The 71866-nt window shown below is 45.5% G+C and overlaps 2 protein-coding genes across 14 annotated transcripts; one reads left to right on the top strand and one right to left on the bottom strand.

The window, feature by feature from the left end:
* Nucleotides 1-23036: 23036 nt before the first annotated feature.
* Nucleotides 23037-48840, top strand: LOC127594591 (gastrula zinc finger protein XlCGF57.1-like). 13 transcript variants are annotated; one of them, XM_052056458.1, is made up of 5 exons: nucleotides 26766-27195; nucleotides 39687-39827; nucleotides 44080-44724; nucleotides 44893-45312; nucleotides 45397-48840. In XM_052056458.1, exons 1-5 carry the CDS (start codon nucleotides 26898-26900, stop codon nucleotides 45591-45593), a joined length of 1701 nt encoding a protein of 566 aa, XP_051912418.1. In that variant the 5' UTR covers nucleotides 26766-26897; the 3' UTR covers nucleotides 45594-48840. The 13 variants fall into 13 exon arrangements, with proteins under 13 accessions (XP_051912426.1, XP_051912427.1, XP_051912425.1 ...); XM_052056466.1 differs by lacking the exon at nucleotides 26766-27195 and adding an exon at nucleotides 23037-23694 and having other exon boundaries at nucleotides 39687-39763; nucleotides 44157-44724; nucleotides 44893-48840; XM_052056467.1 differs by lacking the exon at nucleotides 26766-27195 and adding an exon at nucleotides 23038-23694 and having other exon boundaries at nucleotides 39687-39763; nucleotides 44247-44724; nucleotides 44893-48840.
* A 1603-nt stretch (nucleotides 48841-50443) lies between these two features.
* LOC127594600 (uncharacterized) lies at nucleotides 50444-67500 on the bottom strand. The gene is made up of 2 exons (XM_052056482.1): nucleotides 66580-67500; nucleotides 50444-50685 (listed from the first exon to the last, which is right to left on the bottom strand). The coding sequence occupies exons 1-2, from the start codon at nucleotides 67387-67389 to the stop codon at nucleotides 50509-50511; spliced, it is 987 nt and encodes a 328-aa protein (XP_051912442.1). The 5' UTR covers nucleotides 67390-67500; the 3' UTR covers nucleotides 50444-50508.
* Nucleotides 67501-71866: the final 4366 nt, after the last annotated feature.

Here is a 71866-nt window from a genome sequence, read left to right as displayed (position 1 = left end):
CCTCTGCACTGTGAGGCCGATGAGCTAACCACTGGGTCACAGGACTGCCCCATTTTGTAAGATATTTTAGCTAAATATGTTGTAAAATAAAGCAAAACTGGCAAATACCCAGATATTATTCATTTGTGATAGGTAGTTGTGAGAGCCGGGCACGACAAAGCATTTATGCTGAGGGCACCAAAATGGCTGATTTTAAACCGTGTCACTCGTAATTACACGTTGGGTGAACGGGCTAACAACGGGCTGAGAGCAACACTGAAGGACAATGGAACAGATAAAAACAGACTTTGCAGATTTTTTCACAGGAGATGATTGTCTGGCTGGAGAATACAAAATGCAAGTGGATGAAAGTGTGAAACTTGTGGCAATGACCAAGGCAAAGTGATCCGCGCACCATGATGAGGCCTCTGAAAGAGGAGCTAAGGACCCTTGAGATCAGAGGTATTTTCATTCCTGTGTACTGTGGCACAGACTGGATCAGAAGAAATCCAGGGGTTTTCCAGGAAGTGGTGTGGACAAAAGACATTTAAACAGAACCCCGGAAAGTTCAAACTGACACAAAGTGAGTGAATATTCAGTTGTATGTTATTTTTCAAAAAGCATAACAAAAAGGAATGACACTAACATTTGTAATATTTTATTCATGGCCCAAATGATACAGGATAAAGACACTAACATTTACATCAAACAAACACAAATTAGCATGTTGTGCACAGATTAGACTCATATTGGTTCGTTGCTCGTTAAAAAAAAACCTCCCAACTGGCTTTTCATTTCTGAGCACCTCCAAAGGTGATTGACAGTAAGTGGGTGGGGAGAAATGAGCATATGTAGCAAAACTGAAGACAGAATACGTTTTATACGATTCAAAGACTGTTGAATTTTGAGGAGGGGGAAAAAAACCAAGAACTAATAAAACAAATGACCAAACCTCCTCACAACAAACTACATTTTGAAACCACAACTCTAACCAAATGAAAACTAACTCCCACGAAGATTCCAAAAGTATAACCCTAATGAAAATGCAAAATTTTCTAAATCATTACAACAACCACAAAAAAAAACTTGCACTCAAGGAAAACTTCAGCATCCCAGTAAGAAGGTTTATAAAATACAACTAGCCCTGGCCCATTCAAACCTGAAACCTTCTCAGGTGAGAGGTGAAAACTTAAGTAATGACTGCTTGTCTGATCATCACACTTGTGATTCTTAATCTGATACTTCCTTGAGAATCTTTGGCCACAAACTGCGCAGGCAAAAGGTTTCTCACTGGTGTGGGTTCTTATGTGGTTTGTTAAGTATGTCTTAAGAGAAAATCTTTGGCCACAAACTGCGCAGGCAAAAGGTTTCACACCAGTGTGGGTTCTTGTGTGTGTTTTTGTTTCCCTTATGAGAGAATCTTTGGCCACAAACTGCGCAGGCAAAAGGTTTCTCATCAGTGTGGGTTCTTGTGTGTATTCTTAAGTTTGCCTTCTCAGAAAATCTTTGGCCACAAACTGTGCAGGGAAAAGGTTTTTCACCAGTGTGGGTTGTTACGAGGTTTGTTAACTGTCTCAGAAAAGTTTTGCCCACAAACTGTGCAAGCAAAAGGTTTCTCACCAGTGTGGGTTCTTGTGTGACATGTTAAGTTTCCCTTACAAGAGAATATTTGGCCACACACTGCGCAGGTAAACGGTTTCTCACCAGCGTGGGTTCTTGTGTGTATTCTTAAGATTCCCTTCTGGGAGAATCTTTGCCCGCAGTCGGTGCATGCAAAAGGTTTCTCACCAGAGTGGCTTCTAGGTGACATTTGAAGCTTTCTTTATGAGAGAATGCTTCTCCACAAACTGCGCAGGCAAAAGGTTTCTCACCAGTGTGGGTTCTTATGTGATTTTTTTAGGTATCCTTTACGAGAGAATCTTTGGCCACAAACTGCGCAGGCAAAAGGTTTCTCACCAGTGTTTATTCTTGTGTGTATTTTTAAGCTTCCCTTCTCAGAAAAACTTTGGCCACAAACTGCACAGGCAAAAGGTTTCTCACCAGTGTGGGTTCTTACGTGGTTTGTTAAGTGTCTCTTCTCAGAAAATCTTCGCCAACAAACTGCAAGTAAAAGGTTTCTCACCAGTGTGGGTTCTTGTGTGTATTTTTAAGATTCCCTTCTGAGAGAATCTTTGCCCGCAGTCGGTGCATGCAAAAGGTTTCTCACCAGAGTGGGTTCTTTTGTGACTTTTTAAGCTTGCCTTACAAGAGAATTTCCGGCCACAGTTTGAACAGGTGAACGGTTTTGCACCAGTGTGTGTTCTAATGTGGAATTCCAAAGCACTTTTACAAGCATACATTTTCCCACAGTGAGAACATTTCCAGGGTTTGTTGTCTGTGTTCCATGTCAGATCACCTTCAGAGCCATCTTCATCCTCCTCATCCTCATCTGCATTTAATGACATGTTGTCACTTTCTGATCGCGGAGCTAAGATGCCATTTACTTTTGATTCTTCCTGGTGGTTTCCCACACCTTTTGTTGTCATGTGTTGACATGAGCTGGTGCTTGGTGCCTCTCTGTCCGCCTCATTTATACTCATCTGAAGGACACCACTAAATGGCACCTTGCAGATAACCTCCTCCTCCTCCTCCTCTTCTTTGATGTCAGGGGGCTCATCCACCTCCACTTTCAAGCAACGGTGCTGTAGCTCTTGCGCTTTAATATATTGGACCCGCTGCTCCACTTCCTCTTTCAAGTGGGAGATCTCTTTTTTCTCCTCTTCCTCTTTAATGTGAGAAGACTCTGCATCCAGCCGCTCAGGACAAACATCTTTGCTGATGTCTGAAAGACACAAGAAGACAAACACGTGTGTAATTATGGTTTAGATTTATAATGACGGTTATTAGAAGAACCCAATCAACACAGATACAGATATATATCACATATCCCAAGATACCTATGAGCACGTGCTGCACGTGCGCGCACACAAACACACACGAACACCCTGATGAACTACATAAAAAAAGACATGGCAAGGCACAGAGAATGTTGGAGGCGGGGGAGGGAGAGGTTGTTGTGGACACGGCGGGATCCTTTCACCGTCCTCTGCTCCCCCCAAGTCCTCCGCGTGTTTGTTTGATTCAGGCTGAGGTGAGGTGCGAAATCAGAGGCTGGAAATGGAGAAGTTCTTGCAAGAGGCTTTACTAAACATTCAGGACACAAGTGTGATATAAGCAATCGTTGTGGTCAAGGCACAAATGCGCAAAGGCAACATCTCTTTGCAAGTCTTAAATATGCTAAGTGGGGCATAACTCTGAATGGATAACATCCTTTCTGTAACGGACATCATCCTGTCTGTTTCTGGATGACCATTCTATCATTCTTATGTTTTCGGCTTCTTTTCATTTCTTAATCTTTCTTCTTAATCCAATGCTTTTGTTTTCGAAAGACATTTATTTTCATATAACATGATGACAGGTGCTCTGTTACAACATTTTTTTTAAAAGTCATCTTAATGCTGGCTTCCACAAAAACCCTCATTGCTCGTAGGCCCTCTACTTTTGGTTGGAACACAGCTGTAAGCAGGAAACGTCAATCTAGCCAAATGTTGCACTGACAGCGTCGTCTGGTCTATGCCTGCAAAAGGTGTTAATATTATTTTTCGTTGCGAAAATAGTTTAAGTCAAGGTCACATCATAAGGTTCAAGTGGTGGTCATGTTGCAAGGTTCAGAGTAAGGTCATGCTATCATCAAAGTCTGTCTGTCTGCGATCAGTCGTTGACGGAAGGCGCGCCATTTCATGGTAGGAGTGATGGTACGATTGATGAAGTTAAATATGAAATTGACCTAAAAACTAGACTCAAATTCAGCCTAAGTATGCATTATCCAATTTGACCACTAGATAACATCAGAACAAATTGTCCACTGAGCTCTCGCCAGCTCGCAAAATGTCCATTTACAGAGTACGGTATATAAATTAAATATGGTTAAATCGAACATCCCAAAGTCAATGCCTTTACAATACGCCTTAAACAAATGTTTAACAAATGGCAATACATAAGATGTGATCATACAGTTTTACAGAATTTACTGTTAACTGTTTTTTTAATGATTATTCTTTCTTCTTTTTGAGTGTTGTCATGAAATAACAACATGGTATTATTCATTTAATTTAGAATAGTTGTGTGCTGTGATAAACGCTTTGAAACTGCTTGGTATAAACATTATTGCTAGAGAACGTTATTTACTCCCAAATGGTGCCTCCTGATGACGAACCAGACAAGATCAAAAACCTGTTGATTGCATGGGAGATAATGAATCAATATGAATTGTGTAAACATGATATCCTTTTTAAGATGCATAGATGTGATTTTGACATGTAATTTCAATTGATGTGCACAATGTTTATGATTGATTTGAGGGAAGATTACGGGTTAAAGCGCGGATGATTTCTTTACTTCTTCCTACTCTCTTGAACAATAACTATTGAATGATGACTGAGTGCTCTTTCCTTTTTACTGTTTTACTTACCGTATTTTCACGACTATTCGACGCACCGTACGGTTTGGGCGCAGTCTCATTAATGGGTGACATTTCTGTATTTTACACATAGACAAACCGCACTGTCTTAATGGCCGCAGTTTTACAGTGGTAAAACATACGCCAGCTTAAACATACGGCATGCATGCGCGCACGCTAACACGTTAGCTTGAAGCATACGGTAGCATGCCAAGACATACAGATACAAGATAAAAACACATTTTTAAAAAGGCAACGAAAGCAGAACTGAGTTCAGGTGTATTTTATTTAGCCATCGTACAATGTTCTCACGTTTTTCGATCCATTGTCACCCAGAAATCCATCAAAGTCCTCATCCTCTGTATCAGAAGCAGAGGACTGCACATCCCAGTTGTCATTGACGCATCACATGCTAAAATGTGAGTTGCTACGCATTGCCGAGCGGAAAGGAGCAGCAACAGCAAAGTCAACATTTCGCTCGTGTGAAGCTTTCCCACATGGTACCTGCTTGCGGCGTCCCTTTAGCGTCCACTTACACGCCCACCCTTCCCCCATTGGTGGACTGCTCCCCAGCACGTCTGCCTTCTCGCTCTCTCTCCCTCTCCATATATGTATATATACACGCCCACCCTTCCCTGATTGGCCGACTTCTTTCCCGCATGCCTGGCCACAGTCACTTCCGCCTTTTCTCTATATAAACAGCGTGTCGGCTGTCAGTCAGATTTTGGAACTCAGCGCACCATAAGGCGTCCTGTCCATTTTGGAAAAAATTTAAGACTTTTAATGGCGCCTTATAGTCGTGAAAATACGGTACCTTACTTTCCATCAAATTATTACTGTATATGTTTTATGTTCAATAAACAAATGAAATGAAAAAAAAAGACAAACCGGAAAGTATCGAATTCAAATAGAAGAGCTGTGAGGGTGTGATAGGACACCTGTCTGCACAGCAATGGAAATTTAAATCTGATCAGCGAGAAAGTGAAAGAAGCCGCCTCACCCTTTGAAGGGAAAAACAGCTGTGAACAGAAAAAACATCATTTGCAGAAACCGGACCAGCTGTAGGTTGACATAACCACAGTAGCCTATTCAGGGCTATAAAACCTGATTGGAACAGAATCACTCAACTCAACCTCCTGACTCCCTACCACCTCACTTTTACTCTCGTGACACCTGCAACGCACTTCTCAACAGAATCCACCAGCATCTGGGCTCCTCTGTACCTTTCCCCTCATCTGACCCTCTCACCCCTTGCAAACTGTTCTCTTCTTTTGAACTCCCCCATCTCTCATTAATTTCAGACCTCATCATTAAATCCAAGACTTCCTCCTGTCAGCTTGATCCCCTCCCCACAGTTCTGGTCAAATCCTGCCTATCCTCTCTGCTTCCCTTCATCTCAGCCATTATCCATTGCTCTCTGTTGACTGGAATTGTTCCTGTGCTCTTCAAAACTGCAGCTGTCACCCCAATCCTGAAAAAAACTGGTTCAGATCCCAATGACTTCAATAACCTACGCCCCATTTCCCATCTTCCCTTCATCTCGAAAATTCTGGAGAAAACTGTCGCCTCTCAGCTCCACTCCCACCTCACCGACAATAGTCTTTATGAACAATTCCAGTTCGGCTTCCGTCCCCGTCACAGTACTGAAACAGCCCTCATAAAAATCACAAACGATCTTCTCATGGCAGCAGACTCTGGCCTTATCTCCATCCTCATCCTCCTTGACCCGAGTGCAGCCTTCGACACAATCTCTCACCCCATCCTCCTCAATAGACTCTCTACCATAGCCTTCGACACAATCTCTCACCCCATCCTCCTCAATAGACTCTCTACCATAGGCATCACCAACACCCCTCTACATTGGTTCCACTCATATCTCACTGGCCGCTCTGTTCATTCAACTTGATTCTTTTACTTCACAATCCCTCCCCGTTTCTTCTGGTGTTCCCCAGGGTTCTGTCCTCGGTCCGCTCCTCTTCATTGTCTACCTCCTTCCACTCAGAAACATTTTCCGCAAATTTGGCTTACACTTTCACTGCTTTGCGGATGACACCCTGCTCTATCTCTCCAGCAAACCCGACGCTTCTCTCCCACCCTCATCCCTCTCTCACTGTCTCTCAGAAATCAAATCTTGGTTCACCCACAATTTCCTCAAGCTAAACAGCAATAAAACTGAACTCCTACTCGTCTGTACCAAATCCACTCTAAACAAAGCCAACAGTTTCTCCCTCACAATTGATAATGCCACTATATCTCCTTCCCCCCAGGTGAAGAGTCTGGGTGTCATCCTTGACAGTTCACTATCCTTTCACTCCCACATCAATAACATTACCCGGTCCGTTCATTTCCACCTTCGCAATATAAACCGTATCCGTCCTTCACGCACTCCGCACACCACCGCTATCCTTGTTCACAGTCTCGTCACTTCCCGTATTGACTACTGCAACTCACTCCTCTTCGGTGTCCATCAAAAATTCCTCCATAAACTTCAACTTGTTCAGAATTCAGCAGCCCGGATCATCACGAGAACCTCCTCCTTCCATCATATCACCCCCATCCTCCGACAGCTCCACTGGCTTCCTGTCAAACTTAGAATCTACTTCAAAATACTTCTCTATACATTCAAAGCCATCCATAACCTTCCGGCCCCCTATCTGTCAGATCTTCTTCAAATCTCCATTCCCCCTCGCTCACTCAGGTCCTCATCCTCCCTCCACCTTCTTCTACCCTCTGCCCGTCTCAGTACAATGGGGTGCAGAGCCATCAGTCGCTCTGCCCCCAAACTCTGGAACTCACTTCCTCCCAACATTCGTAATATTGACTCTCTTTCCTTATTCAAAACCCAGCTCAAAACCCACCTATTCAGACTTGCTTACCCGCCTTAAATCTTTCTTTATTTATTATTTTATCTGTGTTTTACTATTGGTCTTGGCTGTACAGTGTCCTTGAGTGTTGTGAAAGGCGCTTACAAATGTGATGTATTATTATTATTATTATTATTATAAAAACCGCAGTCCGGTGGCGCGCGGTTGGACGAGTCAGGGGAATGCCCTGAACCCCACCCCCCCACCCGCCCAGACTACGTTTCCGGGACCAGACGGAAATATGATTACCAAGATGATTCCTGATCATTCCTGTGGCTTTTCTCGAACACTCTAGTTTATTCCAACTACCCTTAGTTAGCCGTTGTGTCTGTAAGGAGACATAGACAATATACTACTCTTGCGTGTCGGAAGAAACGAGCCAACCGTATGTATTAAATGTCTCTCAACCAAAATTGTTGTCTGGATAATGTAAAAATAGGAAGTGATATAAATGATATAAATAGAAATGGTACGAAAATATGATGATAAAAATTAATAAGTAAAATCATGGGCCGTTTAAGACCTGATCAATCTTGACTCCCTCAATGATGATAGACAGGTGCTTATTTCATTTATTCATTTTTATTCTTATCATCATTTTTATTCGTATTCCTTTGTAATCTTTTTACTTTATTCTCCTTTTATTCTCATTATAATCACTGTGTTGTTATATAATTCTCATTTGATATTAAGTCAAAAAATATCATTTAAACAATGTTTTTTCTTGTATTCCGCAATAGTATTCCGCGTCTTGCAGTTACAATGGTTGATGAATGCATGTTTCACAATAATTATCATATTAATAAATGTGTCAAAATTCATTATATCGTCCACTGCAGTTGTTTTTATGATTTAAGTCATATCACCATTCAAACTTCGTAGATTAATCAAAGGTTTTGTGCTCGCTCACAACGGGCCACATGATCCTTCTCGAAAAATGAATAGTTAATTAAAATAGTTTACTCCAGCGCAACGAAACAAATCAGAACGATCCCGACCGGGATTGTTAACTCAATACTAGGTCTGTACCACTTGCTACAGAAGTAAAAAAAATCAAAAGAGAGCCATCGTTAAAGCAAAGCGGTCACTTATTATCCTTTAAATGTCGGTTACTTATGATAGTTCAAATAAGTAAAGGCGGATTCGGGTTGGGTTTGTGATAAATGATATAAATAGAAATGGTACGAAAATATGATGATAAAAATTAATAAGTAAAATCATGGGCCGTTTAAGACCTGATCAATCTTGACTCCCTCAATGATGATAGACAGGTGCTTATTTCATTTATTCATTTTTATTCTTATCATCATTTTTATTCTTATCATCATTTTTATTCGTATTCCTTTGTAATCTTTTTACTTTATTCTCCTTTTATTCTCATTATAATCACTGTGTTGTTATATAATTCTCATTTGATATTAAGTCAAAAAATATCATTTAAACAATGTTTTTTCTTGTATTCCGCAATAGTATTCCGCGTCTTGCGGTTACAATGGTTGATGAATGCATGTTTCACAATAATTATCATATTAATAAATGTGTCAAAATTCATTATATCGTCCACTGCAGTTGTTTTTATGATTTAAGTCATATCACCATTCAAACTTCGTAGATTAATCAAAGGTTTTATGCTCGCTCACAACGGGCCACATGATCCTTCTCGAAAAATGAATAGTTAATTAAAATAGTTTACTCCAGCGCAACGAAACAAATCAGAACGATCCCGACCGGGATTGTTAACTCAATACTAGGTCTATACCACTTGCTACAGAAGTAAAAAAAATCAAAAGAGAGCCATCGTTAAAGCGAAGCGGTCACTTATTAACCTTTAAATGTCGGTTACTTATGATAGTTCAAATAAGCAAAGGCGGATTCGGGTTGGGTTTGTGAAATCAAAAGCGGTCAGTAACCTAGCCGCATCTCTTTCGTAATCGACTCGCATGAAATAAAGAACCCCCGTCTCCCCAGCCGTCCCGCGTTACCGCGAGGAGGGGGCGAGCCGTAAATGGGGGTTCGGGCCCGTGAGTCACGGGAGTTGATCAGGACTGTTCCCCGATTCGGTCCTGCGGATAACAAATTCTGACATACCGTATTTTCATGACCATTCGGCGCACCGTATTGTTGGGCGCAGTCTCAGTAATGGGTGCTATTTCTGTGTTTGACACACAAAACACTGTATTATTGGGCGCAGCCAGGCATGGTAAAACATATGCCAGCTTAAACATACGGCATGCATGCACTCCCACTGAACATTCGGCAAGCCTCCTCGCTGCCCATCTTTAAAGCCCTCCTCAAAACCCACTTGTATTCTTTGGCGTTCGACTCAGCATGATTTTACTGCTTGGTGCTTTCTACCGCCTTTATTACCATTTCGTCTTACTGTTTATTGTGTATGTTAAATCGCTCGATGTACAGCACTTTGTATGCAGCGATGGCTGTTTGAAAGTGCTCTATAAATACTGTTGACTTGACTTGACTTGACTTCCGCATGCCTGTCTCACTCACTCCGCCTGTTCAGTATTTAAACAGCGTGTCGGCCAGAAGCGCTATCAGTCATGCTTTGAAACACAGCTCATACACTAGACCAGGGGTGGCCATTTGGTAGATCTTGATCTACCGGTAGATCATTTGTGTGTCTTTGTACATGTTAATAATATATTTTTTGTGTTAATATACACTGCACCCCAATCATCTTATCAGTCTAATTTTCACCCCAAAAATATTTAAAAATAAAATAAAGCAGGTAAATCTTGAATTTACGTTGGTGCGTGATTACGTCGCCGGAAGTTGTAAGCTCTCAGCAGTCTGCAATTGCAGCTTGTGATCAGAACTGTTGCGCTCTATCTTTTATCGTCATCATTCTCATTCAGAGTTTACTTCGTGTACAATTCACCGAGGGCACGAGCAATGAATAGGAATCTGGGAGGGCCCAGGGAAGCACTTTAAAATGTACGTGTGAGCTACGATAGTTAACAGGCTGCAAAAGTACTTCGCATGCCTCAGTTTCAGGCTGTTTCTCATCATGGCGTGCACGTGAGAGTGTGTGTGTGTGCGTGCGTGCGTGCCGGTAAGGGTAGATCCCGGGAGGTTAGTTGATCGAAAAGTAGATCTTCGATCCAAAAAGTTTGAACACCCCTGCACGAAACGCTTCGCATTATAAGGCGTCCTGTCCATTTTGGAGAAAATTTAAGACTTTAAATGGCGCCTTATAGTCGTGAAAATACGGTACCTTACTTTCCATCAAATTATTACTGTATATGTTTTATGTTCAATAAACAAATGAAATGGAAAAAAAAAGACAAACCGGAAAGTATCGAATTCAAATAGAAGAAGCTAAACATAAACTAAACTTAAGCTAAACATGCAAATAGATAAATGATGGCGTCAAGACCATGTGTCACGGTTCTGTCAGTCTGGCCAGCAGGTGGCATTAGCGGACTTCTGTGCACACCTGCTGCCAATCTATGATTAGTTACATTCTGTATTTAAGATAAGATAAGAAAAACCTTTATTAGTCTCACAATGGAGAAATTCCCAATTCACAGCAGCAAAGTTATGAAAGTAAGAAGTAGAACAACAAAATAAAGGAGCTGCTGGAAAGGCAGCCACTCTCGCGGCGCCATTTTGAAGTCAAAATAACAAAAATAACACAAGACAACACAGCCCTCTGCTATGCACATGTTGCTGGAGTATTGCATTTGCCTTGCTGATTCCTTGCTCATAGACTGCTTTTGCTATAGACCTCGTCGTGTTTCGCTTTTTGAACTCTCTGTACCAAGTATTTTGTAAGTATGGTTTTTACTTTGTGATTTGGCTTTCGCTTGCATGTAGTTGTTACATTGTTTTTTGTTTGCCTTCGCGGTTCTTATTTTCCCCCCTTGCCTTTTGTGCAAGCGCTTTTTGTTATTCGTTTTTATGCTCTCTGGTCCTTGTTTTGACCAGCACTTTATGTTACTACCTTGTCGGTGCGAATTTTGTATATTAAACCCTTTTTGCTACAGAGACCTTGTTTGGTGTCTGCACTTCTGGGATCCCAACTTTAGTTCGGCTTGCCCGAACGTGACACAAGACTCTAGCCAACATGGATCCCGCAGACCTCTACAAGGTTATGACCGCCTTGACCAGCCAAGGACAACTGATGGGTCAACAGGAACAAGCGCTCGCGGAACTCCGGGGCACGGTCTCCCTGCTGGCCCATCGAGGGCCACCATTGGGTTCACCGGTGGAGTGGGAACCCGATATCCCACACCCACCGCGTTATGGTGGTGAACTTGGGCTCGGTGAACAATTTCTTCACCAATGCTCGTTGGTGTTCGACCAACAACCATACAGCTATGCCAAGGATAAAACCAAGGTGGCGTTCATAATGAGTCTGTTGACTGGTCAGGCGGCGTCATGGGCGTTGGAGGTGAGCAATGCTAAACCCGGCCTTTAGCAAGGAAGACTCCTTCCCTGATTTTGTGGCAGAATTTCGACGGGTCTTCCACCATCCAGTGATGGGAAGAGAGGCGAAGGTCGGTTACTAGATTAAAGGAAAGCAATCAGTGGCCGAATACTCTATTTCTTTTCGTATTTTGGCAGCCCGTAGCGGTTACGAGGACCGCGCCCTGTGTGGTTTGTTTCGCCGCGGGTTAAGTGTTGCTTTAAAGGACGAACTGGCTACCCGCGATTATAGCACCAACCTGGAGGAGCTCATCAGTCTGGCCCTCGTCGTGGACAACCACATGCAAGAGCGTGAGAGGGAACGCATGGACGAACAAGGAACTACCCGTTTTCAACCCCGACGTGCGGGTAGTCGGCCGGCTGAACACGAGTCCAGGCGACCATCCGGAGCCGAGCGTCATTCGTGTTCCGGCCCAGCCGACGCAGAGGAGGAGCCCCTGCAGCTGGTAGGAGGACGTGTGGGTCTCGAGGAGTCCAAGAGACTCGAGTTGGATGGTACTCTTTATGGTCTATCACTGGCTCTTCCGGTTCGGGCATTGGTGGATTCGGGGGCGGACGACTGTTTCATGGACACGGAAATAGCTAACAAACTGGGTTGTCCGGTAGAGGAGTTAAATGAGGTCAAAAGGGTTCACGATCTTGATGGGCGACTCCTGGCGGAAGTTAAACAGATCACAGGCCCTATAATGTTGCGGTTATCGGGCAATCATGTCGAACATAGGAGGTTTTATCTGATGCGGTCCCGATCCGTACCATTAATCCTGGCGTTACCCTGGCTAAGGACCCATAATCTCATGGGAACACCCCGCGATTGAGAATTGGAGTCCGTTTTGCTACGCTCACTGTTTGCATTCTGCTGCGGGGGGTAGAGGGCTTCCTCGTAACGACCCGCCGGAATCTATTTGTTTAGATAAAGTTACGAGTATCTATCATGATTTGCGACAAGTGTTCAGTAAGTGTTCAGTCTTTGCCGCCTCACCGGCCGTACGATTGTGCCATCGACTTGCTCGCTAACACCCCCCTTTCTCGCTTGTATCAAGTTTCCCACAAAGAACAAGAAGCATTGAGGGAGTACATCGACAGCTCCCTCTCCGCTGGCCTTATTAGACCATCTAGATCTCCTTTGGGGGCCGGGTTCTTTTTTATAGAAAAGAAAGACAAGTCACTACGTCCTTGTGTAGACTATCGGGGGCTTAACGAAATCACCATAAAGAATAAATATCCACTTCCGCAATTAGATTCTGCAAACACCTCTCCAATCTGCAACCATCTTCACTAAACTGGATCTACGTAGCGCCTACCATTTAGTCCGCATACGGGAGGGGGATGAATGGAAAACTGCATTCAAGACCCCACTGGGACATTTTGAGTATCATGCCTTTTGGGTTGACCAACGCACCCACCGTTTTTCAGAGCCTCATTAATGACGTGTTGAGAGATTTATTGAACGCGTTTTGCTTTGTGTACCTGGACGACATTTTGATTTTTTTCTCATACGCTTCAAGAGCACCAACACCATGTTAGGCTCGTCTTGCTGGGTGGAATATGCCCACAACACTCTCGTTTCGTCAGCCACAGGTCGGTCTCCTTTTATGTCTGCCTATGGCTAACAGCCGCCGCTTTTTCCGTCACAAGAAGGGCAGGTGGAGGTCCCGTCGGTGCAGCTTCATCTGAGACGGGCTCATCGCATGTGGAGGGAGACCAGGGCCGCGTTGTCTCGCACCGCCTCCAGGAACCGGAGGATCGCGGATCGTCGTCGTCGCCTGGCGCCAGCCTATCAGGTGGGCCAGGAGGTGTGGCTGTCGACAAGGGATCTGCGTCTGGCTGGCACCTTGAGCAAGTTGGGGCCCCGCTTTTCGGGACCATTCGTTGTGGAATCGACCATCAGCCCCGTCTCCGTCAAGCTCCGGCTGCCACCCATCCTGAAGGTTCACCCAGTCTTCCATGTTTCCCTGCATAAGCCGGTGGCCACCAGTCCCTTGGCTCCGCCTCACACCTCGCCTCCTCCTCCACGGATTATCGATGGTGACCCGGTGTACACGGTGCGGAAAATTTTGGGCTCTCGGCGCAGGGGTAAGGGGTTCCAGTATCTGGTCGACTGGGAGGGCTACGGCCCAGAGGATCGGCAATGGGTCCCCCGCTCCTGGATCTTGGATCCGTCCCTTCTCCGCGCCTTCCACGCTGCGCACCCATCGAAGCCAAGTCACGATTGAACTGTCACGGTTCTGTGTCAGTCTGGCCAGCAGGTGGCATTAGCGGACTTCTGTGCACACCTGCTGCCAATCTATGATTAGTTACACTCTGTATTTAAGGAGCCCTCTGCTATACACATGTTTCTGGAGTATTGCATTTGCCTTGCTCTGCGTGAGCCAAATCGAGATCAAGACTTGTTGAAAACCTCTCTTTTGCACTACAATGTTGCTGACTTGTTGAAAACAGCCCCGCCTCTTTTGCACTACAAAGTTGCTCCTCGTACTCCACCCTTTCTCTTGTTGTGCACATATTTAGGGAAAAATTACAACACTTTACTTTCACACGTGATCTGTTTTGCAACGAAGTGGCTTCGCAAGCGAGGCCAAGTAAGTTGAGCGAAGTAAGTTCAACTCGGCCCCGAAGCTTGAGTTATTGATGTTACAGTCCAATAAAGCAATGATGTTCTTCTTGTAGTGATGGCTTCCGCAACGCGGATGCGTCGACGCATGGGTCGCGCTCACAGAGCAATCCCTGCTTCGGTGCACGTTCTACTTCCAGACGATCACGTGACCAATACATGAACTGCGTTGACTCAGTCCAGCGGGAGTCGATGGCGCAAAAGCCCGCCAAACTGTGTTTCTAAAGAAGTGCATCGAGCGATGCGATGCTGCCTGCCGAAGCAAGCCAGACCTCACCCTCGCTCGAACAAAAATACTGCATATATTTGGTCAAAAAGGAAAACATACAGATTATCAGAAAAACGTGTCCGTCTGACTTCGAGCGTCGTGTCGGCTAGGCTAGCTTAGCTGTTCTCGTGGTTCAAAGCTTCTTTGATATGTGACGTAGTTTGCGTCGGCGCTGATTGGTTGAACCAGGTGAGTATGTCCTCGCGCTCACCCGCGCACAGGAGAGAGCAGCTGACTATCGACTGCTGAGGCGCGCTTCACTCGAGTGGCATTGCTACAGTCTGTGCATATTATGGAGCAGCTCCTGGAGAAACGCAAATTGTCCGCCCTGTACAGCCATTTTTATTTCCTTTCGGAGAATAAAGTATTTCTTCAAATCTCCTTGTCTCACCAAGTGCCTCTCGGATTTTTGACGTCTTATTCCATCCTAATTGAAATGAATTTCAAGGTAACTCCGAGTTCACTATTCACATATTTTATTGCAGGTGAAATGTCGAATTTGCCATACAGAAATATCATATACCAACAAAAGCACCTTGTAAGGAGCGACGACTAGGCGCAGTGAAGTACTCGAAGAGCTGTGGTACAATCTGATATTAGCAAACATACGATCATTTATATACCAGCAAAGCGGACCTTAGCGTAACAAACGTCCAGTGATTGGATGAAGATAGATTCCGGGGCCGCTAGCCAAGCCGGGGGCTGTGATTGGTTGGTAGCGAGCGGCAGCGGGGCCGCCGATTGGCTGATCAGTCTCACAGTACGAAATTCAAATGTCAGAGTCCTCAGAGGGCATTTGTGGTTGCTACAAATACTCCCCTGTTAGAAAGTCCTTGGCAGGCTGAGTCCGAGAGTCCGTATTTGGCCTTACATGTTCACTAGTAAGCATCAAAATGATCTTACTAGTGAACTAGTGGGCGTTTTGTGGCTTACATGTTCACTAGTAAGCGTCAAATGATCTTACTAGTGAACTAGTGGGCGTTTTGTGGCTTACATGTCAACTAGTAAGCCTCAAAATGATCTTACTCGTGAACTAGTGGGCGGTTTGTGGCTTACATGTCAACTAGTAAGCCTCAAAATGATCTTCCTAGTGAACTAGTGGGCGTTTTGTGGCTTACATGTTCACTAGTAAGCGTCAAAATGATCTTACTTGTGAACTAGTGGGCGTTTTGTGGCTTACATGTCAACTAGTAAGCCTCAAAATGATCTTACTAGTGAACTAGTGGGCGTTTTGTGGCTTACATGTTCACTAGTAAGCGTCAAAATGATCTTACTTGTGAACTAGTGGGCGTTTTGTGGCTTACATGTCAACTAGTAAGCCTCAAAATTATCTTACTGGTGAACTAGTGGGCGTTTTGTGGCTTACATGTCAACTAGTAAGCCTCAAAATTATCTTACTAGTGAACTAGTGGGCACATTTATGGCCTTACATATTCACTAGTACGCGTCAAAATGATCTTACTCGTGAACTAGTGGGCAATATGGAAAAAATACTCAAAGGGCTTGCCTCACAAGCCCTTTGAGTATTTATTAATCCGTGACGGTATTGTAGACCAATGAGAGCACGTCCGACACACACGTCGACTTTGGGTATCCAATCATGATGCATTTCGAGCCAAGCCCCAACAAAAACAGGAGAAAATTTTCAGACGCATTGAAAGCTTTTGGGGTAAATATTACTCTTGTTGTTACACAAAATGTTTTACGATTATTTTAGGCGGTAACGTTATGGTGTAAATGTCAAATATGTGGTCAATTTATCAAGATGAAGCCTGCTTAAAAATTTGCTCCAACAATTTCGGAGATGTGTCTGACTTTGACAGCAATGACGGCAGTTCAACGCTGACAGTCGCAGTCGGGTGCAGATTTATTTCGGCAGGACTTTCTAAAATCTGCCGTTTGCTCTCAAAAAGCACAAAAGACTACGTGGCGAGCAGGGATAAAAAGGTGGGAGGGCAGGGGAGCTCTGCAAAAAGCGTCCGTTTTCGTCGAGAGCCAAGCAGAAAGAAATATGCTTTATGTATGACATGCAGCACAGATGAAATTTCTTCCTCTCAATCCTCAGTGCATATATGCATGCAAACATGCTGTGCATTAAACACACACAGCTAAGAAAGGATAGCAGCTACACTGTATAAAAAAGACATGTAAACTGAACAGTATAGAGTCCAGGGGAGAGAGTAATGACCATGGAAGGTAAAGTGATATGTATCTGATTGAACGAAGCGGGTAACAAAGTACGAAACATTCAGGAGACGCCAGGAGTCTGTTAGACTCAAATCTACGAGACGTTGAAAAACAAGGAAGCGATTCTTACTCAGTCCGATTGTTGTGCGGCGAAACAGCAGGCCAGGTGAAAAGGAATTAGTGACGGGTTTGGAGCGTCACAGCAGGATGGTCTGCACGGAACCTCGTCCCCCACCATTACCCCCTCCCTCATACATTCCCTTATTTCACCGTCTTCATTTTTTATGTCTTGTTTTGTGTTTTTTTTTTGTTATTGTAAAGTGTCCTTGGGTGTCTTGAAAGGCGCTTATAAATAAAATGTATTATTATTATTATTATGGGTCCAGCGACACCGATGCGTTGATGCATGCGCCGGGCTCACAGAGCAATTCACGTGTCGGTGCATGTGCCGCTTCATTGCGTCACGTGATTGACACATGAACTGCACCGGCGCAGTTTAGACTCCATCGGCTGCGTTGACACAGTCCAGGCTGCTAATTGACACATCGGCTGCGTTGACGCAGTCGAGGCTGCTAATTGACACGTGAACTGCACCGGTGCAGTTTAGACTCCCTGGCACAGTCCAAGCTGCGGCACTTAGTCCAGGGGGCGTCGACTCAGTGCAGGGGGCGTTGACGCAGCAAAAGCCCGCAAAGTGTATCCTAAGGAAGTGCGTCTGGCGACACGATGCCGATTTGCCGAAACAAGGTAGACCCCACCCTCGCTCGAATAAAAATATATGTTTGGGCAATACGGAAAACACCGATTATCAGAAAAAATGTGTCCGTCTGACTTCTAGCGTCATGTCGGCTGTCATATAATAGGCTATTATTATATGAGAAGTGTTTTATGAACGTTTGTACTGTACGTCATACTCCAGTAGATTGAGAGGTCCCGCCTCTAAGGGGGAGTTCCAGAAAGTGACTGCGAGTGAGCACACGGCATGTTTGATGACTCTGCCACGTTGCTATTAAAAGTCACATAATACGTAAACCTTGTCTGCTGACCATCATTACATCGGCTAGGCTAGCTTAGCTGTTGTCGTAGTTCAAAGCTTAATATGTGGCGTGGGTTGGGTCGGCGCCGCAAGTACGTGCTCGTGCGCACAGCTGAGAGCAGCAGACTATCGACTGCTGAGTGCTGAGACGCGCTTCACTCGAGTGACGTTGCTACAGTATGTGCATATTATGGAGCAGCTTCCGGACAAATACAAATTGTCCGCCGCGTAGAGCCATTTTGATCTCCTTTTGGAGAATAAGGTATTCATTAAAATCTCCTTGTCTCACCAAGTGCCTCTTGGATTTTTCTTATTCCATTGTGTGTGTGTCTTCTCCACAACAGAGGAAATAGCATGCATTAAATGCAACAGACTGTAATTTAAAATACTGGAGCATCTTATTTTTCTAAATCAAAAATTGTGAAGCCAAAGCCCACAAGCATCCTCATTCACACGAATTTCACATTATTGAAACACATTGAATGATACAATATGAATGCATGGATGTGAATGATATTGTCAAGGGTCAATGTCATCTTTATTGTCAAATATGCTTTATGTATGACATGCAGCATAGATGAAATTTCTTCCTCTCAATCCTCAGTGCATACATGCATGTAAACATGCTGTGCATTAAACACACGCAGCTAAGAAAGGATAGCAGCTACACTATATAAAAAAGACGTAATCTGAACAGTATAGACAATATAAACAGCATAAACAACAACATAAACAATGGCGCTTGTGGCTACACTGAGCTTTTAACTCATTCAATACCAGTCATTGGGTAGAGTGAGGTAGTGCATTGTATACACGTCATCATCAAATCAGTTTGTTCAGTCTGTCAAGTGGGTTGGCTGCAGGGATTTTGAAGGTCCAGCAGGTGGCAGTGGTCAGCGACACAGTATCAGTACAGTATCAACACAGTGTGTCATTGTGTCGACACGCCTCATGAGGCCTCATGGACCCATCACTAAAAGGAATAAAAAGGCAATTCAGCAAGGAGATATTCCAGTTTTCTTTATTTTCAGGAGGGACAGTTGATCAGCCCACGTGTAGCACTGCTCTCCAAGTAGTCCGCCCCCCAGTGACTTCCTCACTAAAGGGAGTTCACTTGAGCTTCAGGCCAATCAGGTCCAAGCAACAATTGGCCCTTCCAAGGTGGTTGCAATTACCTCATCTGAAACAATTAGTGTTCTAAAAAGTACAACAGTTTTGGATGGAAAGAAATGTGCACCTTCCTTCCATCCAAAATCCACAAAGAAACTGAATTTTTAATATTTGTCTTTCGACATCATGACACCGATTCTGGCAATTTCCATGCTCAGAGTGAATTGCTTGTGGCTCGAGTAAATGAACATTTCCTAGAATGGTTTGATTGTTATCATGTTAAAAACTTTTCGCAAACTGGACCGCTAATAAGAGAGGAGGCGAGTTCCTTCGTGCTAACCATGAGCATTGAAGACTTCTAAGCGTCCCAAGGCTAGCTTCAAAAGTTCGTTGCGCGACATCAGCTGAGCAATGCTGTCATGTGTGTTGATCGAGACAAGGTAAAGTTAGAGACAGTGAGTGAGAAGAAAGAAAAGCCACAAGGTCTCGTACTCGTCTCATTTTGTGGCAAATAGTCCTATTTCTAACTTTTAGCCCGGCCCTCCACAATAATTGGAAAATAATTGCCCACCCCGGGTTTATGAATGCATTTTATCCTATAAAGTGGATGTCCATTTACATTCCATACAACTTTGTACAGTTTCATGATGTAGAATGTTTCTCTTCATTTTAAGCTTTTTAGAGCTAAAAGCTTGTTGGTCCTCTCTGTCTTTTTCACTCTCTTTTTATCCAACACAAATCCAGCACAAGCACAGACAGTGGTTCCTCTTTACTGGTTCTACCTGGGGACACCGTCAGCTTTCTTTCCAACCAGTCCCCTCGAAACTTGTTTCTCAGATCCGCATCTATTTGACAGACTTTAGCTTCGTCACGGTCTCCATAACATTCGGCATTCGCAAGAAAGGGGTTTAGGAAGGCGAACACGGATTGATTGTGATTCTGAATTTGCTGATATAGCGACCGATCACATCAAGTAAGACATTGGTTTTAACCCATGTACCAGGGGTGTCAAAAATACGGCCCGCGGGACGGAATCGGGCCACAATGAGATTCGATCAGGCCTGCGGGATCATTTAAAAGTGAAAAAAAAAACGCATAAAAGACACGGAATTGATATTTTTAATACGGTGCAATTTGTGGGGTATGCGCTAGGCGACAGACTGTTTTGATCAGAGTAGAAGACAACAGCAGAAGAGACAAAGAGCTGAGACAGACCCAACACAGCAGGACAAGGACGTGTGAATTATGTTTGTTAATTGTGTAATTATGTTATTTAAAATAACATTGAAAGCCACTCGACTAAGTGGAAATAATATGACCTAAAGAATAATTTTGTTGACATATTTATGAAAATAAAATAACATGAATTAAATTGATGTTGGGCGGCCCGGTAGTCCAGTGGTTAGCATGTCGACTTCACAGCGCAGGGGCACCAGGTTCAATTCCAGCTCCGGCATCCCTGTGTGGAGTTTCCATGTTCTCCCCAGTGCGTGGGTTTTCTCCGGGTCCTCCGGTTTCCTCCCACATTCCAAAAACATGCGTGGCAGGCTGATTGAACACTCTGAATTGTACCTAGGTGTGAGTGTGAGCACGCATGGTTGTTTGTCTCTGTGTGCCCTGCGATTGGCTGGCAACCAATTCCGGGTGTCCCCTGCCTACTGCCCGAAGGGAGCTGGGATGGGCTCCAGCTCCCACTGTGACCCTAGTGAGGACAAAGCGGTTCGGATGGTGAATGAAGAATAAATGTATGTTATTGTATGAATGTTTAGGCCAGCAGAGAAGGCCTTGCTGGCCCTGAGGGTCCGCCACTTCAGCAATAACATATCGAGACCACCGTGTGAACACAAGCAGCACGAGAAACCAAGACCAAATACCGATGAAAACAATAAAATTTCAAATTAACCAGTTGTGAAGATAAATGCACGCCGAAATCAAGAATTTATATTTTTTGTCTTAAAAAAAGCAAGTTCAAATGTCAAACTTCATGAAAATGCCGTCATTTTGCAGTCAGCAACGCACTCCTCCTTTGCCTCAAATACTGTAAAAAAACGGTCGAGTATCTGGTCATGACTAACCGAGGAGATTCAGTTGTAAGCTCAGGGGTTCAGGGTTTTTTTTAATGGATGGCTCTAATTTACGAATGGCAAAAGGATAGGTGGAATCCTTTGAATGCAGTTTTATTGAAAGAGGAAAAAAATGCTTCGCAGCAGCATGTTCGAGAACACACTCTTCACAACTAAAATCACTTCTTGCTTTACCTTACTTCATCAGCCAATCAGAAAGATGTCTAAGCAATTATTAAACAACATCATGCAATTTTTGTAATCTTAACATGAAATAGTATGATGCTCAAACACAAAATGATAATTAAGAATATAACATAAGCTGACACAGTCAAGGATTTATAAACCGAGTGTATGGGTTTCAAAACCAGCCTCACGCTCTTGTCGAAAAATTCACCTCACGTGGGCTTTTTCATCTTGTCTTGTGACATTTGACGGGGTTTATTTCATTTCCGGAAGACAAAGAAAACAATGTTTTTTTTAAAAGTAGAAAACAAGCCGTAATTTCACCTTTCTTTTAATTTGGAAACACCAACATTGAAATAGAGCTCGATATTCGATATTTTTGACCGGAACGAATAAGAAAGTCTCAAAACAGGTTGATGCACATTTTTTAACGAAAATAGAATTTGGCACAGGCGGCCCGGTATCCATTGGTTAGCACGTCGGCTTCACAGTGCAGAGGTACCGTCTTCAATTCCAGCTCCGGCCTCCCTGTGTGGAGTTTGCATGTTCTTCCTGGGCCTGCGTGGGTTTTCTCCGGGTCCTCCGGTTTCCTCCCAGATTCCAAAAACATGTGTGGCAGGCTGATTGAACACTCTAAATTGTCCCTAGGTGTGAGTGTGAGTGCGAACAGTTGTTCGTTTCTGTGTGCCCTGCGATTGGCTGGCAACCGATTCAGGGTGTCCCCCGCCTACTGCCTGAAGACAGGTGGAATAGGCTCCAGCACCCCCCGCGACCCTAGTGTGGATCAAGCGGCTCGGAAGATGAATGAATGAATGAATTTGGCACAAGACACAAATTGAAATAAAGGTTTCTTTTTCGATTGCCGGAAGTTGTCACCGACAGCATTTCTCCTACTGACCAGGAGAGGGCGACAACGTAGCGCCTGAAGACGAAATCGTGACCTGTTCTGTCATGATCCATTTCTATCCTGAATTCCCCACACGAGCTACAGGTGTCGAATTTTTTTTTACAGAAATAAAGAACAATGAAACAAACAAACAAAACAAGAAGTCCAAAAAATGAATGAAAATCAGAAATTGCTGTCGAATTTTGGTTTAAATAATAATCATACCTCTACCACGACGACTACTCGTAATAATAACAAATATTCTCAGCATTCCCGCTTGGGCGACAAAATAAACTTGGGTCACAAATGCTCCACAACCAAAATAAAACAACAAAAAAAACAACACTTTCCTTGTTTTTTGCCCACAATAGGTGATCACTAATTTATAAATACTGTCCAATGGCCGATGGATGTGTGACATCAGTGATGTCTTCACAGAAATAAAATCACAGGAGCTGACCAAGGTTGTGGTGACAGCAGTTTATTCCCATTATGCTGACAGCAAAATGGGGATGAGTGTCATCGACGAGAGCAAAAGGCATTCTTTCGATTGAAAGATGGTACAGCGTAAAGATGAGCCATTTCCACAAGGAACTGAAAAAACTTGAACAAAACAGGTCAAACATTCATTCGACTAATTAAGAGCACCAAATTAACTCAACACACACAAAATAACTACTTGAGCCTTGCTACATCCATCCTTCCATTTTCCGATCCGCTTATCATCACATGAGTGAGGATACCATCCGACGGACAGAGACGAACAACCATCCGTGTTCAATCAGCCTGCCATGCTTGTTTTTGGAATTCCATTCGAGTGATGAGCTCATCAGCAAGCTCTGTCGAGGGGAGGCCTAAACAATTGAATCAGGTGTGTTGGAATAGGGAGGCACCTAAAACAGGCAGGATGTGGCTCTTGAGGAACCGGTTCTATGAATCTACCCCTGCTTTAGACCTGGTCTTCTTGGTGGTTTTCATTCGGACTGGGTGAACTCGTCGTTGCCTTACCGCCAAGAAATTATTTTCCAACATTATTTTAAATCCAAACCGCTGGCGGTTCGCAAGCTTTTATTTTGAAGGTGGTCAACGGGGCTCGATGTCGGTAGATTTTAGTCATGCAGTGTATTAACCATTGGTGGCTTGACAGCAGTACGGAACTGCAGCGCGTTGAGCGATCGACAACAGTGACGAAATTCTCCTGAATTTGTCTTCAACGTGCTCAAACCTCCACCCGGGGCGTCCACAATCATCTCGCTGGACTAAAACGTCTTTCGTTGAAGCTTTGTGTCCGATTCAAGTCGTCTCGGTGTACATTGGTGTTTCTCGGCCGACTTTAGCTTCGGTTAGCTTGCTAGCCGCTAACAAAGAGGCCCTCGTCCTCAACACATCGCTGCACGGTGATGGTCAGCGTAAAGTGCTGTTGCAATTTTCGCACCATGTGCACAAGAAGGACATCAGAATACGAGGAGGAACTTTGTAAAGTAACAGAGGACTACAAGGGACAACGTCAACTGCTGGACGCCATTCGCAGGATGCAGCCAAGAATTGTTCTTTACAGATTAGGTTGGGTCACGCTGTTCGTCTCACTTGTTTCGCACTCTTTCTGAACATTCTTCAGATGCTGTCTTTCTTGTCCGCTGTGTGCGTGCGTGTGTGTGTGTGTGTGTGTGTGTGTGTGTGTGTGTGTGTGTGTGTGTGTGTGTGTGTGTGTGTGTGTACATATCAAGTTCAAGTACAAGTTTCTTGTCAAATTCATCTATCCATTTTCCTATCCGCTTCATCCTCACAAGGGTCGCGGGGCGAAGGGGGTGGTGCTGGAGCCGTTCCCAGCCGTCTTCGGCCAGTAGGGTACACGTTGATGAACAACCATTCGCGCTCACAGTCACACCTCTGGACAATTTAGAGCAGGGGTTGGAACCTTTTGGACTTAGCCATGGAAGCAAAATATTTGGAAATGTATTTCAGCGAGAGCCATACAATATTGTGTATTTTTAAAGTGAATTCAACAAAATGTTAGTACAATACGTATTCTTTTAAATAATTGTGTTAAGCGGACCCAAAAAAAAAGGCGCGTTTCCGTTAACGCAACCGACCGAGAATTTCTACGTCGAAAATGCAGACCGTCATGTTTTTTTTTTTTTTCAAACAGCCCTCTACATTGTTGTGTAGAGGGTTTACATCGGTGCAAACTCTCACGATATTCACGTTGAGCATGTGCATCGTTTGCCCTGTCGTCTGTCAACAACATTGAATCATGGGGGCGGCCACGATCTCTGACGACAGTTTAAGATAAGAAAACCTTCATTAGTCTCGCAATTGAGAAATTCCCAATTCACAGCAGCAAAGTTATGAAACTGTCATAACCGCGTTTTCTGTGTTAGTCGCATGCTCGCGCCGTAATGTTCAGAAAATGGCATCCAGTGATGTACCGAAAAAAAATCAGTGAACTATTTGATGAACACCACAGGTCGAGTATAAACCATGTGAAAATAGCACTGTGGGTCAATGTTCCAACTGGGAATTCTAAAGAGATTTTTGGTCTCTTTATAAATACACTGGCAAAACCCCGGTGGGACGAAAAAAGACAGCTAAGGTTTGTAGAAAATATATATTTGGATAGAAAAAGAAAAGAAGGGAAACATACAGGTAACTGGAGAGAGAGCGTGTCCGTCCGACCTCGAGCGTGGTGTCGTCTCAACTCCACTAGCTTCAGCTGTTCGTCGTGGCTCAACTTGCAGAGCTGTTCAAAGAGATCAAAGCTCTTTGATGTGTAATGCCCTTTGGTCAGCGCTGATTGGTTAAACGTGTGAGCGTAGCTACAATTCTCTGACATTCATGATATGGATATGTGACTGTTTCAAGTTTTAAATACTTTACCTGACCTAAGATCGATTCGATTTAGATCTATAGAGAAAACACAAGAAACAGTGGCAAAAACAGAAAGTGTAGATGTATTCGATGTCATAATGAAAGCAGCATGTTCAGAAAAAGAGAAAGCCAAAGGTAGGTGGGTCTACAACGTGTAACGAGACTTAGTTATTCTACTAAATAAAAATAATGCTTTATGGTTATTTTGTTTCAATTTTTGATGAAAAAATATAAAAAGATTCAAGAAAAAAAAACTTTGTGCAACCTACCGACCCTGTGCTTAAATGTCATGTTACCTGAAACACACAATCTTTTTTGTTTGGCCTTCTAATATTTCACATTGTTAATGGTTTTCCGTGCCTCACGATTGCTAGCGGAATTCTCATCAGCTTGACGCGGTCCAAACGCGGAGTTGCTGCTGGCTAGCTTGCACCCTGCTCAGTAGATTGCACGCATCCTGTTGTCTCCTTCAGAGTGTTTTGATTCAAACATAACACGACATGTGTGAAAGGGCCGCTTTACATTCGACCGTTTCATCAATGGAATTTTGTCATTGCAAATTAGACACCCCATAGAGCCTGTTCTTTCCACAAAGGTGAATCCTTCGTTCTAAAATGTGCCATACTCATTATTTTTTTTTCTTTTCACCAACTGCTTTGTTAGCTTTGAGCTCATGACAGAGCAGAGTGATTCAAAAAGGGGCATTTACCTGATTACTCAGCAACGGCCAAAGTAGGCCAGAATCATCCAATTAAAATTGCTTCTGCTGCCAAGTGCAGCACTGAACAGGAAATGAGCAGTGAAAAATCAATGGTTGGACAAAAAAATTGAGAATATTTGGTTTTATCTGTGAGCCAGATGCAATCATCAAAAGAGGTTCTCGACCCCTGATTTATAGAGCATAGGTGTCCAAGTCGTACTTAATTTTCCCAACCACCCGCAGCACTACATTCCCCTGAATTTGTACTAAATGCACGAATATGGGACACCCAGTACTACGTTTCTAAATTGAAACAGTTTGTGTTCAATCTTACTGTCCAGTTACAGTTGTCGCGGTACTCGTCTTCTCGGCTGAGTTTAGTCCGATCTTAGCTTCCTCGCCTCGAACAAAGAGAAGCCTTTCTCACCAACACATCGCTCAGCAGAGAGCAATGTGTGAATCACTTGCTGTATTCTAAAACGGGTTTAAAAGTCAAGAAAAAACTAAATGATAAATATCAGATTTAAATTGATTAAATGCTCTCATGCAGGGGTGTCAAACTGATTTTTGACGCGGGCCATATTGTAGTCACGGTTTCCCTTGGAGGGCAGTTATGAATTTTGGGAAACCATACAAATGTTTAATCCCCTCCACATATTGCATCCACAGTGCACAACAAATTGATGAATAACTAGTTTTAAAATTAGAAGTCAAGAATCATGACTGTTGTTGTGGATTATGTATGACAATTTGAAATTTTGGTTCAGACTTCAGCAAGCATCATGGAATTTTTCACATGCTTGATTTGCTTTTGCGGGCCACACAAAATGATTTGGCGGGCCAGATCTGGGCCTTGACGTTGACATCTGTGCTCTAATGTAAGGGAATATTGATTTTGAGTATAATCGTAGATTGACTTTTTCTTTTCAGATGACAAAATGCTAAATAACAATCAATGACAATTTTCATAAAAATCAAGTTGACACAAAAAACAAGGGGTGGACTCGCTTCATTTTTTTTGTTTTACTTCTTACTTCCTCTGAACATGTAAATTGTGTTTAATATACTAGTTGTAATTTTTTTTCTCCATGATTTTTTTAACTTTTCTTGACTTCTTGCCAAACTTCTGTTATCTGTTACTTTGTTCAATAAACAAACAACCCAAAGAAGACCCTTTTGAGGATAAGCGGATCAGAAAATGGATGGATGGATATCCCATTCCTCAATTACAATGTTTGTGATGCATGCTTGTCTAATTTTTCTTCTTACTGTACACGGTACAGTTTCTCACTGTACAGGGTGGCCTCAATTTTGGACAATTTCTCAACTGCGTGCGTGCGTGCGGGAGGAAGGGTGTGATGTGGCTCTTTGCAGTAACATAGTAAAAAAAATTGGCTCTTCGTCTCTGACTGGTTGGCCACCCCTGATGTATACAATGCAGAGGCGATTGCTCCAAGACTGCAAGGGAAGCTCAGCTTCCCCTAAAATGTCAAAAAGTAAGAAATCAAATATGTGTGTCCGTACAATTGTGTGGACATGCGCAAAACCGCACTCAACTTTTGTTCGGAATCAGCTTCTTATTACTGGTTAAAATGCGACTCTTCTCATTCATTCCCGCAGCTTCACTGTGCTTGAAAGTGTGTGGACGCTGAGCGTCTCCAGCGTGGACGCTGGGTGTCTCGAGAGTTCAGTGTCGGTTGTCCCAATGCATTGAAACGAGACAAGTCATTGGATAAATGCTGGTTTTGTCGCACCCATTGGACGCTCAGTGACTCTGGGAGTCTATGGACAGTGGGCGGAAGCTCAGCTTTTCTGCATGATGATTGGATGATCTGTCTGAGGCTTTTGTTCATGGCTAGCGTTGTTCAGCACTGTCGTCAATCAAGGACTCCTTTTGATTTACCAGCCAGTTGCCTGCGACACAATTTTGAATGACCACCATTCCAGAAGGACCGCCCTAGGTGAAGATGACAACTACCTGCGTGATCATGCTAAAAGTACTTCATATTTTATACCGGAATTCCACGGAAACTTGTGCTAGCTATAGCTTCAGCACACTTGCAACCACAAAAGAGTGAAAAACAGTCACGGGCAATGTCAGAATACACAAAAACGTTCTTGCTCCATGCGTTTGAGGAAATCTGGTCCACAGCGATTTTGTCAAAAGCTCAGCAACTCCGGTGTGAGTGCCATTACAGGGGTGTTCACACGGCAAGATTTGGTCCGGTAGAGCGTCCACACGTGCAAGTTAGCTCCGGCGTAGCCCCGGAAAACGGCTTACACCGGAGCAAATTTGATCCACCTCAGGGAGGTGGTCTAGAAATTTGCTCGTGAAGAGTTGATTACATACGGCGAGAATGCGTTGCTTTCGTGTTCTGTTGGACTTCCGTCACGTGTTTGTTTAATAAAGACAAGACTTGGCTGGTAACGGCAGCAAGCACCTCTTGGGTTATACCATCTCAACTAGAACGGGGGGGGGGGGGGATAGTCCCCAAATGTCATCTTTCCTTTTGTCTCGGAGTTGTTTGTGTAGTTTGTTCCTTTGTTGTGTGTTCACAACCCCCCGCACCCCATAGAATTTATTTTGTGATTTCCTCACTTGATTTTTCTGTTTGCCGCATTACATGTTTGCTTTTCTGAGTGTCATTGAAGTCATGGTTGATTTACGTTTTCGTGGGCGGTCACTCTCGAGCAGAAGGCACGGAGACCGAGAAGGAGAAGGACGTGCCTGTGCAGTGTATAGGTTTTAAAAAGAACCAACACGACAGCTTATTTGTTTTCTGTCGTTTTGCTCCGCTGCAGAAACTGCCGTGTGAACGCAAGTGGAGCTGCACAACGCTGTGCGGCTTTGTACGTGTGAACGCTCCACAAAATTTGCTCCGGTGTAAACTATATCGCAAGAAAATACATCGTTGCAGCGCCGGAGCAAATGTGTGCCGTGTGAACACCCCTTATGTTCGGAAGCACCTCTGCATAATGCGATTGTTAATACTTTGCATTCTGCATTACGGTAATGTGGGGCCGTCGAGCAGCGTTGGCCACATTCAAATTAACAGCCTTCCATCTGATGCATGCACATCAGTGGTTTGGATTTACTATAGTGTAACCAAATACTTTCTCGGTGGTCAAGCAACGATGAGTTACCCGAGGGAGAATGAAAAATTATCCTGAATTGTACCAAGAAGCCTTCCAAAGTTGAGATAACAAATAAATTCAATGTTAACTTTCCTTCCTTTTCTTCTTTGAAAAATGACGAATTATACATTTTATGACTGCTGTATGTTCACTGAACACCAAAATATTCAATGCTATATTCCTAATTTAGGATTCGGGTCAAATTTGACCCTTTGGGATTTAAGGGTAGCATTTGAGTATCAGAATTCATAGTGGCCAAACTTGACCCCGTGGCTTCTCCAGGGTTTAAGATAAGACAAGAAAACCTTTATTTGTCTCACAATGGAGAAATTTAGTGCACAATTCAAAAAACATATTCTTATGCATTGAAATTTTATGTAGATGTTTTTTCTGTTTTTAATAAATGTATCTTCTTTCTTTCTTTATTCTTTCTTCTTTCTACATACATTCTTGCTGCTGGAGGCTGTAAATTTCCCCAGTGTGGGACGAATAAAGGATATCGTATCTTATCCTTTATGTCTTGAATTTGTAAAAAAAAAAAAAAATCAAAGTTTTATTTTTCACCAATGAAGGGTTCGGTGAATGTGCATATGAACTTGTTGGGTTCTGTACCTCTAACATAGTTAAGAACCAAAGGGAAAATCAAATTTATGACAGTAGTCTGGTTGTCTACCTGGGGTGGCCCAGTATGCGTTAGACCTGTCACATCTCGGACAAGCCGAGTTAAGTCTGGATCCCAAAAACGTAGACGTAAACAAGGTCTCTGTAACAAAAATAGGTTTAATGCTTATGTTCGCACCGACAAAGAGGTAACATAAAGCGCTGGTCAAAACGAGGACCAGAGAGAACATAAGCGAATAACAAAAGGCGCTTGCACAAAGGCAAGGGAGAAAATTAAAGACCGCCAATACAAACTAAAACAATGTATCAAAATAGACGCGGGCGTATAGCCAAATCACAAAACCAAAATCATACTTACAAAAAGCAGGTGTACCGAAATTGCAAAACGCGAAACACGACGAGGTCAATAGCACAATAGTCCATGAGCAGCGAGAATAGCAATGCCAAAAACAATTCTCCGACACAGGTGCAATGCAGAAGAGACCTTAAATACAGTGTTCACAATTTATAGGTTGGCAGCAGGTGCGTGCCGAAGTCCGCTAATGCCACCTGCTGGCCAGACCAAAACAGGATCATGACCTGGTCTGGTGGCGCGATCCTTAAATTATTTTTTTGAAATCGGGCAAAAAGGCCTATAGGTCATTTCAGAAGCCTTTTATTTCGAAATGGAAAATCAGATCTTGATGACGGTAGTCTGGTTGGATACCTGGGGTGGCCCAGTATGCCTTAGACTTGATCTGGTTGCGGGATAACCAAAATGTATTTTTTAATGATAATTTTATTTTTATTTTTTATAAATCAGGTGAAATTTTTGTCATTGATGTTAAGTTAACATTGACCTTTTTTTCCATCTAAACTTCAGAATGCTTCTCTGTGCTCTTCTGAGTTTTCATACTCCCTGGGTGAACTCATTGTTGTCTGACAGCTAAGAAATTATTTTGTTGCATTATTTTAAATCCAAACCACTGATGTGCATGCATTTGTTGGAGAGCTTTGATTTTGAAGGTGGCTAACGCCGCTCACTGGCAACAGATAACCGTAATGCTGTGGTGGCTGTCTAAACTTCAACTTTGCGATTGAAGGCTGGTCTGACCGCAGTGCTGAACTAAGCCGGCTTGCTGCTAACATAGAGCCGCTTGTGCTCAACACATCGCTCCACAGAGATCGTAAGCGTTGTTCTAATATTCGTGTGAAAATGTGCGCAAGAAGGACAGCAGAGTACGAGGAGGACCTTTGCGGAACAGAAGAGTGCCCTGTATGTCAACATGCGCTCTTATTCTTTTTTTCCTTTCGGCTTTTCCCCTCCGGGGTTGTGGTGTCTGTTTTGTGTCTGTTTTATGGATAAATATATAACCTAATGTATCGTAATGTAACAAGTAGAGGACATGCATATGGTTGTCAGGGAAAGCAATGAACATGCTCGGCATACATGAAATGACTGCTGTCTGTTTCGCTTAGATGAGCAAAAATGTCAATAATTAGACGAGCAAAATGCTTGTGCGGGGCGAAGTACATACACGATGACTGCTGTCTGCTTTGCAATAATTATCATCAGGTCGCCAAACCTTCGGGGATACAGTTAAATCTACACTCACATGCAATCACACAACGGCCCAGTAGAGGCCTCTATTATTTTTAAAAACAAAGCCCATTGTGATACCATCATAAATCAGAACCAAGATATGAAGCCGCTTATAGATACCATTAAAATCTAGCTGACAAAGAATGTCACAGCCAATCAGGATTTCACAACGCTTCGTGATACCATTAGAATTGATAAAGAGTGAAGGGCGTTCTTTGGTATCAGCAAATGAAATGGAAGGTGTTGGCCCCACCAAGCTCTATAAAACCTGTCTTGTCTCTGGAGAATTCAGAGCTCCGATGTGCACAGCTGTCCCTCTCCGGGTTTTGATTGAATAAAACTCGCTTGTGACCAGCCTGCAACTTGGACTCTTGACTAAGTTTGTACTTAGTTTTTGATCAACTCCAGCCTCAAACTCAGAGAAACATTTGGTGCGTCCCCTGGTCTGCGGCTCAACGAAGAAACTTCAGTGTTGGCCCTCCTACCCTCTGCTGACCCCCGGGAGAAGGCGAGATGCCTCCGTGTGCCCCTTATCTCCGGGAGGAGGCGTGGGTCAGGAAGGGGCCGACACTCCAGGGTCGCCAATCATTGCCTCCATCTAACCCCGTTTTGTGCATCCTCTTCTCTCACACCAGCTACCTTCATGTTCTCTTTCACAACATCCATAAACCTCCTCCTTGGTCTTCCTCTCAGCCTCCTGCCTGGCAGTTCAAGACTCGGCATCCATATCCCAATATATTCACTCTCTTTCCTCTGGACATGTCCAAACCATCTCAGTCTGGCCTCTGACTTTCTCTCCAAAATCTCTCACATGAGTTGTCCCTTTGATGTACTCATTCCTGATCCTAACCAACATGGTCACTCCCAAAGAGAACCTCAACATCTCTCTTTTCTCCAGCTCTTCCTCCTGTCTTTTCGTCAGTGGCACTGTCTCCAGCATGGCTGGTCTCACCACAGTTCAATACACCCTTCCTGTCATCTTAGCTGAAACTCTTCTATCGCATATCACACCTGAAAAAACCTCCACCTCTCCAGTTTCTGCTCCACCTGTTCCATCACCATAGCGAATAAGAAGTGGCTCAGGGCTCACCCCTGGTGAAGTTCCAACTCCACCTTGAATTCCTCTGTCACACCGGAAGCACAAGCACACCTCACCACTTAGTCATCATGCCTCCACCTCTCTAACGTACCTCTCTGTCACCCCAGACTTCCTCATACAATCCCACAGTTCGCTGGGCACCCTAGCACATCCTTTCTCGAGATCTACAAACACACAATGCAGTTCCTTCTGACCTTCTCTGTACTTCTCTATCAACATCCTGAAAATGAATACTTCATGTGTCCTAGACACTTCCACCCCTCCATTGGTAAATCATCAGGCCAGATTGCCTTTCCACTCTTCATCCTCTTCAATGCCGTCCTCACCTCATCCTTGCTAATCTTTGCTACTTCCTGGTCCACAACAGTTACCTCTTTTACTCTTTGTTCTTTCTCATTTTCCTCATTCATCAACTCTTCAAAGTCCTCTTTCCATCTTCCCATCACACTACTGGCACCTATCAATACATTTCCATCTCTATCCTAAATCATCCTAATCTGCTGCACGTCCTTACCATCTGTCTCTCTGTCTTGCCAACCTGTAAAGATCAGTCTCTCCCTCCTTGCTGTCCAGCCTGGCATACAAGTCATCATAGGCCTCTTGTTTGGCCTTCGCCACCTCCACTTTCACCATGCGCTGCATCTCCCTGTACTTGTGTCTCCTCTCTTCAGTCCTTTCAGTGTCCCTTGTCACTTGTTAGCTAACCTCTTTCTCTGTATACATTCCTGCACCTCCTCATTCCAACAGCAAGTTTCCTTATCGACTTTCCTTCCAGATGATACACCAAGTACTTTCCTACTTGTCTCCCTGATCACATGTGCAGTCATCTGGAAGCACCTACTGACCACCCAGTGCTCATCTCAATTCATTCCTAAAAGCCATGCGACACTTTCCTTTTTCAGCCTTACAGTTTAGTCCTCTGCTCTGCTTTTGCTCTCTTCATCTTCCTCAACGCAAGAGTCAGCCTACACACCACCAACCTCTGCTGTCTGGCTACACTCTCACCTACCCCACTACTTTGCAGTCTCTGATTTCCTTTAGATTGCACCGTCTACACAAAATGTAGTCGACCTGTGTACTCCTGCCTCTTCTGAAAGAAAGTATTCACAATAGCCATTTCTATCCTCTTCGCAAAGTCCACCACCATCTGTCCTTCTGCGTTCCTCGCCTGTAGTCCAAACCCTCCCATCACCTCCTCATCATCTCTGTTTCCTGCGCCAACATGTCCGTTGAAGTCTGCACCAATCACAATTATTTCACTTCTTGCGATGTTCTACATACATTCATCAAGGTCCAACCAAAATTTCACCTTCTCCTCCAACTCACATCCTACCTGTGGGACATACCCACAAACAGCATTGAACATCACACCTTCTTAGTCCATTTTCCACCGGCACCCTGTAGACCCCTCTTCCTCAACTGGCGGACCGCGATCCACGACCGGACCGCCGACCTCCTCTGTCCGGACCCTCGGCAAATTGTATAAAAATAAAAAAAAGTGATTATAAAGTGATTTTTACATTATACATTTTCTATTTTTGGACTATAATCTATCGCTTGTTAAAATTATCCGTTGTATTATTTGCGTGCACGAACAGATGTATTGCAGAGGACACAGCAGCGCGACTCTGTGTGTGTATAATGTTTGACGAACTGGAGACGGGGGCATGTCGGCTATAACGATGCGCTGATTGGCTCCTCTGAATTTAAGGTGTGCCCATACATCAGCGTCACGCATTCAAAATGGATGATTGTGTCAGGAAACAGACGCATGCGCGATGCCACAGTGTGCTCACAGCTTCAGCACAGGAGAGCCACACACAGACAATTAGACAAGACAAATCACGGGACGTTTCGATTGTGTGCAGTTTTACTCCCGTCTACCCGGGGATCTTTGCAGCTGTTTAACAGCAGAACACCGCAACATGTTAAATGAACATCCCAATGGCGTCCTCAAATAATATTTGCATGCCTCAGACATTGCATTCATCTTTAGTGGAAGAACAGCACTGCACATTCCTGTGCTCCCTTGTGTCACTATTTAAAATGGTTCTTACCTCCTCTTCTGATATATTTTTCAATTATTTCAGAGGGGATGTGAAAAGGGGAATTGTACAAATGAAAATATTTTTGTTTTAATTTTTAGTATTTCTTTTGGTAAAATGAGTATTTTGTTTTGCTTTTGTTAAATTAAGGGAAAAAAAGACAACTACTGTTTGACAACATTAAAGTAAAAATGTCTTATTTCCCTAAAAGGGCTATTTCTATTATTAAGCAGGCACAATTTAACAAAATAAGAGTTCCTCTGCCTCAACACAATACCTCTCATTATTTGCTGTGTACTGGCAAAGTGAATAATTGTTATTTTCATGCACCCCATTATTGGTTGGTTGTGAGGAGTGTTGATTTGTATAAGCTTGGCTAGACCATACTAAATGGGCATATAGCCCTGCTCCCCATGACCACCGTGCATGGGACCGGACCTTGGTCTTATAAAAAAAAAAGTGGACCGACGGCGTTTCTAGTCGAGGACCACTGCTGTAGACCAACAATGCCGATGTTAACCCGGGCCTCGACCGATCCGGTATGATGCGCACACGCGTGTGTGTGTGTGTCACAAGATGTTTTTGTTACACACACGCATATAGCTGTCCATCATGTCCCTTGGAGGGGAGGATGGGTAAGGTGAGGGTGGGGCGGTGAGGGTGGTGGGGGGGTGTCAGCGACTCTGCCGCTGGTGCCACTTCTCGTCGGCATAGAGACCGATCCTTGAGCCGCAGACTCGACCACAGATGGAGCAGGGGAGGCGCCACTTTTGCCCCCCAGCAGAATGCTTTGGACCTCTCAGTTAGCTCTAGAGGACCTGGCGGGGCAGGCAGTTGTCGGGCATGCGAATGGTGTGTCTGATCCACCGAAGATGTTTCTTCGCCACGGCCGCTTTCATGCAGATGGAATTGGTGTTTTTCAAGAAGTCTATATGGGGAACTTGATCTTCCCAGGACAGAACAAGGATCTTTTGCAGGCAGTGGATGTGGAAGCCTTCCAGGGTAGTAATGTGCCGGCGATGTGGGGTCCATGACTCTGACCCGTAGAGCAGAGTGGAGAGACATACTGCATTGTACACGGCAATCTTGGTACATCTTCAGGTTTTGGTTTTCGAAGACCCTGCTGCGTAGGTGACCAAAGGATGATGATGCTTTATTGATACGGGTGTGGACTTCAGTGTCAAGGGAGCAGTTTGAGGACAAAGTGGAGCCAAGGTAGGTGAAATGGTCCATTACGTTTAGTGAAGTGCCATGGATGTGGAATGGGGGATGTGGAAGTTGGGGTAGCGAGTTGGAACATGACTTAAGTTTTTTTAATGTTGATCTGAAGACCAAAGGATTGGTACAGACTGGAAATGGTGTCCAGGGCGTGCTACATAGAGTTTGAGCTGTGAGCTAGTACAGTGCAGTCATCAGCATACTGATGCTCACAGATCTGACAGATTTTTGTCTTTGTGTGAGCCTGGAGCCGTCTGATGTTGAAGAGGCTTCTTTCAAGGACATATGGACACCGTCATCATGTCCCATGCCGCGGTGGAAGAGACACGTGATGGCAGAGAGGAGGATGTTAAAAAGCACTGGAGCCAAGATACAGCCCTGCTTCACCCCAACGTTCACCTTGAAGAGCTCATGCATCTGCATGGAGGGTGCAGAGAAACTTTGGTGGCACCCCAAGTTTGGAGAGGTGTTTCCAGAGCAACTCACGTTTGATGGTGTCAAAGGCTTAGCCGAGATCGATGAAGGCTATGTACAGGTCCTTGTAATGCTCTCTGCTTTTCTCCATGAGCTGTCTTAAAACAAAGATTATGTTAATGGTGGATCTAGTCTTCCAGTAGCTACAGTAAGGTTGTGGAAGAACACCTTCTGAGATGTGCTTGACCAGCCTGCCGAGCATGATTTTGGCCAAAATCTTTCCTGCGGTGGAGAGGAGAGGGATTCCTCGGCTATTCCCACAGGCTGCTTTGTCCCCTTTCTGCTTATAAGTAACGATGTTAGCATCCTTCCAATCCTGCGAGACGGTCCCATGTTCCCAGATGTTTTGAATCAGGAGGTGCAGTCGGCGCGTTGAGTAGATAACCTCCGTGTTTGAAAACCTCTGCGGGGATGCCATCAGGTCCAGCCATTTTTTCTTGAGGCCCGCAATGGCTTGCTGGGTTTCAGTATAAGATGGTGGGGTGTCGAGACTGATTGTTGGCAGGTCTGGAAGATTGTCCAGAATGTGCGGGTTGACAGGGTTGGTGTGGTTGAGAAGATTTTCAAAGTGGTTTGCCCAACGGTCCTTGAGGAGTGCAGAGCCGATCGGACTGGAGCAATTGCCCACTTCTTGGGACTATACAGTGCTTTGATGGCATTGTAGAAGCCCTGGGTGTTGTTACAGTCTGCCAGGTTTTGGATCTCATTTGCCTTCTGCACCCATCAGGGGTCCTTCATGATACGGAGTGCTTGCTGGGTCACTGTTCGAACTGCAGTAAAGGTGGCTTTACGGGTGAGAGACGATATAGGGCAGGACAGAAGAGCTTTATGGGCCTCATCCTTTGCTTTCAGAAGTGTAATTATCTCGGTTAAGTTGCAGTTATAACAATCCAGGTGGCGTCTCCTTGACTGGCCGAGCACCTCCGAGGCTGTACTCTAGATAGCCTGGTGCAGAGCTGGCCAGTCACCTGATTCCACCAGGATCTTGCCAAGGTTTTCAGCAAGGAGTCGCCGACGATTGGCTTTGGTAGTGGGGTTGTTAAATGCTGCACAGTTGAGCCTTTTGTTGGGAGCTGTCATTGGATGATGGGGTCGAATGCTCATGAGCAGTTTGTATCTGACCATGAGGTGGTCAGTCCAACACTCAGCTCCGCGCATGACATGGGTGATGAGGACATCACGTATGTGCTTTTGACTCACAATCACATAGTCCAGGAGATGCCAGTGTTTGGAGCGGGGTTGCCGTCAGGTGGTCTTAAACCTGTTCTTCATTTGGAAAATGGTGTTGGTGATGACCAACTGATGTTCTGCACAGAGGGAGAGGAGACAAAGGCCGTTGTTGTTCATTTTTCCCACTCCAGGCTGGCCAATAACTTTACTCCATACAAGTTGTTCAGTGCCCACCTTAGCACTTAAATCTCCCATGACGATGAGCTTTTCCGTCACCGGTGTTTTCTGCAGGATGGTGTCCAGAGCTCTGTCGAAATCCTCCTTAATATTGTGCTCGGCATTCAGAGTTGGTGCGTAAGCACTGATGAGAGTGGTAAAGCGTCCCTTTGCCAGGGGAATGTGCCATGTCATTAGCCTTTCATTGATGCCGGTAGGTGATTCTGCGATGCGCTTCAGCAGTTGGGACTTCACAGCAAAGCCAACTCCATGGTTTCCACGAGTGCCTTCAGGGACCCCTTTCTAGAAGAAGGTATACCCTGCACGAACTTCTGTCATGGAGTCCTCTCCATGTAGTCTGGTCTCGCTGAGAGCTGTGATATCGCTGTTATACCTCGCGAGCTTTGTGGCCACAAGTGCTGTCCTCCAGTGGGGCCTGTCCGGAGTTTCAGCCAGGTCCAGCAGTATGCGGACATTCCACGAAGCTATGCGTAGATTTTTTCCCATTTCGTTTATAGTCATTTCGACCGCAAGGTGGGTGCTCCGATGATTGCGGTTTACCGTCCGCAGTGTGGAGAGCAGACAATTTTTAGACCAGTTTTTCTAGGTCCCTCTCCTTCACTGGGGTGAGAAGTGTGGAGCTGCTCAGTCACAATGGAAGCTGCCAAAGAGATGCACTGCTCCATCCCGCAGTGTCAACGACCGTCACTCCATTGCTGCCTGTGTGCATGGTTTGGCTAGGCACTCCCAGCCACATCCTTGGCCTGTGCCACCTGTGACCCTGCCAGGAGTACAGGACTCCTGCTGACATAAATCTAGAGGTCATGAAAACACGCAAAGTCCCTCACCACGATAAGGTGGTGACCCCATCGAGGCACATATATTTGTTTGTGTGTGGGTGTAAGTAAAACACACCTTATGATGAAAGACTCATTGACGTGCGCCTGGTGGCCAGGCCTACACCCATCGGGCTCAGCCCAAGAGGCAATGTGGGTCCTCCTTCCCATGGGCTCACCACCCATGGGAAGTGGCCAAAGGGTTTGGGTGCAGTGTGAGCTGGGCGGCAGACGAAGAAGGGACCCTCGTAATCCGATCCTCGGCTACATAAGCTAGCTTGAGGGATGTGGAATGTCACCTCTCTTGCAGGGAAGGAGCCCGAGCTTGTGTGCGAGGTAAAGAACGTTGGACTTGCCACCACACACAGCCTGGGCTCTGGTATCAGTTTTTAACATGATAACAAACCATTCTAGGAAATGTTCATTTACTCGAGCCACATGCAATTCACTCTGAGCATGGAAATTGCCAGAATCGGACTGAGTAAGAATTGCTTCCTTGTTTTTCAAAGTCTCGTAGATTTGAGTCTTTCCGACTCCAGGCGTCTCCTGAATGTTTCGTACTTTGTTACCCGCTTCGTTTAATCAGATACATATCACTTTCCCTTCCATGGTCATTACTCTCTCCCTCTTTCTTCGTCTTCCCCTCCCTCCCTGTGCTGTGCAACTTGAAGTAACTGCGCCACCTGCTGTTGAAATACCTGTCATTACAAGTCCAAATGAACTGAATGCAATCAAACCTTAATTGTGCACCAATCTACGGCGGGACGGATTAAAAAGACCAACGGGCCGGATCCGGCCCACGGGCCATAGTTTGCCCACCACTTCTCTAAGCGCACTGGTCGCACTGTCTCTCTCTCTCTCTCTCTCTCTCCCTTCAGCCCTCTTTCTCACACTCTCTCGCTCTTTCTCTCTCTGTCCACTGCGCATGAAGCAAACAGAAGAGGCAGTATGCCAGAGAATCAACAGCATGATGTGGCACACACAAGGCTTCTCAAGTGTCTCGTCATGCTGGGCGAGGCTGCGAAGATACGCAGCCAATCAGCTCACAAGATAAATCCACTCATGCTGTCATTGGTCAACATCACACCGGAAACCAATCATGCGCCTTGAGGTAGTGCCTGTTGCCTAATAGTACAGGCATGTACAAAACCTCTGAATTGTTTGGCTTTTTTTTTCTGAATACAATACTTTGGAAAAAAATGTAAAATGTGATGTACGGAAGCTGCGATAAATGAAGCACGAAATAGCGAGGGATCAATGTATCGTAATCGCTTTTTTTCGCGGTTCAAAAATGCCCCACGAAAAGTAAAAATCACACAGTAGAATTTGCGCTCTGGACTTAGCCACCACTCAAAAATGTGCAACGTCGCGCTCTGTGCAAGTCTTTTACAAATACCCAAGGATAAAAAAAATTAATAAACCATCACTATGGATAAAAATCATCAAAGAACGCAAAATCCATCACAAATATGTGATGCTGGTCATGTCACATTTTGAGCTGTAATCTGAACTAATCTAGCTCTCTGAGTAACCTTCATTGTAATTATAAACCAGAATTCCATGGGTGTTTTTGTCTTCTTGTGTCTTGCAGATATCAGCGAAGATGCTTGTCCTGAGCGGCTGGATGCAGAGTCCTTTCACATGAAAGAAGAAGAGGAGAACAAAGAGGTAGAACAGCAGGTCCGATACATTAAAAGAGAGGAGGAGCCAGATTACCCTTGCACGAAAGATGGTGAGAACACATTGTCAAATGATGATGAGGATGAAGAGTCTGATGGTGATCTGACATGTCACACTGACAACAAACCCTGGAAATGTTGTCAGTGTGGGAAGATGTTTCCTTGTCAGAGTGCTTTGAAAAGACATGTGAGAATCCACACTGGTGAGAAGCCTTTTGCCTGCTTAGTTTGTGGGCAAAGATTCTATTGTAAAGAAAATTAACATGATCACAAAAGAACCCACACTGGTGCGAAACCTTTTTCCTGCTGAGTTTGTGGCCAAAGATTCTCTCGGAAGGGAACCTTAAAAATACACACCAGAACACACACACTGGTGAGAAACCCTTTGCCTGTTCAGAATGTGGCCAAAGATTCTCTCAGAAGGGAAACTAAAAAAAAAATCACACTAGAACCCACACTGGTGAGAAACTTTCTGCCTGTTCAGATTGTGGCAAAAGATTCCATCAGAAGACACACCTAAGAGGACACACAGGAACCCACAATGTTGAGAAACATTTATCCTGCTCACATTGTGGCCAAATATTCTCGTGGGAGTCTCGGATTAAGAATCACAAGTGTGATGACGAGATGAACAGTTATCAATGAAATTTTCCATCCATCCATCCATCCATCTTCTACCGCTTATCCGGGGCCGGGTCGCGGGGGCAACAGCTTTAGCAGGGAAGCCCAGACTTCCCTCTCCCTAGCTACTTCTTCCAGCTCTCCCCGGGGGATCCCGAGGCGTTCCCAGGCCAGCTGGGTGACATAGTCTCTCCAGCGTGTCCTGGGTCTTCCTCGGGGTCTCCTCCCGGTGGGACATGCCCGGAACACCTCACCAGGGAGGCGTTCAGGAGGCATCCGAAGCAGATGCCCAAGCCACCTCATCTGGCTCCTCTCGATGTGCAGGAGAAGCGGCTCGACTCGGAGCCCCTCCCGGATGACCGAGCTTCTCACCTTATCTCTAAGGGAGAGCCCGGACACCCTGCGGAGAAAACTCATTTCGGCCGCTTGTATCCGGGATCTCGTTCTTTCGGTCACAACCCATAGCTCGTGACCATAGATGAGGGTTGGAACGTAGATCGACCGGTAAATTGAGAGCTTCACCCTTTGGCTCAGCTCCTTCTTCACCACGACAGACCGATACAACGTCCGCATCACAGCAGACGCTGCACCGATCCGCCTGTCGATCTCTCGCTCCCTCCTGCCCTCACTCGTGAACAAGACCCCAAGATACTTAAACTCCTCCACTTGGGGCAAGATCTCCCCCCCGACCTGGAGGGGGCACTCCACCCTTTTCCGACTGAGGACCATGGTTTCAGATTTGGAGGTGCTGATTTTCATCCCAACCGCTTCACACTCGGCTGCGAAACGCTCCAGTGAGAGTTGGAGAGCCCTGTTTGAAGGAGCCAACAGCACCACATCATCTGCAAAAAGCAGGGATGCAATACTGAGGCCACCAAAACGGACCCCCTCAACGCTTCGGCTGCGCCTAGAGATTCTGTCCATGAAGGTTATGAACAGAATCGGTGACAAAGGGCAGCCTTGGCTGAGTCCTACCCTCACTGGAAACGATTCCGACTTACTGCCGGCAATGCGGACCAAACTCTGACATCGGTGGTATAGTGACCGAACAGCCCGTATCAGGGGGTTCGGTACTCCATACCCACGAAGCACCCCCCACAGAACTCCCCGAGGGACACGGTCAAACGCCTTCTCCAAGTCCACAAAACACATGTAGACTGGTTGGGCGAATTCCCACATACCCTCGAGAACCCTGCTAAGGGTGTAGAGCTGGTCCACTGTTCCACGGCCGGGACGAAAACCACACTGCTCCTCCTCAATCTGAGGCTCGACTTCCTGACGGACCCTCCTCTCCAGCACCCCTGAATAGACCTTACCAGGGAGGCTGAGGAGTGTGATCCCTCTGTAGTTGGAACACACCCTCCGGTCCCCCTTTTTAAAAAGAGGGACTACCACCCCGGTCTGCCAATCCAGAGGCACTCTCCCCGTTGACCACGCGATGTTGCAGAGGCGTGTCAACCAGGACAGACCCACAACATCCAGAACCTTGAGGAACTCCGGGCGGATCTCATCCACCCCTGGGGCCTTGCCACCGAGGAGCTTTTTAACCACATCGGTGACTTCAACCACAGAGATAGGAGAGCCCACCTCAGAGTCCCCAGGCTCTGCTTCCTCCAAGGAAGGCATGTTGGTGGAGTTGAGGAGGTCTTCGAAGTACTCTGCCCACCGGTTCACAACGTCCCGAGTCGAAGTCAGCAGCGCCCCATCCCCACTGTACACAGTGTTCGTGGTGCACTGCTTCCCCCTCCTGAGACGTCGGATGGTGGACCAGAATTTCCTCGAAGCCGTCCGGAAGTCGGCTTCCATGGCCTCACCGAACTCTTCCCATGCTCGGGTTTTTGCCTCGGCGACCACCGAAGTTGCGTTCCGCTTGGCCAGTCGGTACCCGTCAGCTGCCTCTGGGGTCCCACAGGCCATAAAGACTCGATAGGACTCCTTCTTCAGCTTGACGGCATCCCTTACTGCTGGTGTCCACCAGCGAGTACGAGGGTTGCCGCCACGACAGGCACCAAACACCTTACGGCCACAACTCAGATTGGCCGCCTCAACAATGGAGGCACGGAACATGGTCCACTCGGACTCAATGTCCCCCGTCTCCCCCGGAACATGGGAAAAGCTCTGTCGGAGGTGGGAGTTGAAACTCCTTCTGACAGGGGATTCCGCCAGACGCTCCCAACAAACCCTCACAATACGTTTGGGTCTGCCAGGCCGGACCGGCATCTTCCCCCACCATCGGAGCCTACTCACCACCAGGTGGTGATCAGTTGACAGCTCCGCCCCTCTCTTCACCCGAGTGTCCAGAACATGCGGCCGCAAATCCGGTGACACGACCACAAGGTCGATCATCGAACTACGGCCTAGGGTGTCCTGGTGCCAAGTGCACACGTGGACACCCTTATGTTTGAACAAGGTGTTCGTTATGGACAGTCCGTGACGAGCACAGAAGTCCAATAACAAAACACCACTCGAGTTCTGATCGGGGGGGCCGTTCCTCCCAATCACGCCCCTCCAGGTCTCACTGTCATTGCCCACGTGAGCATTGAAGTCCCCCAGTAGAACAAGGGAGTCCCCAGCAGGAGTACTTTCCAGCACACCCTCCAAGGACTCCAAAAAGGGTGGGTATGCTGAGCTGCTGTTTGGTGCATATGCACAAACAACAGTCAGGACCCGTCCCCCCACCCGCAGGCGGAGGGATGCAACCCTCTCGTCCACCGGTGTGAACCCCAATGTACAGGCACTGAGCCGGGGGGCAATAAGTATGCCCACACCTGCTCTGCGCCTCTCACCGTGAGCAACTCCAGACTGAAAGAGAGTCCAACCCCTCTTGAGAGGACTGGTACCAGAACCTAGGCTGTGTGTGGAGGCAAGTCCGACTATATCCAGTCGGAACTTTTCTGCCTCACACACCAGTTCGGGCTCCTTCCCTGCCAGAGAGGTGACATTCCATGTCCCAAGAGTTAGCTTCTGTAGCCGAGGATCGGACCGCCAGGGTCCCTGCCTTTGGCTGCCGCCCAGCTCGCATTGCACCCGACCCCTTTGACCCCTCCCACGGGTGGTGAGACCATGAGAAGGGGGACCCACGTTGCCTCTTCGGGCTGAGCCCGGCCGGGCCCCATGGGTGTAGGCCCGGCCACCAGGCGCTCGCCAACGAGCCCCACCTCCAGGCCTGGCTCCAGAGGGGGGCCCCGGTGACCCGCGTCCGGGCAAGGGAAACTGGATACCATCGATTTTATTTGTCATTAAGGGGCTTTGTGAGCCGTGCTTTGTCTGGTCCCTCACCTAGGACCTGTTTGCCATGGGTGACCCTGCCAGGGGTATAACGCCCCAGACAACTTAGCTCCTAGGATCATTGGGACACACAAACCCCTCCACCACGGTAAGGTGACGGCTCACGGAGATTTTCCGCTTCCATCTAATCTGGCTTCATCAGGCAAATTGTGTTTCATCAACCTTCTTATTGAGATGCTGAAGTTTTCTTTTCCTTGAGTGCATTGAAAAGTGTTTTTATTTTGGGGGGTTGTAAACCACCATGGATAAAAATAATCAAAGAAAGCAAAATCCATGACTATGTGATGCTGGGCATGTCACATTTTGAGTTGAAATCTGAACTAATCTAGCTCTGAGAAACCTTCATTGTAATTATAAACTAGAATCCCATGGATGTTTTTGTCTTGTGTCTTACAGATATCAGCAAAGATGCTTTTCCTGAGCGGCTGGATGCAGAGCCCTTAAACATTAAAGAGGAAGAGGAGAACAAAGAGGAAGAACAGCAGATCCCAAACATTAAAAGAGAGGAGGAGCAGCTGGATGCAGAGCCCTTTCACATTAAAGAGGAAGAGGAGAACAAAGAGGAAGAACAGCAGGTCCCATACATTAAAAGAGAGGAGGAGCCAGATTACCCTTGCATGAAAGATGGTGAAAACACATCATTAAATGTTGATGATGATGAGGATGAAGAGTCTCATGGTGATCCTACATGTCACACTGACGACAAACCCTGGAAATGTCAGTGTGGGAAGATGTTTACTTGTCAGAGTGCTTTGAAAAGACATGTGAGAATCCACACTGGTGAGAAGCCTTTTGCCTGCTCAGTTTGTGGCCAAAGATTCTTTGAGAAGGGAACCTTAAAAAGACACACCAGAACACACACTGGTGAGAAACCTTTTTACTGCTTAGTTTGTGGCCAAAGATTCTCTAGGAAGGGAAGTTTAAAAATACACGCGAGAACACACACTGGCGAGAATCCTTTTTCCTGCTTAGTTTGTGGCCAAAGATTCTCTAGGAAGGAAAACTTAAAATTACACGCAAAAACACACACTGGTGAGAAACCTTTTGCCTGCTTAGTTTGCGGGCAAAGTTTCTCTAGGAAGGGAAGCTTAAAAATACATGCAAAAACACACACTGGTGAGAAACCTTTTTCCTGCTTAGTTTGTGGCCAAAGATTTTCTAGGAAGGAAAGCTTAAAAATACACGCAAAAACACACACTGGTGAGAAACCTTTTGCCTGCTTAGTTTGTGGCCAAAGATTCTCTAGGAAGGGAAGCTTAAAAATACATGCGAAAACGCACACTGGTGAGAAACCTTTTTCCTGCTTAGTTTGTGGCCAAAGATTCTCTAAGACGGGAACCTTAAAAATACATACCAGAACACACTCTGGCGAGAAACCATATTCATGCTCAGTTTGTGGTAAAAGATTCCCCCATAAGGGAAACTTAAAAGTACACACAAGAACCCACACTGGTGAGAAACCTTTTGCCTGTTTGGATTGTGGCCAAAAATTCTCTGACAAGAGAATCTTAAAAAGACACACCAAAACACACACTGGTGAGAAACCCTTTGCCTGTACAGATTGTGGCCAAAGATTCTCTCAGAAGGCACACCTAAAAAATCACAGGAGAACCCACACTGGTGAGAAGCCTTTTGCCTGTTCACATTGTGGCAAAAAATTCTCTGACAAGAGAAACTTTAAACGGCACGCCAGAACACACACTGGTGAGAAACCTTTTGCCTGTTCATACTGTGGCCAAAAATTCTCTTTTAAGGGAAGCCGAATTAACCACACAAGAACCCACGCTGGTGAGAAACCTTTTTGCTGCTCAGTTTGTGGCCAAAAATCCTCTGACAAGAGAACCTTAAAAAACACACCAGAACACACACTGGTGAGAACAAACAACCTACATCAATCAGAGTTAAAATGATAAAAACTAAACATTAAATATAATATTAAATAAAAACGAAGTTGATAAAGAAAGAACGGTATTGAAATATCCATGATGAATACAAGAGAAAATTGACACAAGAGTGCTAGGGTGTGGATGTATATGATCCAGATACAAACCAAAAGTTGTAAAAATATCACGGTTAAGGGTGAAGTATGAGCCTTAATGGAGACTTCTTTCTTCTTACTTTTTTCTTTTCTGATTGATATAAAAATGATTTATTAGATATAAACACAAAACGGGGTAGGACTAGATAAGTTTTTCACTTCTTCCTAATCCCTTGAACATAACTGTCAAGTCAAGTCAACAGTATTTATAGAGCACTTTCAAACAGCCATCGCCGGATACAAAGTGCTGTACATGGAGCGATTTAACATACACAATAAACAGTAAGACGAAATGGTAATAAAGGCGGTAGAAAGCACCAAGCAGTAAAATCATGCTGAGTCGAACGCCAAAGAATACAAGTGGGTTTTGAGGAGGGCTTTAAAGATGGGCAGCGAGGAGGCTTGCCGAATGTTCAGTGGGAGGTCATTCCAGAGAGAGGGACCAGTAACAGAAAAGGCTCGATCCCCTCTGAGCCTCAGTTTAGTTCTTGGTACTTCTAACAAAGACTGGTCCACAGACCTGAGGCGCCGGGCAGGTGTGTAGGGGCGGATGAGCTCAGAGAGGTAAGGTGGCGCGAGATTATTTACAGATTTGAAAACAAAGAGGAGGATCTTGAAAATAACTCTAAAATGACTGGGGAGCCAATGAAGGGATGCCAGAGTAGGAGTTATATGCTCCCTCTTACGAGTACCAGTCAAGAGGCGAGCAGCGGCATTCTGGACCAGCTGAAGGCGCTTAATGGAGGACTGGCTGACTCCAAAGTACAGGGCATTACAGTAATCGAGCCGGGATGTGACAAAGGCATGGATTACTGTCTCAAAGTGTTCATGTGAGAGGAAAGGTTTTATTTTGGCCAGCTGTCTAAGGTGAAAGAAGCTGGATTTAACAACGGCACCAATTTGCCGATGGAGTTTGAAATCACTGTCCATTTTAAAGCCCAACTTTGAGACAGTTGATTTCAAATAAGGAGACAGGGGGCCCAAGTCTACAGGATGGAATGTACAAGGGCCACTGGGACCAAACAATATCACCTCTGTCTTCTTTTCGTTGAATTTCAAGAAATTTTGTGCCATCCAGGTTTTGATTTCACTGTGTCGAATGAAGACTGATTTCTTTCTTTTTACTATTTTATCTACCTTATTTTCTGTCAAATTATTACTGTATATATTCTATGTTCAATAAACAAAACAAACCAAATCTGTTGCCTGTTCAGATTGTGGATTCTGTGGAAGATTCTGTGAGAAGGCACACTGAAGAGGACACACAGAAAACCACAATTGTGAGAAACATTTTTCCTGCTCATACTCTGGCCAAATATTCTCGTGGCAGTCTCAGATTAAGAATCACAAGTGTGATGACGAGATGAACAGTTATCAATGAAATTTTCCACTCCCATCTAATAAGGTTTCATCAGGCAAATCGTATTACATCTACCTTATTTAGATGCTGAAATTTTCCTTGAGTGCATTGAAGTGTTTTTTTTATTTGTTTAGTTGTTGTAAAGAATTAGTACAATTTCATTGTTAATAATTTTATAATACTTTTGGATTCTTCATTACATCCATCCATCCATTTTCCGAACCGTTTGATCCTCACTAGGGTCGCGGTGGGTGCTGGAGCCTATCCCAGCCGTCTTCGGGCAGTAGGCGGGGGACATCCTGAATCAGTTGCCAGCCAATCACAGGGCACACAGAGACGACCATCCACAACCATCCACGGCTACACTCACACCTAGGGACAGTTTAGAGTGTCCAATCAGCCTGCCATGCATGTTTTTGAAATGTGGGAGGAAACCGGAGCACCCGAAGAAAACCCATGCAGGCCCGGGGAGAACATGCAAACTCCACACAGGGAGGCTGGAGCTGGAATCGAATCCGGTACCTCTGCACTGTGAAGTGCTAACCACTGGACTACCGGGCCGCCTTATCATTACATATAAATACAAAATCCTCGTCTCTCATCCCTCAGGTGGTGTCCGTCCCCCATTCAGCTCGGGTCCTCTCCCAGAGGCCAGGAAGCTTTAGGGCTCTGCGCAGTATCCTTGCTGTTCCCAGCACTGCACATTTCTGGATTGAGATTTCCGATGTTGTTCCCGGGATCTGTTGCAACCACTCATCTAGTTTGGGGGTCACTGCCCCGAGTGCTCCCAACCAACACAGGCACGACTGTCACCTTTACCTTCCGGGCTCTCTCCAGCTCCTCTCTGAGCCCTTGATATTTCTCGAGTTTCTCGTGTTCCTTCTTTCTGATGTTTCCATCACTTGGGACCGCTCCATCCACTACAACGGCTTTCCTCTGCCCTTTATCTATGATCACGATACCTGGTTGTTTCTGCAGCCGAGCAAAACGACAGAAAACAAGTGAGCTGTCGTGTTGGTTCATTTAAAAACTTTTACTGTTTTCAGGGGCTACCCCGGAGCAAATTTGCATGTGTGACCGCTCCACTGGCGCAGCACCGGAGCAAATGTTGCCGTGTGAACACTCCTTTGGTTGATGAGCCTCTGGTGAATAAAGAGCAGACATTCTGTTGAGTTCGATGTATGCCACTGACGCGATTGTTACTTGTTTGGTACTATTTTGTTTGGAAGGTTACTGTGTTCCGTGTCCATATAAATAATGGGGGGTTGCCGCCACGACAGGTACCTTACGGCCACAACTCAGATTGGCCACCTCAACAATAGAGGCACGGAACATGGTACACTCGGACTCGATGTCCCCCGCCTCCCCCGGAACATGGGGAACTCCCACCTCTGTCGGAGGTGGGAGTTGAAACTCCTTCTGACGGGATTCCGCCAGACGCTCCCAACAAACCCTCACAATACGTTTGGGTCTGCCAGAACGGACTGGCATCTTCCCCCACCATCGGAGCCTACTCACCACCAGGTGGTGATCAGTTGACGGCTCCGCCCCTCTCTTCACCCGAGTGTCCAGAACATGCGGCCGCAAATCCGATGATACAACCACAAGTTGCGTTTTTAATTAGATTAAATATTTTAATCGTTTGAGACCTCTTATATATATTTGGAACTGAGTTGTGTTTTTTTAAATGTAATTTGTTTTAACTCATTTTCAGAGGTTTGGTTGGTTGATTTCGTTCTTTGTGTTTAGTTTTCTTTTTTTTGACTGTGCGGCACCCCACACGGTATGTGATACGTGTTTAATCGTCCAATGTAGGTTGTTGGTACTATTTTTTTTAATTTGTTTTTGAACTCGGCAAGCGATTTACTCATTTTCAGGTCAGTTTCGAAATTATTCCAGAGATTAGCACCTTTGGTAGATACATTTCTGTGCTTGATGTTTGTTTTTGTTTTGAGTTTTTTGAATAAGTTGGTCCCACTTAAATCATAGCTGCTTTCTCGAATTTCGAAAAACTTGAGAATGTTTTGGCAGAGCAGGTTATTGTGTGCTTTGTACATTAATTGGGCGATTTTAAAGTCGACCATTTCATAAAATTTCATCGTGTTTACCGTAATTTGATAAATAGTGGATTTGTGGGTTCTCTATATTTTGATCTATTAATAATTCGAACTGCTTTATATATATATTAGAGCTGTCAAACGATTAAAATATTTAATCTAATTAAAAATGCAACTGTCATAATTAACTCAAATTAATTAATTAATCGTGATTACTCACACATTTTTTATCGTTTCTGAATTTCCTTTTACATTTTTGTCCTATTTTTTCCCCCATTTTAATGCTCTCGTCAACATGGAATCATGAATCAATTTTCTATGTGCCAAATGCAAATATTTACTGAAATAACATTTTACATGAACATTTTTCACTTGGTGCAGTTATTACACAGTTATTACACATAATCTCTCACACAATATTACTGTCCATCAATAACGGTGAAAAAAATATTTTGTCACACAACAGCTGCTTTAACAGCTTTTTTTATGAAATCAAAACAGAGCAATATAACATTATAAAGTGCACATCTAAGGTACACTAGTACTCAGCCTATAGTGGATTTAAACCATGGTTGTATACTTCATTTTTCTCAAGTTTGCTTTCAACACAGCAGTCTGTTTCTGTATGTTTGTTGAAGAATAACGAGACACCGGACACCAGTGTTCATTATGTGCCGCTGTATTCGAAACTGACGGCCGTACAAACAAGAACACGCACTTCCCCCGTGCTGCAAGGGCAAACCATTCTGAAAGGGGAGCGGGGTTCACTCCCTCTAACACAGTCAGGCTGTTGATTGTGTTGGTCCTTCTTGCGCGGAAGTCTCTCTACGGTTTTGTGTAGACCTCATTTCGAATGACTACACTTGGTTCGATGACAACAATGGAGACATTTTACTGTAGCGCACAGTCACTGTCAGACGAACACCCGCTCTATTTATATGGACGCAGAACAGTGTAACCTTCCACACAAAATAGTTCCAAACAAGTAACAATCGTGTCAGTGGCATACATCGTATACCTGTATGATACAGAGAGAGAGAGAAGAACAGATAACTTTGGTCTTCTCAGTGGAGCAATCGGGCAACTTTTTAAAAGTTTCCATTCATAAACTCTTTAAGTGTCTCGTGCTGCCGTGGCTGGCAAAACAGACATGGGCGTGGACTTCTGCAGCGCGCTTGTTGTTCTGGTGTATTTATAGAGCAACGTAACATCCGCTTTAATCTTGCGAGATAAATTTTAATCCCGTTAAAATTCATTTAAATTAATGCCAATAAAAACGCGCTAAACTCACAGCTCTAATATATATATATATATATAAATCCTCGTCTCACCCCTTGGGTGGTGTTCGTCCCTCATTCAGCTCGGGTCCTCTACCAGAGGCCAGGAAGCTTGAGGGTTCTGCGCAGTATCCTTGCTGTTCCCAGCACTGCACATTTCTGGACTGAGATGTCCGATGTTGTTCCCGGGATCTGTTGCAACCACTCATCTAGTTTGGGGGTCACTGCCCCGAGTGCTCCGACCACCACAGGCACGACTGTCACCTTTACCTTCCAGACTCTCTCCAACTCTTCTCTGAGCCCTTGGTATTTCTCGAGTTTCTCGTGTTCCTTCTTTCTGATGTTTCCATCACTTGGGACCGCTACATCCACCACAACGGCTTTCCTCTGTCCTTTATCTATGATCACGATATCTGGTTGGTTCGCCATTACCATCTTGTCAGTCTGGATCTGGAAGTCCCACAGGATCTTCGCTCTGTTTGTATCTACTCCGGTCAAGGATGACGCCTCGTACTGATGTCCAAAACGTTTAATCGTGGAACACCGTGAAAACTAAAACACATTTCCAACAACAATCAAAATTACAATATCTTGAACAGGACATTAAATAAATAACACAAAATGACATACCGTGTGCACCTTGGTAAACCGAAAGTAGATCAAGTTACGGTAAATCACGTAGATCACACGGTATCGTCTCTCTGACTCTCTCTGTCTCTCTCTCTCTCCCGTTGTCTTCTCGATCTTTCTCTCATTCCTCGCTATCCACGGCACTTGACCCGGAAGTGATTTTTAACAAACATTCCAAATAACATATTCAGAGGATTTAAGGAAAAAACAAATATGAAAGTTCTCATAGAAATACGAAATACTTTTGCAAAACAACAAGGCTAAAATAAATTATATTTTTGTTGTCATGGCAACCAACAACTCAGTCTTGGCGCCAGTTACACTCCCACCAAATTAATGTTGGAGTAACATTTGTAAATGAAAAATTACTTTACACCCTTGAAAATAATCAACAGTAATTTCACCCTGATGTGTCCTTAAACGAGACAAATTTAATGTCATTCAAACAAACAATGGAATTTACATATTCCAAAAAATTGACCTATTCTAGATTGAATATTTGACACCTTAACTTACAGCATCTGATGCTTTCTCCCTGGTTGCCTTTTTCCTTCTACATTTAAAGGTTTTGTGGTTTTATTTCTCTTGGCTAGCCGTTGGATGTGAGCAATGACATTAACTGCTGTTGCCCATTTTGAAATCCGTGACGGAAGCTCTTGAATGTCAAATTGCCTTACAGCATCTGTCTTTAACACTTGTACAATCCTCACCTCCGGATCTCCCACCAGTAGCTCAGGTGTCACTTCGTTTATGGCTATATCTCTCTCCCATAAAAACCTTGGACCGGTGAGCCAATTTGAGTTGATGTCACCTGCCACGTTCAGGCTTCTGGAGGCATGGTCTGTAGGGTTGTCTCCTGTGTCGACGTAGTACCACCGCTTTGCATCCCTGTTTTCACGAATTCTCTGGACCCGATTTGCAACAAAGACATGGAATCGTTTAGCGTCATTGTTAATATACCCTAGAACCACTCGAGAGTCTGTCCAAAAATACTCTTCATCTATTTTGACTTCCAACTCCTCCCGTAACATCTTGCTCACGACTGCTGAGGTTACTGCTGCGCTTAGCTCCAGCCTTGGTATGGTGAGTATTTTGGTTGGAGCCACTCTCGCTTTGCTAATGACAAAGGAGCAGTTCACCTCCTCTTTGCTTAACAACCTGATGTAGCTACACTGACCATACCATTGGCTGCTAGCGTCAGAAAAGTGGTGAAGCTCAACTCTCTGTACCTTGCCAAACGTGTCCGGTATAAAACATCTCGCAATGTTGATTTGATCAAGGTTCTCCAAATCCTCTAGCCAAATCTCCCACCTTAACTTTAAGTCCGTAGGTAGTAGATCGTCCCATCCTGTACCTCTCTGACACATCTCTTGTAGTATCCTCTTTCCTTCAAGGATGAATAGAGCTAAAAATCCGAGAGGATCGTATAAAGAGGCTACAACAGAAAGAATCCCTCTTCGTGTGGTGGGTCTTTTATCTTATCAAGTGACACCTTGAAGGAGAAACTGTCACTTTCGATCTTCCATCTTACCCCAAGCGCTCTTTGCCCTGGTAAGTCGTCAGGCCTGAAATCAACATTCTTCACGTCCACAGCACATTTTGCTACATTGATTGAATCTATCACTTCTCGGTTATTGGAAAATTTGTGGAGGTGTAGGTTTCCTCTTGCACACAGAGCTTGAGCCTTTTTCACAAGCTCTTTCGCTTCAGCTACCAACTCTACGCTTATGAGTCTGTCATCAACATTGAATTTTTTCCGAATGAAACTAGCTGCATTGGGGAACTGTTTCTCATTAAGGTTGGCAAGGCATTTCATGGCATAATTGACAGCCAGGGGAAGATGATGCTCCGAATAAATGCACCTTCATACGGTATTCTGTGGGTTGTGAATCTCAACCTGTATTGTTTTGTGTTTTTTTGTTATTTTAAAGTGTCCTTGGGTGTCTTGAAAGGCGCTTATAAATAAAATGTATTATTATTATTATTATAAGTCTCCACATTTTTTCTACATCACACATAATTGCAACAGGGTGTTTCCTGAAACGACATAGTACAGCTGTGAGGCCATTTGTAAGGTCAGGTCCTGTTAACAGATGGTTGTTCAGTGAGGTGCCTTTGTACTTTGCAGAACAGTTAAAGACCACACGGCTCTTGTTCGGTTTCCGGGGGTGGTAAATAATAATAATAATAATACATTTTATTTGAAAGCGCTTTTCATCTCACTCAAAGACACTTTACAAGAGCATAAAAACACAGGATAAAAATGTGCATTTAAAACAAGCATACATAATTTGAACAAAAGAAAAATTGGTAAAAAAGATTAAAAGGTATTAAAAGCATAGCGGAACAGGTGAGTTTTTAGGGATGATTTGAAGGATTGGAGGTCAGTACAGTTGCGGATGTGTTGTGGTAGAGCGTTCCAGAGGGTGGGGGCGGCGACAGAGAAGGCTCGGTCCCTCCAGGTTTTGAGCTTGGTCACGGGGATGGCGAGGAGGTTTGTGTTTGAGGAGCGGAGATTGCGGGAAGGAGTGTATTGGTAAAGAAGGTCGGAAAGATAGGAGGGTGCCTGATTGTGAAGGGCTTTATAGGTGAGTATGAGCAGTTTAAATTGAATACGCTGGGGAACAGGGAGCCAGTGGAGGTTTTTAAGGACGGGGGTGATGTGATCACGAGTGTGGGTGTGGGTGAGTAGGCGGGCGGTGGCATTCTGGATGTACTGTAGTTTATTGAGGAGTTTGGAGGTTGTACCATAGAGAATGCTATTGCAGTAGTCAAGGCAGGAGGTGATGAAGTAGTGGATGAGGGTTTGAGCAGCGTTGAAAGAAAGTGATGGGCGGAGACGAGCAATGTTTTTGAGGTGGAAGAAAGCAGTTTTGGTGATTTGGGTGATGTGTTGATCGAAAGAGAGGTTATTATCAAAAAGGACACCGAGGTTGCGACAGTGAGAGGAGGGGGGCAGGGTGAAGTTATCTATAGTGAGGGTAAAGTTGGTGGTTGTTTGGGTGAGGGACCAAGGACCGATTATAAGCAGTTGAGATTTAGTACAGTTAAGAGTGAGAAAGTTTGTCTGCAACCAGGATTTGACATCTGAGAGACAGTTAGACAGGGTGGAGTGGGTTGTTGGGGTAAATGATTTGGTGGATATGTACAATTGGACATCATCAGCGTAGCAGTGGAACTGGAGACCATGATGACGTATGATTTGGCCGAGGGGTAAAAGATAGAGAATGAAGAGAAGTGGACCAAGCACAGAACCCTGGGGGACACCTTGGGACAGTGGGGCAGTGTAGGAAGAGCAGTTGTTTATGTGTATGAATTGTTTCCTGTCTGTGAGATAAGAGTGCAGCCAGGTAAGGACTTTGTCTGTGATGTTTAGGGATTGTAGGCGAGAGAGTAGGATGGAATGGTTGATGGTGTCAAAGGCAGCTGTAAGGTCAAGAAGGATGAGGATGGAGAGTAGGCCGGAGTCAGAGGCGAGGAGGAGGTCATTGGTGATTTTAAGGAGGGCTGTTTCAGTGCTGTGTTGTGTGCGGAATCCAGATTGAAATTGTTCAAAAAGCTGGTTGTTGTTTAGGTAGGTTTTGATTTGAGATGTGACGGCACGTTCTATGACTTTGGACAGAAAGGGAAGGTTGGAGATGGGTCGAAAGTTGCTCATGATGTCAGGGTTGAGTCCGGGTTTTTTGATGATGGGGGTTACGGCAGCCAGTTTGAGTGAGGAGGTGGTACACACCTTGATGAGGGATAAACCAAAGATTGCCGAGTTCTGGTTGGCTGTCTACTTTCTCTGCATCACCATCTTTAATGATGCCCTCCATAAACTTCAGATAGTCACCTTGGAACTTGTGATCTCTGTCTAACTTCCTTTTCAGTTGTTTCAGTCGTGCCAAAGACAGCACCTTATTGTTTGGGAGGTGAGGTCGTGCTTTGAAAGGAAGTGGCATTTCGAGGTGGCCGTGTTCATTTTGTTGGAAGCCTCCTTTTAATATTTGCAGAAAGAGAATGTCATCTTGAGATATGCTTTTTTCACCTGCTTTTGTGTCTGCAAAATCAGACTCAAGGGCTTTAATGACGGCTGATGGTGTTACGGGTGGTAACTCTTTGACAACGTCCAGTCACATCGCCTGCATTTACGCATTGTGCTACTCCTCCCACAATACTCCAGCCGAGATCGGTTTTGACAGCGTAAGGCTCGTAGTCACCTCCAGTAATGACCGCTCTTGGAATCAAGGCTCGGGAGCAGTCATAGCCAATCAATAATCCAACGCCACAATCCATTGGTGGGGGTATCTCTTGAGTTATATTAACAAGATGTTTCCATGAAGTGGCTGTTTTGCGGGTAGGAATATGTGTCCGGTCAAGAGGAATGAAGTCTCTTGTGTAGGCCGGAGGTAGGTCAATTGAAATATTTGAGGAAAATCCTCTTACTTTAAGTCCACAAACTCTTTCGCTTTTTATCACTGAGTTCTTTCCCATCATCGTGTAGAGTTTCAGTTTAACTGGGTCCATGTCTACCTTAAGCTTTGCGCACAATTCTTGATCAACAAACGTGTTGGCTACTTTGTGTGTCCAACAGCGCATAAGCTAGGGCCTCTGTCTCAGGTGCGTTAGGTGCTGAGATCCAGACGGGCACAATCATTGATGTACTCACAACATCACTTCCCTTGACACAACAAGATAGTGAGGATGTGACTTCTTCAGTGGTGTTCTGTGCTGAGGCTGTCTCCGTTGGAGAACGATCTTCATGTGACTCTTTCGGCATACTCCACACATGGCTCTATTTCTACATGCCTTAGAATTGTGACCCCTTCTCAGGCATGCAAAACATAGCTTATTTTCATAGATGTATTATCTCTTTTCCTCTGAAGACATTTTCATAAGCTTCTTACATTTATGTAGAGAGTGTTCTTCTCCACAGCATATACATATGCCTGGATTTTCGCCATCTCGTAAATTGTTCTCATTGGGGTCTTGATCGGCTGTAGAGGTTTGCGGATCTGGGATCCTCACCTTTGTAGCAAATGTGTTTGCTTTTGATTGCCTACCTCCCTTTACTGTCATCTCAGTAGATTGTCTTAATGCGTATAGAGACGACACTGGATTGCAAGCTATGCGTGCCTCTTTAGATATAAATGTTGCAAAGTTATGGAAACTTGGATAGTCTTTACCCTCATCTAGCTGCTCTGTGACATGACGGTTCCACCTGGATGTCACCCAATCTGGTAGTTTCACCAGCATTTTCTGGTTCTCCTCACAGTCATTCAAAACTTGCAGGCCCTTTATGTAAGGCATAGCATTGCTACAAGTTTGGAGGAAATCGCTGAATTCTCTCAATTTGAAATATTCCCTCCCACCAATCTTAGGCCATCCGTTGAGTTTTTCTCTGAAAGCCCTCTGTACAATGAAGGAACTACCATATCTGGTGTTGAGTCGATCCCATGCTTGCTGAAAGGCTTCTTCGTCTCTTCTATAAAAACTGCCTTCAAGAGAAGATTTTGCCTCCCCTGCTATGTACTTTTGTAAATAAAACAACCTATCTGCAGGGTTTGAGCATCGCTTCTCTATCAGAGCTTTGAAGCTTGTACTCACTCTATAAAGTTCAGAGGATCACCTGAGAATACTGTAGGCTCTGGGTTTGGAAGGCGACTGAGTGCTAATGATTCCTGTAATGTCTGAACCAAGGTTGTCTCATTTTGTACAGTTTGCTGTTCGTGACGTGGGGCATGGTGAGAAGAAGGAAATGCAACATTCTCTTTGGTGTGTACGGGGCTGCTCGTCCCATTCCTTTCCTTAATTTCCTCTTCCTCATATACACCTAACTGTGCCTTAATTACTTCCATGTCTCTCTGATTTTCAAGTTTTTTCAACTGCTGACGTTGAGCTTCAATAGCCTCTTCCATGTTAATCTCAGCTTCCTTCGCAGACAGAAGAGCAGCCATTTCGGCCCGCTTAACCGAAATGCTTGGTGATTCGGACGGGTGCCCGGAAGGCTTGGCACTGGGTGCTGTAACTATGGAGGCTGTGGAACCATATATGGATCTGGCATATTCATTATCTAGCAGCATGTGTAATTTTGCGTTTTCTGCCACAGCATCAAAATCATCTTCATCTTCTGTTAGACTGATTCTCATTACTTGCAGTAAGTCTGCTGTTGCCGCTACACATGCATCAACTTTTCGCCGTAATTCTTGACTTGGTGTTGTCTGGCTTCGGACACTGTCGTATATTTCTTTTATCTCACCCTCAAGCTTCTCAACTTCATCCATCATATCGTACATGTCTTGCTCAGGGCACCATTGTTTTAACTTTCTTCGGGTTTCTCTAACATGACTTTTCCATTTCACATAAGTTACATTCAACTTGCCTTCCTTTTGAATGAACTCTTTCTCTTTTAGTTCCTGCATTTTAGGTGTCAAATGTCTTAAACGAGAGGATTTTCTTATTTTTGCCTCAGCCTCCCTTTCCACATTTTCATGCTCTTGCATCTTATCACACTGACTGTCGCTATTTTGAGACATTCTTGGAGCTTTCAAAGTTCAGAACCTGAGTTTTACAGAGCAATAATAACAATGATGCGCTTGTCAAACATTCAACAGATATTTTCACACATTCAAGAACTCACATTCACTAGTTCTCATTTATGATAATCTTTGCCTATGTTCTATCCATCTACTTTGTGAGCTACTGGAAGCTGTATAGGCCTTTGCCAACTCTGGTTAATGTCCACCGAAACCTTTAGCTGCTACAGGATGAGACGCACCGTCGCGCGTTGAAGTCTTGCCTTACTGCCGGTTGAGGAGCGACGATGCATGCTGAGGCCTGTAGCTTGCTGCGGGTTGAGTGCGACGACGTTCGAAGTAGCTCGTGGATAGCTGTGTGGCACGCGGGTCGAGTGCGACGACGCTCGATGTAGCTCGTAGCTTGCTATGTGATGTGTGCCGAAGCCGATAGCTTGCCGTGGGGGAAGCACCTGCGCGCCGAAGCCTCCAGAAGGATGGATGAGGACACGTTTTCACTGTATCTACCCCGGTCAAGGATGACGCCTCGTACTGATGTCCAAAACGTTTAATCGTGGAACACCATGAAAACTAAAACACATTTCGAACAACAATCAAAATTACAATATCTTGAACAGGACATTAAATAAATAACATTTTGACCTTGGGGTTTCCAGTCCATACTCCGCACAGATGTTTCGGTAGACTATGCCAGCCACCTGGTTATGGCGTTCCATGTCGGCTTTCCCTGCCAGCATCTTACACCCTGCAGTTATGTGTTGGATCGTCTCAGGTGCCTCTTTGCACAACCTACACCTTAGGTCTTGTCTGGTGTGGTATATCTGGGCCTCAATGGCTCTGGTGCTCAGGGTCTGCTCCTGAGCAGCCATTCCCCAATAGTTTATGGCACATAGATGGGCATATGCGTCTCATTCGGTAATAAGGGATCATCTTATATTTGTACTCGCGGGAGCATTAGACAGCACAGATTGTATGGACAGCACAGATTAAATTGAATTTTATCATTTGTATATCCAAGTTACACAAACTCCAAATTGCCTCCATGTAGTCTTAAGTGCACAGCAATATCACCTCTACCGAGATGATATTTCAAACAAGATATGAAACTTGATTGTTTTCTTGTATTTAATCATTAATTGTTTTCATGTTTGTTTTACAGGTGGGGGTTTGTGACACATGCTGGCATTGATGGGAATTCCAGGCTAATAACGTACCTCAACTGCAGCACAGACAACACAGCTTTGACAGTGTTGAAATATTTTGTCCAAGCCACCTGCCTGTATGGGTTACCCTCCAGAGTAAGATCCGACCATGGTGGTGAAAACACTGGTTGCTCTTTTAATGAACCTACTGCAGGGACAAGACACCAAAATTATTTCCAGCTCCAGCCAACACCCCCTCACAATTTACTCACACCTCCCATGGCCTGATTATCTACCAACAGTGGCCCTTTTTGGATTATCATTTTGGCATAGGAACTTTCCTTTCCTATCCTAACCGAGTGAGATGAGCCGGTAGCACCTGGAGCAAAGATCGTCTAAATTTTAATAATGCTTAGGAAAGGTTCTGACCATCCTTTATGAAAGGAAAGGAGATATATTATGCAGCAGGAATATTTAAAGGGGAAGTCGTTTTTTATTTTTAATGCCTTTACAATCATACATTCTATGCACATACACTGGTCTAAACATGGTATTCTGATTAATTTTACCTTTGTGGAATATGAATTATGCAGAAAATCTCACTTGTTTTTATCCAAATCAGGGGGCTAACATTTTGTACTTGCTATTGACCGAACAGTACATCACAGTTTCTGTGAGGACAAAATTTCTGGTTCTGTCACAGTCCACCGGAAGCTTTCACATCGCACAGGTGTAACTTGGGCCGATCACAAGTGCTACTTAACTTTGTTAAACTAAATGAAGAGATGCCTCCGTGCAATACTCAGAGTAAGATGACGTTGTGTAAAGGAAGTGGCATGATATATAGAAGTTAATGGAGTGCTGTGTCTGTCTCCTAAATACAATAAGGACTTTTTACATGGCTTTTCAATTTTTATTGCTTCTTTCAGACACCACCCGAGGGTGGGTGAGACGAGGATTTTTTTTTATATTTTAATATATATAGTCCCTGATTGACTGTTGTCTTCTTGAGATACAGCACAAACATTGCTGATTACTTCAGCGTTCATCCTTTCCCTATGGAATGCAATGTTAACGGAGTGGTGGCTTGCTGACATGGTGATGCACTGCAGTTCCAAAACAACAATGGCGGAGCCACCCGGGTTTGCAGCAGAAAAAAAAAAACACAAGCAGCCAACACCTGGCCAAAAAGATGTTTGTGAGAAATATATCAACAATAAAGTCACCGATGCAAAAGCACGGAGACTATGTTTATATGCAGACGTACTATATGCTCATGCATGCTTGACATTTTCAATGGTCAATTTCAACACCAGGTTGGTCATATTTTTCTTACAAAGAAAACACCTTTATTTCAGCCTTGTAACAGGACTGTACTGTGTTATGGCTGCTTCATCATCGCCGTCGTGAGTCGTTATGAGTACAAATATTTTTATTTGTTGATATTTCTCTCTTAATATACTGTATGATGCATTTTAACTGTGTTTGATCATTTAAAAAGTGTGTTAAAACACCGTAAAAACATTTTTTTTAAACGTTCTGGAAATGATTTTATAACTTGCATAAGGTGTGTAAATTGAAGGAAACAACTGTAACATTGTTCATCTATTTTCTATATTGCTCATGAGAGTCACAGGTGACCTGGATCCTATCCCAGCTCAATCCCGATGATAGGCATGATAAACCCTGGACTGGTCGCCTCTCTATTGCAGGGCACTTATCGACAAACATCCATTGACACCTAAGGATTTGTTTTTAGTTTTCAATTAACCCAAAAAGTGTGGTTTTGGAATGCAGGAGGAAGCCAGAGTACTAGCATAAAATCCCAACAAACATGGAGAGTGCATGCAAACTTCTGGAGGCCCAAGCTCGGATTCTAACAACCGACCTCAGGACTGTTAAGTGACCACAACATATTATGTATAATTTTACTTTGACCTTAATGAGTAACTTTTTTATTCAGTTCACATACTGTAAATACTTTTTAAAAAATGTATAATTTTCAAAGGAATGAAAAAGTTACTCAGGTTTTTTGTTTTTGTTTTTTTTGTTTTTTTTTTTTAGGTTACCACTATCCGCTGTTGCAGCATGATCTAATGGTTACTTTAGGCCAGTGGTCCTCAACTAGAAATGCTGTAGGTCCACTTTTGTTTTTTTTAATAAGACCAAGGTCCGATTCCATGCACGGGAATCATGGGTAGCAGGGCTATATGCCCATTTAGTATGGTAAAGCCAAGCTTATACAAACGTTCTGCCCGAAGCGATAACGGATCGCTCCGTGCAGAACAAGGAAGTAAAGGGTTGGATCCCCGGAAAGCAGACAACGAAAAAATCTTGTCAAACAAAAAGTGTCTTTAATGACAAAAAACAGAAAGAGCCCGACAGGGAAAAACGGTAACAAAAAACGCTGATCAAATAAGGACCAGGAGTAACAAAGAAGAAAAAACCAACTGAAAACGCTCGCGGAAAACAAAACACGAGGAGGGCCTGAATTGGCGAAAATACGATAAGTACAGATCTTAGAGTCTAAACGCGAAATCACAAGAGTATCGGCCGTAAGGCAAGAAGGCAACGAGTCAATAACGAATAGCGAAATAGAGCACGAGAGAATATGGCACGGCGTGGAATTCTCCGGCAGAGAATGAGCTGCCAGAGCCACTTGATAAAGGCCTGATAATCACCCTCGAATTAAGAACAGGTGTGCAGTAGGCAGAGGGAAAAACCCGCCACCTGCTGGCAGTCACGGAACGTGACAGTACCCCCCCCCCCTCAACGGACGCCTCCCGGCGGATCCCCCGGTTTGGATGGATGAGAGGTGTGGAAGTCGCGCAGAAGGGACGGATCAAGGATCCAGGAGCGAGGCACCCATTGCCGCTCCTCCGGCCCGTAGCCCTCCCAGTCGACCAGGTACTGGAAACCCCTGCCCCTGCGCCGAGAGTCCAGGATGGCACGCACTGTGTACACTGGACCACCATCGACCACCCGCGGAGGTGGAGGCGGCGTGGGAGAAGGAGCCAAGTCACTGGAAGACACGGGTTTGATTAGGGAGACGTGGAAGACGGGGTGAACCTTCATGGTGGGTGGCAGCCGGAGCCTGACTGCAGCTGGACTGATGACGGGCTCGACCTCGAATGGTCCAGTGAATCGGGGTCCCAGCTTCGCCGACGTGCCGGCCAGGCGAAGATCCCTCATAGCCAGCCACACCCTTTGTCCCACCACATAGGAGGGCGCCGACGACGATCTGCGATCTGCCGGTTCCGGGTCGCAGTGCGGCCCGGGCCTCTCTCCACATGTGATGGGCCCGCTTAAGGTGGTGCTGAACGGAAGGGACCTCCACCTGCCCTTCCTGTGATGGAAACAGTGGCGGCTGGTAGCCGTAAGCTGTCATGAACGGTGATCGGCCGGTTGCGGAGGAGACGAGGGTGTTGTGTGCATACTCCACCCATGGTAAGTGGTCGACCCATGATGCGGGACGGTGGAGGCACACACAGCGGAGGGCCGCCCCCAAATCCTGGTTGGCGCGCTCCGCCTGTCCGTTGGACTGGGGGTGGTAGCCGGAGGTCAGGCTGGCAGTAGCTCCGAGGGACCGGCAGAACCGCTTCCAGACGCGAGACACAAACTGGGGCCCACGATCCGACACAATGTCAGTAGGAATGCCGTGGAGGCGGAAAACGTGTTTAACCAGGAGGTCGGCGGTCTCCAGCGCCGACGGCAACCTGGACAAGGGCACAAAATGAGCCGCTTTGGAGAAGCGGTCCACGATCGTGAGCACGACCGTTCGACCCCGGGAGGGGGGAAGGCCCGTAATGAAGTCCAAAGCGATGTGGGACCAAGGACGAGGCGGAATGGGCAACGGTTGGAGCAATCCTGCCGGAGGTTGATTGGAAGACTTGCCGCATGCGCAGGAGGTGCAGGCCTTGACGAACTCCGTCACGTCGCTCCGGAGCTCCGGCCACCAGAACCGCTGGGCGACGAGTTGCACCGTCCGGTTCACCCCTGGATGACATGCCACCTTGGACCCATGACCCCACTGCAGGACTTCAGACCGCAGGGGCGGAGGCACGAACAGCCTCCCCGCTGGACACCCCGCCGGTACCTGAACCCCCTCCAGGGCAGTCTGGATACGTTGCTCAATCTCCCATTGGACGACCCCCACGATGCACTGAACCGGGAGGATGGTTTCCGGGGGCCGATCCCCTCCCGTGGGGTCGTGGAGACGGGTGAGAATGAAATTGAACCTGGTGAGGAACAAGGCCCACCGGGCCTGACGGGAGTTTAGTCTTTTTGCGGTTCGGAGGTAAGCGAGGTTCTTATGGTCAGTGTAGACCGTGAACTGTTCCTTTGCCCCCTCGAGCCAGTGTCTCCACTCTTGCAAGGCGGAGACAACAGCCAACAGCTCACGGTTGCCCACGTCCTAATTGGCTTCGGCCGCTGTGAGTCGACGGGAGAAGAAGGCGCAGGGGTGCAGCTTCTGGTCGACCGGAGAGCGTTGGGACAGCACCGCCCCCACCCCTGAATCCGAGGCGTCCACCTCTACAATAAAGGGAAGATCGGGGTCAGGATGTTGAAGTACGGGGGGACTGGTAAACGCCACCTTTAAGTTTCCGAATGCAGCATCCGCGGTAGGGTCCCACTTAAATGGGGTCTTAATAGAAGTAAGGCGGGTTAAGGGAAGCGCCTTTTGACTATAACCGCGGATAAACCGTCTATTGAAATTTGCAAACCGCAAAAAGCGCTGCAGTTCCTTGCGGTTAGTAGGAACCGGCCAGTCTTTGACTGCCTCGGTCTTAATGGGGTCTGCTCGCAACCTACCTCGTTCAATAATAAACCCCAGGAAGGAGATGACGGGGACATGGAATTCACACTTTTCTGCCTTGACGAAGAGCCGGTTTTCTAATAGACGCTGTAGCACCAGCCTAACATGTTGTTGGTGCTCTTGTAATGACCGGGAGAAAATCAAAATATCGTCCAGATAAACGAAACAGAAAGTGTTTATCATGTCCCTTAAAACGTCGTTGATGAGGTTTTGGAATACGGCAGGAGCGTTAGTAAGCCCGAAAGGCATCACCAAATACTCGAAATGGCCCAGAGGGGTCTTAAAAGCGGTCTTCCATTCGTCACCCTCTCTGATACGGACCAAGTGGTAAGCGCTGCGCAAATCTAGTTTTGAGAAGACTGTGGCGGATTGCAGTGGGGCAAAGGCGGAATCCAACAAAGGTAGTGGGTATCTATTCTTTATGGTTATGTCGTTTAACCCACGGTAGTCGACGCAGGGTCGCAGGGTTTTGTCCTTTTTACCCACGAAGAAAAAACCCGCCCCTAACGGTGAACGTGATGGTCTAATGAGACCTGCAGCAAGCGAGCTGTTGATATACTCCGTCAACGCCTCGCGCTCAGGCTGGGACACCTGATACAGCCGCGAGGTCGGCAACGGAGCGCTCGGCAGCAGGTCTATAGCGCAATCGTAGGGGCGGTGTGGGGGCAAAGAACGCACGCGATCCTCGCTGAAGACCTCCTTGAGGTCCCGATAGCAATCCGGCACTCCGTCAAGGCAGATCTCCTCGGGGGGTGTGACACGATCGTACCCCCCGACGGCTGACTGTAAGCAGTGTTGATAACAGTATGGGCTCCAACTATCTATGGCTGGGCGCGCCCAGGAAATTACGGGGTTGTGTACCTTGAGCCAGGGTAAACCGAGGATGATAGGAGCGTTACGGGACCGCATTACGAGGAAGCGACGGTGCTCGACATGGTTACCGGAAAGTTGGAGCTTCAATGGCTCTGTTCTATGTGTAACGACCGCCAGGAGACGCCCATCGAGATCACGAACCCGCTTCCTATCGATTAGTTCCTCCAGAAAACAACCCAGTTCAGATGCGAGATCAGTGTCCATCAGGCAGTCATCCGCCCCTGAGTCTACCAGGGCCCGAACCCGCCTCGACCGGGACCCACCAAATATCTCCCCATCGAGCTCCAGTCTGTTGGGGTGTCCCGGTCGCATGTCGATACGGTTAGACTCGGGGGGTGACGCGCGGCATCGTGACTCACAGTACTCGGGGTGGGCTTGAGATGACGATCCTGGATAGCTGGTAGTGGCGTGAGGAGATGGTGGGACGCTGTCATTCGTCGCCCGATCGCGGAGACGACGACTTCTTCCCTCCACACCAACGTCTTTACCTCCCAGTTGCATCGGTTTCTCCGTGGGTGCTGTCTCCCGGACTCGGGAGTGGTCACCGAGCCTTGCAGGCCTGAGTACTCCACGCTGTTCCTCACGGTGCGCAGTGCGTCGGAACGGAAACCGATCTCCTCCACGCTCCCGGCTTCGCTCCCTCAGGCGATTGTCCATGAGGAGGGCGAGGTCGATCAGCTCCTCCAGGTCGGTGCTGTGGTCGCGGGTAGCCAGCTCGTCCTTGAGTTGCGTGTTCAGGCCACGGCGAAACAGTCCGCACAGTGCTCGATCGGCGTATCCGCTTTGTGCTGCCAGAATCCGGAACTCGATGGAGTAGTCCGCGACCGATCGTTCTCCCTGGTGGAGGGCGAGTAGCCGACCCTCTGCCTCTCGGCCCCGCACGGGATGGTGGAACACCCGGCGAAATGCTGTCACGAACTCAGGGAACGACGATCGGAGATTCGGCTTGGCGTCGCTGGTCGCAATCGCCCATGACGCCGCCGGACCTGTCAACAAACTCATCACATAGGCCACTTTGGCGGCATCATTAGCGTAGGCAGACGGCTGTTGGTCGAATATGAGTGAGCACTGGTGAAGGAAGTGACCACACTGCCCATGCTCACCCCCGTAACGAGGGGGGTGTGGAAGCGATGGCTCCCTCGACATAGTGGTATGTGAGGGGGGCGCTTCTGGGGTGGTTGGACGGGCCCCGGAGGGAGGGGGTCTCCGTTCCTCCATCCGCACTAAACGAGGTTCGAATTCGTCGAACCGATGAGCCAGCATGGAGACCGAGCCTCGGAGTTACGAAATGGCTTGGCCCTGCTGACTCATCTGTTGCTCTTGTCGGGTAAGAGCGGACAATATTTTCTCGATATCTGCGGGATCCATGGTGGCCGGAGAATTCTGTCACGTTCTGCCCGAAGCGATAACGGATCGCTCCGTGCAGAACAAGGAAGTAAAGGGTTGGACCCCCGGAAAGCAGACAACGAAAAAATCTTGTCAAACAAAAAGTGTCTTTAATGACAAAAAACATAAAGAGCCCGACAGGGAAAAACGGTAACAAAAAACGCTGATCAAATAAGGACCAGGAGTAACAAAGAAGAAAAAACCAACTGAAAACGCTCGCGGAAAACAAAACACGAGGAGGGCCTGAATTGGCGAAAATACGATAAGTACAAATCTTAGAGTCTAAACGCGAAATCACAAGAGTATCGGCCGTAAGGCAAGAAGGCAACGAGTCAATAACGAATAGCGAAATAGAGCACGAGAGAATATGGCACGGCGTGGAATTCTCCGGCAGAGAATGAGCTGCCAGAGCCACTTGATAAAGGCCTGATAATCACCCTCGAATTAAGAACAGGTGTGCATTAGGCAGAGGGAAAAACCCGCCACCTGCTGGCAGTCACGGAACGTGACAGTTAGTATCTAGGTAGTGTGTGCAAGTGCTTGCCAACAGAATTTTTATAAAAAAATAAAATCCTCATCTCACCCCTCGGGTGGTGTCCGTCCCTCATTCAGCTCGGGTCCTCTACCAGAGGCCAGGAAGCTTGAGGGTTCTGCGCAGTATCCGTGCTGTTCCCAGCACTGCACATTTCTGGACTGAGATGTCCGACGTTGTTCCCGGGATCTGTTGCAACCACTCATCTAGTTTGGGGGTCACTGCCCCGAGTGCTCCGACCACCACAGGCACGACTGTCACCTTTACCTTCCAGGCTCTCTCCAGCTCCTCTCTGAGCCCTTGGTATTTCTCGAGTTTCTCATGTTCCTTCTTCCTGATGTTTCCATCACTTGGGACCGCTACATCCACTACAACGGCTTTCCTCTGCCCTTTATCTATGATCACGATATCTGGTTGGTTCGCCATTACCATCTTGTCAGTCTGGATCTGGAAGTCCCACAGGATCTTCGCTCTGTCATTCTCCACCACCTTCGGAGGTGTTTCCCATTTTGACCTTGGGGTTTCCAGTCCATACTCCGCACAGATGTTTCGGTAGACTATGCCAGCCACCTGGTTATGGCGTTCCATGTAGGCTTTCCCTGCCAGCATCTTACACCCTGCAGTTATGTGTTGGATTGTCTCAGGTGCCTCTTTGCACAACCTACACCTTGGGTCTTGTCTGGCGTGGTATATCTGGGCCTCGATGGCTCTGGTGCTCAAGGCCTGCTCCTGAGCAGCCAGGATGAGTGCCTCTGTGCTGTCCTTCAGGCCAGCCCTCTCTAGCCACTGATAGGACTTCTTTAGATCAGCCACTTCAGTTATGGTCCGGTGGTACATCCGGTGTAGGGGCTTGTCCTCCCATGATGGTCCCTCTTCCAGCGCCTCATCTTCTGTTCCCCATTGTCTGAGACATTCTCTGAGTACGTCATCCGTTTGAGCCTTCTCCTTGATGTATTCATGGAGCTTGGATGTTTCATCCTGGACAGTGGCTCTCACACTCACTAGTCCCCGGCCTCCTTCCTTTCGGCTTGCGTACAGTCTCAGGGTGCTGGATTTGGGATGGAACCCTCCATGCATAGTTAGGAGCTTTCGGGTCTTAACGTCCGTGGTCTGAATCTCTTCCTTTGGCCACCTTATTATTCCTGCAGGGTATCTGATCACTGGCAGGGCATAGCTGTTTATTGCCCGGGTCTTATTCTTGCCATTGAGCTGGCTTCTTAGGACTTGCCTCACTCGCTGGAGGTATTTGGCCGTAGCCGCTTTTCTTGTTGCCAGTTCGAGGTTGCCATTGGCTTGTGGTATACCAAGGTACTTGTAGCTGTCCTCAATGTCTGTTATTGTTCCTTCAGGGAGTGAGACCCCTTCAGTGTGGACTACCCTTCCTCTCTTAGTCACCATCCGACTACATTTCTCAAGCCCGAATGACATCCCGATGTCGCTGCTGTAGATCCTGGTTGTGTGGATCAGGGAATCTATGTCCCTTTCGCTCTTAGCATACAGCTTTATGTCATCCATGTAGAGGAGGTGACTGATTGTAGCTCCATTTCTGAGGCGGTATCCATAGCCTGTCTTGGTGATTACTTGGCTTAGGGGGTTCAGTCCTATGCAGAACAGCAGTGGGGAGAGTGCATCACCTTGGTATATGCCACATTTGATGGACACTTGGGTAAGTGGCTTGCCATTGGCTTCAAGTGTGGTTTTCCACATCCTCATCGAGTTCGCAACGAAGGCTCTTAGGGTCCTGTTCACCTTATACAACTCCAAGCATTCAGTGATCCATGTATGTGGCATCGAGTCATAGGCTTTCTTGTAATCAATCCAAGCTGTGCACAGGTTGGTACGTCGGGACCTGCAGTCTTGTGCGACTGTTCTGTCAACCAGGAGCTGATGTTTGGCTCCTCTGGTATCTCTACCAATGCCCTTCTGTGCTTCGTTCATGTATTGATCCATGTGTCCACTTATCTTAGCCGCAATGATGCCTGACATGAGCTTCCATGTTGTGGAGAGACAGGTTATTGGCCGATAGTTGGATGGGGCTGCACCCTTCGAGGGATCCTTCATGATCAGGATCGTTCGCCCTTCGGTTAGCCATTCTGGGTGAGTCCCATCCCTCAGCAGCTGGTTCATTTGTACTGCTAGGCGCTCATGGAGTGCTGTGAGTTTCTTTAGCCAGTAAGTGTGGACCATGTCCGGGCCTGGTGCTGTCCAGTTCTTCATATCTGAGACTTTTTCATGTATGTCTGCCACTGTTATGGTAACCGGGTTCTGTTCAGGGAGGTTGCTGTGTTCCTCTCTCAGGGTCACCAGCCATTGTGCACTGCTGTTATGTGCAACCTCCTTCTCCCATATGCCTTTCCAGTACCTTTCAGTTTCCAGTCTCGGTGGGTCAGCTCTGTTGTTAGGACCCTGCCACTGAGCGTACACTTTCGCGGGTTGTGTTGCGAACAGCCTGTTTATTCGTCTGGCCTCATTCTCTTTCGTGTACCGCTTTAGGCGACTGGACAAGGCTTGGAGCCTTTGTTTGGCAGTTTCGAGTGCTTCAGGTATGGTCATCTGGATGTACCTCTCGGGTATCGGCCTTTTCATCACACCTCTCTGGGCCTCCGTCAATTGACTCACATCTTTCCGGGCCGCCTTGATCTTAGCCTCCAACCGTCTTTTCCATGGTGGGTAACGTATCTCATGGCTTCCATGGTTGCTCTTATAGCCCAGAGTCTCCAGGATCACTGATGCTGAAGCGTATATCAGCTCATTGGTTTCTGTGATCGTTACGGTAGGGATCGCCCTCAGTGCTGCATTCACACTTTCTATGAGACTTTCAGATGGTACTTCACATAGCCGTTGTAATCAGTTTCTAGGTTGCCCAGCTTTCATTCTCGCCATGATCTTAGCTTTCAGGTCAGTTGCTGCCTCGCTCAGCATTTCATTCATTGGGGCTGACCACCCAATCTCATCATCTGCATTCATTGGGGCTTGCCTCCCAATCTCTTGTATGACCTCCTCCTCTGATCTGGCAGCCTGGGGCCCTTCACCATGGAACCTGCGTTGTGCCTCATCAATCTCAAGTTGTGACAGCAGTTGCCGTTTGTGGATGTTGGAACACTGCGCTACTAGTTGTTTCGCGGTCAACCGTGACTGTGGGTTTCGAAGTAACCATTTAGCCCACATTCTCTGCATGTAACCCCTCTGACTAGGGTTGCTTGAGTAGTAGCATTCCAACAGAGCCATGTTATCGCATCTCGCCCATATCCGCTTTGTTCCAGTAGCCCAGATACATATACATATATATATATATATATATAAGAAGCAAATATTGTCGAAACATATTATCCCAAACATATTTATCGAAAAATATTACATGCTATCAATTTCAAACTCTGGTTAACTTGGTCAGAACTGTTAGGTTTCAGTAACAATAAATAATTGACTTCAGTAGGGGCTAAAGGGCAACCCGACATCACCAAAATCCGCAGGATTGGATTCCAACCACCAAGCACATACACATGCACCACGACTGCAGTTGTATAAAGCACACAACTTCGGTCTTCTGCCAGGGTAACCCATTCAAATAATGTGTTTAGAGCAAACATTTTTATTTACATTTGGGGTTATGTTATTATTTGATAGATAACCTAGCATTATACACTGCCCTAAAGTGAAAAATGAATGTTTCTGCATTCTTTAAATTTCCCTCCCTATCCTTGATTTAACAATGATTAATCACAGGAAATTATTTAATTCAGAGACAGAGTTAAAAATAAAAAAATTAAAATGAAACACATTGTTAGAGTATGTCATTATTTTGTCACATTTAATTAAAGTAGTTTTAGTTTTGTATTCAGGTTTGCACTCTGAACGTGTTCCCCAAAATGATATGTGACAATGCAGAATACTGTGGCTTCTTTTTTACTCAGAACTAATAACCATTAATTTCCTTATTGTGGTTGATATCACTAAGATAAAAGATCAGATATGTGCGAAATTTAGAGAACTTGAGACAACCAAAACACAAGCGCATGAATAAATACAGAGATGGGCATTCCGTGCCTTGGACGGACATACACCTAATTTTGGGATGGAGGATGAGAGGTTTTTAAAAAGGACGGACTAAGCGAGGACGGAAGTGGGTTTTCTTAAGCATATACTGTAGTGTTGGGAGGCAAAACAACAAAGCGAGAATTTAGCCACTGTATTTTCTTAACAGGCTATTTCATATCAAGATTATTTTTATTGGAACACTACCATCAAGTGTACAGTCAGAGAGGAAAACAAAGTGCTCACAGACACCCATTTCACTAACAATAAATCCAGCCGGTTAAGAAAGCAAGCTGTGTTGCTTGTCTCTTGGTATCCGCTCACCATGATGGATAGGATTTCTAAAAGTAAAGTTATTATTATGATTTTGTATTGCAAAATAATAGTGCTGAGTTGCTTATCACTAAGACTAAATAAATAAATATAAAACAGTTATGTCATTTTGGTTTGATTAATGGCTCGTCTTATCTGTCACAGCCAATCACGGGGTTACCGAAACTAAGGTTTGGTACGGATGCGTATACACAATGAATTTGTCAATGTTTTCATGTGAGAGTCCTGCACATTTTTCAAAATGTTTGCTCTTCCACCGGAGGTACGGAGGTGGTCATGGAAACGATCTTTTGTCCCGATTTGTTCAGTGGCTATGTCAGCGCTGTTGGACAGTTGTCGTTGGTGCGGCTGGATGGATGGCCGCTGAAGTTGAGGATGAGGAGAGAGGAGCGTTGGCGAAGAGTGTCGATGCGTATTTGGAACCGTGAGTCGCCGCTTGGAATTGAAATGGATTTCCATGGGACAGGAGAAGTGAACCAATCTCTTTTTTCGTCAATGGATGCTACAGCTTCTTGTTGACTTTGAAACTTAGCTTGTAGCCGACGTGTGCACATTTTGAGCATGACGTCTCTGATCCACTGGTTAAAGGACACTTTGATTCTCTCCTCTTTCATCTCAAACCGCTTCAAACAACAAAGCGTGTGATGGAAAAGTGGTTAGAACTGCATGACTGTCCGTGTTTTATGTTATGTGTTGTGGTTTATTATTTTACTTTATGTTAACTGTTTTGTAAAGCGCTTCGTTACAGCTGCCGCTGTTGTGAAAGCGCTATATAAATCACCATGTACTGTATTGTATTGTATTGTATTGTATTTACAAAGTGCATCAATCCACCAAGATTGGCTATGATACATCGTGGAATTATGGTTTAGGTTTCACAGAGAAATTAGCTGATGTTTTATCATTCTCATCCACTGACGGTGTGCAGAGCATGCTCCACTCAAATTAATTTCCTGCACAGGGCTCCATTTTTTTGGGACACCCTGAATAACCAAAGGTCACATTTAAACATAAATTAGAGTTTCTGAACAGTCTGAGTGAAGCAGTGCGCTCAGAGCACTATTTCTGAACGCACCCATGAATTACACACATTCATGTTGCATCCTCAACCGCAAAATAATGAAATATTGAAGTCTGAATAGGCTAATTGTAAACAGAATCAATACCAAGATGGAACAAATATAAT

Source organism: Hippocampus zosterae, unplaced genomic scaffold, assembly GCF_025434085.1.
Source record: "Hippocampus zosterae strain Florida unplaced genomic scaffold, ASM2543408v3 HiC_scaffold_22, whole genome shotgun sequence".
Lineage (NCBI taxonomy): Eukaryota > Metazoa > Chordata > Actinopteri > Syngnathiformes > Syngnathidae > Hippocampus > Hippocampus zosterae.
The sequence above is the reverse complement of the archived record's forward strand: the minus strand, read 5'-3'. Positions and strand labels throughout refer to the sequence as shown.

Excerpts from the sequence above, each read along its gene's own strand:
- LOC127594591 (XM_052056455.1), top strand. The coding sequence starts at position 26,898 with ATGGATGGATGGATATCCCATTCCTCAATTACAATGTTTGTGATGCAT. Across the intron at positions 39,828-44,079 it reads TTACCCTTGCACGAAAGATG|ATATCAGCAAAGATGCTTTT; the intron begins GTGAGAACACAT and ends TGTGTCTTACAG. Across the intron at positions 44,809-44,976 it reads AACACACACTGGTGAGAAAC|CTTTTTCCTGCTTAGTTTGT; the intron begins CTTTTTCCTGCT and ends CTGGTGAGAAAC.
- LOC127594600 (XM_052056482.1), bottom strand. The coding sequence starts at position 67,389 with ATGCATGGAGGGTTCCATCCCAAATCCAGCACCCTGAGACTGTACGCA. Across the intron at positions 50,686-66,579 it reads AGCTGGAGAGAGCCTGGAAG|GTAAAGGTGACAGTCGTGCC; the intron begins GTAAAGGTGACA and ends AGAGTCTGGAAG.